This window comes from Lepisma saccharinum, chromosome 28 (assembly GCF_977018435.1).
Source record: "Lepisma saccharinum chromosome 28, izLepSacc3.1, whole genome shotgun sequence".
Taxonomy (NCBI): domain Eukaryota; kingdom Metazoa; phylum Arthropoda; class Insecta; order Zygentoma; family Lepismatidae; genus Lepisma; species Lepisma saccharinum.
The window spans coordinates 26,922,627-26,994,715 of record NC_139256.1 but is presented as its reverse complement, the minus strand read 5'-3'; the positions used below and the strand labels follow the sequence as shown (position 1 = coordinate 26,994,715).

Genomic DNA, 72,089 nt, shown 5'->3' with positions numbered 1-72,089 from the left:
CATCAAGCAAACAAAACGGATTTAACATGTTTAATTTTGCTATTATTACAATATTAAGGAATTGTAATATTCGATGGTCTTTGTCAGTTCTACCCCTTCAATGTATCTCTTTTATGCGACCCCAAGGCTATAGTCTAGGATAGCCTAGTGGCAAATCTACCATTCCCTGAGAAAATGTTAACTGTCATAACACTACAGACGGACTGCGCACACTTTTCCTGTTTTATCAGTGGTATCTGATAAACCGTTGACAAGCTGTCACAATGTACAGGATTGCGCACAAAATAATGAGGCGATGTCGTCAGATGTAAATGTTCTCAAGCCGTTCTCACTTCTGTTGTGTTTTTGTAACCTAACCTAACCTAACCTAACCTAACCTTAAATTTAGGCTTCGACTATTCGATTGCTATGAAGTGATACTCAAGCAGGATATCCTCAATAAACGTTTGTCTGATGTTTTTCAATTCCACTATATGCACACTGACTCCCTGACTAATGTCTTTTCCAGGTCACGTTGAAATCTTGTTGTGCAGTCATTATCACTGATAGCGAGGGCACTGTTATTTTGGAAGAAAGAGGACAGCTTAACCACTCGGGCGACTTTTCAAAGGTGGAAAGGCACGAGCTACGAGAAATGTGCAAGAAAGGAGCAGGGGAATACCCGAATGAAAGGCCAATTAAAATTATTAGAAGTGAGCTCTCTAAGTCAGAAAATGTAGAGGAATTAACACATAAGGATATGAAGAGGTGTTGACAAGCTATGTACTGCATTCGAAGAAAACTCAATAGTGGCTTACTGTATTATGTAAATTGGTATGAAAATTGTATCTTGACTTGGTACATTTACTGGTCAAATTATATTTTTTATTTAATCCTTAAGAGATTTACTATTTTATTTCTAGTTTCTCTCTCTCTTCTTGTCTAAAGAGAAAACAGTTTTGCGCACAGACTTTAAAGCTATCAAAGTGGCAACGTTGGATCAAAATCTGTGCGCAAAACAGGTCAGTGAGATTTGTGCGCAATTCTGGATCTAAGTGTTGAGGCGGTCATAACGTGGTTACACCACAAGCTTTAGAAAAATGTTATTTTGCTCAAGTATAGATGACGCTGGTGGAAATAGATTTCAAATGGCTTGTATATTTAGTACCAGTATCAATAAGAGTAAGAATATTAATTACTTCAGCACAACATCAAAGAAGGAATTTTAAATTCACACGAATGATTCTTTTTGTTATTGCAGTATATTGGAATTTTAAAATGCCTCTATAATCTGGAAGTAGTAATTTGATATTTGATATTTATGTTACTTAAATTATGTTGAACTTTATTGTGTCCCATTTAATTTGATATTTAAAACTCTTGTCTTCTGAGCACTTTATGGGTAATTAGTATTTTCTCGTATGAGGTTGTGACGCAGCTCTTTTCGAGTCTATATACGAGTACATATTCAACAGCAGTTTTTGGTATTTTAATCGGGTCAATCCACGAGTTCCGGGTGTGACAATCGCACGCTTCAAATCTAAATATTTTGTGAACAAAGACATTGAACTCATCCATATCATCATTATAGCATTCAGACATTGTTATTGTCCTGAAGAGTGTGGTCTGTGAACAACGTTGTTTTTGGGCAATTCAAGAAAAACGGGAGTTCCAGGTGTGACTCACACGGCGAAAAAAGCTTCACCTACCACCACAAAACTTGAAAACTCTGTAAATTTTTACAACTTTTTTATCCATCATATTTTGGGGGGGAGTGTAGATTGCAACCTTTCATCTCATGTCTTTTATTCCAGTGAAAACATTTTAATTTTTACTGTTATTAATTTTTAAAAAACATTCCGGATGTGACCACTCAAAGTTCCTGGTGTGATCTATGTGAATACCTCATTAATTAACTCCATTTTATACCATATTACTCTTATTAACTGAACAATATCAAAAGGGAAAAGAACCTCGTCAACTCATAAATTTTAATAATAACTAAATTTATTTGTGAAAATTACAAATTTATTGAGCATTGCTTATACACTCAATTCTTAATGTAAAAGGACAACCTTTATCACATTTTCCAGTTCTCTTTGTTAATATGAATTCTTAAAGCCATTCAAGTTGCATTACATAAAACAACAGAATGTTAGACATTCACTTGACAGACAAAATTGTTAAAAAGTTCAATGTAAATTACGACACTTATGCGTTATAAGTAACGTTATCTTTGTACAGTGGGATTGTACAAGTGTAACAAATCAAATTGTCCATCATCATATTTATTCGCTTTGTATTACCCAAAGAACGTTCAAGAATTGAAACAAAATGCCAAACAAGCTGCTGACAAAAATATGCACCCAACATACATAAAAAATAATTTATCAAAAACATGTAAGATGCAAGAGAAAAATGAATGAAAATAGTCGTGGACAATTTGTCGAGTAATACTTGTGCAATTGTATTTTTTGTACTTTGGTTATTTAATGCGATTTCGTCCGTTTTTCAGTTAACCACAAAGATAGATCCACGAATTGTACATAAGAAATTTAAAAGAGAAAGAACAAATATAAATTTAGTGGCGGCGATTGGGTTCCATAACCGGGGGGCAAGGTGCCAAAACTGGGGGGGGGGGGGCAAATAGAGTATATTTCCCTTTGTAGATAAGATTTAGCATACTGCGGGGGCAAAACTGTTGAAAATTGGGGGGCAACTGCCTCCTCTCCCCCCTAATCGCAGCCACAATTTTGTTCTTAGTCTACTTTATGCTTAGAGTGTACTTCCAGTGTAAAGTGAAACTCGAACAATTGCAATGTGCTTGTCTTGTGATGAAAAGATACAACGTTATCAGGAATGTTCAGACTCAAGTTAGAAAATACTATTTGTGGATATAAATTTGTCGCATTGTAGTTAGTGTCAAGGCTTTTGTGGTTTGGCTTTAAATGAACAGTTATGTTCATTTACAATATTGAATAATGACACATAACTAAACATGGGGAAACGGAAAATCTTTTGATTGTGTTTAAATTTATAATATTTTCAAAGTAAATTTCCAAACTTGGAAAACACTTCGTGTTCAGAATTTCTCGGCTTGTTGCATGTCCTTGTGTCTTGGTAAAATTGTCTGTGGCTCTGAAATTGCTCGTTATCTGAAATTTACGAACCTAACGGTCATTTGGTGGAATGACCTTCCAGCTGAACTGGAGCAGCATCTGATGCAACAGTTTCCAATGTGCCGTCAGTTGTGGCTAGTGAGTGAAAGTATAGAATTGGCCATTCATTGCAAATGATACAGGCTGCTAGATATGCACCTGTGTAAACTAATGCGATACAAATTACGTGTAGGAGTTCATTTTGGGGGGGGGGGCTCAAAAGGGCAGTGCAACAACTAGGCTGAGGCTTGGTGGACTACAGAGAAACCAATAAGTGCGTTTTGGATATTTTCTGCTACATAGGTCAACTGTCTTGTTGTCGAAGGCCCGCATTAGACGAAATCATTTTCCTTAGCATTTTTCTTAACATTTACCCCATTATCAAAATGCTACAGTATAAAGTGAAAAGTCTTATGTCATTTCATATGCCATGGCATATTTCATGGCATTTCTCAAGGATAGCATCGGTCCTAATTCCATGTAAACCAATCAGAAGCGACCTCTAGGTCACGAGTGCACATGTAATGGCGGCCGAGTGAGATGTAAACAATGCATCACTTCACATTTTTAAGAGCCGATAACTATTCAACCGAGAGGAATAACGTTACATATAAAACTGTATTAGGTACAAAACAATGGCGCTGCTTAAATATATACTTGACAACGTTTACTGTACAGTGTCTCTCAAAAGTTTTAGGACAACGACATTTTAAACTAAGCAACCCAATTTACACAAGGCGTTGGTGGGTTGCGTGTAGAGTTAGGCTCAATTTCAGGGTTGCCACATGCACAATAAATATTTATAAAATACGCGAAAGAAATAAAACAAGTATTAGTGTATAAAAAGTATTAAAAATATCAATATTATATCGCAAGTGACAACATTCTTTCTGAAAGAAAAATAATAGGTTTTCTAGCATTTCATCGCTGATGAGTCTACAGAAAGGAGAAGAGGTGAGAGAAAACGAGAGGTAACAAAGGACAGGAGAAAGAGAAAGCGAGAGGAGAAGAGGAAAAGTAGAAAAGTAGAGGAGAGAAGGAAGAGAGGATAGACGAGGAGAGGAGATGTAGCGAGGAGAATGGAAAAAATATTCTAGGAGAGATGAGGAAAATGGAGCAAAGAAGAGAAAAGAGAAGGAAAACGAGATGAGAGAAGAGTGGAGAGTAGAGCAAAGGAGAAGAACGAAAAGAAGAGGAGAAAAGTGCGTGGAGTCTGAAATCTAAGACAGGAAAGGAGATACGAGGAGTGGAGATGAGTGGGATGGAGATAAGATGCGAGAAAAGTAGGGAAGGCGATATGAGATAAAAGCAGAGCAGAAGGAGGGGAGAGAAGAAGGAGAAGGAGAAGGAGAAGAGAAGAACAGAAGGGACTGAAGAGAAGAGGTAGTTGCAGAAAATATCGTCTCAGCGTCAAGAATTGATGCATTGGTCAAATTATCGACATGACACATTCAATAACATTTTGAAATGTATTGGAGAATGTATTAAATCGGTGCGAAATGCCTTTTGGCTTAGTTCAGAGCAAGGTAAAATCTTCCATTTAAGATCTTTGATTTTACCTGCGATTATACCACTAAAAACATGAATGTAATTTTAATATTTATAAGAATTATCCAACTTTTGTCCACTTCTCGGTTCGTTGAAATGGAGATTTTGTAATTTAATATTTCCCGTCACCCCATCGTTAATTCCAAACTGAATCATTCCGTTTCACACGAGGTGAACAATGAACACAATGGGATAGGTCTAAAACTTACGAAAATTTTCTGCAACCGGAAGGGTTTGAACCTACGACCATCAGATTGACAGTCCTGAACGTTAAACACTACACTACAAGCTTTCGCTCCTGAAAGTAAGTAGAAGGAGCTGACCAATGTGAAATGTAGATGCAACTCTCCTCCTACATGTAATGTGGAAACAATACTTGTTTGTAACAAAGAAAACGAAGGTAGTACGACTCGGAGAAAACATTTAATGGAGAATTGCACATGATGAGAACTTTTCATTCGATATTTGCGGAGGTATCCTTGCATTGAACTTGAGTGGGAAAAGGGGTAAAATTAGTATGTCCTGAATTGCCACAAATATAAATAGGTATTTCATTAATATTTGTCAATGTCTTTGAAGCAGTACACAATTATCGTTAAAGTATTATAATTCACGATCTTATACATGAAAATATCCCTTTGAACGTGTGTCAATTCATTTATTTGTTTATTTTTTTTATAAATTCCATTTGCAGAACAATGTAGCTACTATACACTGCTATTACAATTAATGTTACCATGCTCTTGTTTGTAATAAAAGGAGATTTGAAAGAAGAACACCTCCTAAGGAGGATCGAACCTGGGACCACAATCAATGCTTTCAAGAACTCTAACCACTACACCACGCCCTTACTTTCGAGTGAAACAACAATTTTTAAGTATTCTGTCTCTCCAATATTGTAAACGTTATCCTGCAAAAAGAAGTTCAATACTCTGATATAGCTCTGTACTTCTAGAATTACTCTATACACATGCTTTTGAAAATTAACTCTGAATTTATTTCTTCGTTGTTAGTATATCTAAGCTTGTGAATATATTTTATTTGTAATTTTGTAACGGTTACATGAACATCTAGGAAATAGTTCCTTATAATAACCTCAGGTTGACCAAGTTGCCAATACAAACAAATGGAATACACATTGTCTTCGAGCTTACATTGTTAAAAAGGAGCGGGTACGCGTATTACTATCCCAATACTTATTCAATAAGGTTTCTTGGTTGTCAGAAATTATCACTTAAACTATTGCATGTTGAGATAGTGCCCACCTAGCCGCCTCTAATGAAATCTATCATTCTTCAGATTCTCTTTCAAATTCGACTCTGGTCACTTGTAACTTGCTGGGTGCATCGACGGATAATGTTTTGCGATAAGAAGCGGCCTTGAATAGCGTGAGTGAGTCACTTTGAACGCGAGCAAGCTACGCTACCAAGGTTGTCTGCCTTTGAAAACCAAGTCATTTTTTTTTTCACCGTTTCCGAACGCGATTCCTATTGTAGAAGTATATATTCTCACAAAAGAGCAAGAAAGAACATTAGACCAATGTTCTCCCGTCGTTTAAAACCAAATATTATCTATTAAACGAAAAGTTCACGATTGTCAATAAACCTATCTGAGCATAAGGTGGATGTAAGTAATAAATTTAATACAAAGATTCTCCAAAATTTCTCTCCCACTGTCTACGTCACTAACGTCAGGCCAGTATCCAGGGGGGCATGGGGGCCATGCCCCCCTCGAACCCTGAAATATTTAAATGTGAACTTATCAATAACTACGAAAATAACATCGTCGATTTTAGAAATGTGTAAACATTTCAATTTTGTTCTTACATAAATGAATCTGTTTCTTGCGCAAAAGTCTTCAGGCTGCATATTGGATGGTTTTAGTTTTATAATGCAAACTAGCAGACGTCCGATTCACCGATTTCGTCAGGACAGTGCGCTACTTTCAATCCCTGCCCCGACTTTTTCGAACTGCAATTGTGATGCGAGAATGTCTCTTTGTTATTGTTGTTTTCTTAACTCACAATTAGACATGTTCTTTATTGTAATAATAATTCCTAGTACGCAACATTTAATTTATAAATATATTATTTTCTAAACATAGAATTATCATGACTTTTCAATGGCGCTCGCACTATTTGAACTATTTTGTAATATCTGTCTCTCTCTCTCTCTCATACACACACACACACACACACACACACACACACACACACACACACACACACACACACACACACACACAGACACAGAAATCCTGCGTACTGGCCTGGTCTACGTCAATGACAGAAATGCAAGCAATACTTTTATTTATATTTAACCCAATGAAAGGAATGTGGAAGAATTTAAAAGAAATAAGAAAGAGCGGAACTACTGTTGCTCTACTTTAAAAATTGTTGTCCTTCGAGGAAGAAAAATAACAAGGATTTACTCCAGCACCTTATCACAGCGTCCCACGAGTCTCTCTTGACTAATACTGTCAAGTGTAAAGAATAAAATTTTCCGCCTATTTACGTCTAACGTTGCGCAGATTTGGTAGTTCGCAAACGGTGTAATTACCTTACGCAACAGCAAATACATTTCATAAAACTGTTCTGAACACCAGACTTGCGTCAGTAAACAAGCATTTCGTCTGTTACAGTACCACAGGAAAAGAACATCGTCCTGCAATGTTCAAGCCTCTAGATATTTTTCATTAATAATGTCTAATCACAATAATAAGTTAGAAGAAATAACTCGCATTTTCACAACTACCAATATTCTCGTTTTTCTTCATCACTTCGAAAATTATTTCTCGAAGATATCTGCTATACTACAAGAAAGCAATCCACAATTAAAGTAAAATTTCAACCACATGTATACTCAACTTCATTTACAATATTGGAGAGACAGAATACTTAAAAATTGTTGTTTCACTCGAAAGTAAGGGCGTGGTGTAGTGGTTAGAGTTCTTGAAAGCATTGATTGTGGTCCCAGGTTCGATCCTCCTTAGGAGGTGTTCTTCTTTTAATTCTCCTTTTATTACAAACAAGAGCATGGTAACATTAATTGTAATAGCAGTGTATAGTAGCTACATTGTTCTGCAAATGGAATTTATAAAAAAATAAACAAATAAATGAATTGACACACGTTCAAAGGGATATTTTCATGTATAAGATCGTGAATTATAATACTTTAACGATAATTGTGTACTGCTTCAAAGACATTGACAAATATTAATGAAATACCTATTTATATTTGTGGCAATTCAGGACATACTAATTTTACCCCTTTTCCCACTCAAGTTCAATGCAAGGATACCTCCGCAAATATCGAATGAAAAGTTCTCATCATGTGCAATTCTCCATTAAATGTTTTCTCCGAGTCGTACTACCTTCGTTTTCTTTGTTACAAACAAGTATTGTTTCCACATTACATGTAGGAGGAGAGTTGCATCTACATTTCACATTGGTCAGCTCCTTCTACTTACTTTCAGGAGCGAAAGCTTGTAGTGTAGTGTTTAACGTTCAGGACTGTCAATCTGATGGTCGTAGGTTCAAACCCTTCCGGTTGCAGAAAATTTTCGTAAGTTTTAGACCTATCCCATTGTGTTCATTGTTCACCTCGTGTGAAACGGAATGATTCAGTTTGGAATTAACGATGGGGTGACGGGAAATATTAAATTACAAAATCTCCATTTCAACGAACCGAGAAGTGGACAAAAGTTGGATAATTCTTATAAATATTAAAATTACATTCATGTTTTTAGTGGTATAATCGCAGGTAAAATCAAAGATCTTAAATGGAAGATTTTACCTTGCTCTGAACTAAGCCAAAAGGCATTTCGCACCGATTTAATACATTCTCCAATACATTTCAAAATGTTATTGAATGTGTCATGTCGATAATTTGACCAATGCATCAATTCTTGACGCTGAGACGATATTTTCTGCAACTACCTCTTCTCTTCAGTCCCTTCTGTTCTTCTCTTCTCCTTCTCCTTCTCCTTCTTCTCTCCCCTCCTTCTGCTCTGCTTTTATCTCATATCGCCTTCCCTACTTTTCTCGCATCTTATCTCCATCCCACTCATCTCCACTCCTCGTATCTCCTTTCCTGTCTTAGATTTCAGACTCCACGCACTTTTCTCCTCTTCTTTTCGTTCTTCTCCTTTGCTCTACTCTCCACTCTTCTCTCATCTCGTTTTCCTTCTCTTTTCTCTTCTTTGCTCCATTTTCCTCATCTCTCCTAGAATATTTTTTCCATTCTCCTCGCTACATCTCCTCTCCTCGTCTATCCTCTCTTCCTTCTCTCCTCTACTTTTCTACTTTTCCTCTTCTCCTCTCGCTTTCTCTTTCTCCTGTCCTTTGTTACCTCTCGTTTTCTCTCACCTCTTCTCCTTTCTGTAGACTCATCAGCGATGAAATGCTAGAAAACCTATTATTTTTCTTTCAGAAAGAATGTTGTCACTTGCGATATAATATTGATATTTTTAATACTTTTTATACACTAATACTTGTTTTATTTCTTTCGCGTATTTTATAAATATTTATTGTGCATGTGGCAACCCTGAAATTGAGCCTAACTCTACACGCAACCCACCAACGCCTTGTGTAAATTGGGTTGCCTAGTTTAAAATGTCGTTGTCCTAAAACTTTTGAGAGACACTGTACACGAATGGAAGAATATTTTAGTTGTTTAAATCGTAAACACCGTGCACTCAGCAACGATGGTGTAACTCGACGTGCCTTTCGTGCTGTATATGGTATACATTGTAATCGCAAAAGCTAACCAAAAAGTTACATGAAATGCTTTCGTGTAAAGTACTCTCTGCTATGAGATTTTTGGGAACATTTACATAGCATTTATGCTAGCAAAAATGTCAAAGAAATTGCTTCCGTCTAAAGACGACTTAAGGCGTCAGTATTTGGGTGGCCAACCAATCATACCAGAGACACGTCTTGTTTGAATATTGATTGATTGATTTGGTTTATTTTACATCCCTTTTCTGCCACTTTTGGCTAATCGCTAAGATCAGGATAGGTGATGACATGATGAAATTGATTAAAGGACACTCACAAAGAACACCCATGCTCGGTCAGAGATTCGAACCCAGAACCCTCAGCGTAATGGCGTGATGTGATAACCACTCCACCTCGGAGGTCGGTTGCACATTGTAGCAGTATCAACGCAGGATACTAGAGTATATATAGATAGGATAAGCAATCAATCACTTTGTTTTCTCTGAAGCAATATATCATGTGTAATATTCGCAAGTGGGAACGAAGCAAAAACACATCGTGTCTATAATGCATTTACAATATTTTCTTATACTTAAGAACCTAAAAATGAATTGAATACTTCTACATTTATGGGCTTGTCGTCGCCATATTAACAATTCAAAACAAATTAAGCATACAGTAAATATATACAGTAAAATGATTTAACAAATGAACAGGTATCAAATATTATTCCCGAAATAAAGTGCTTTATACTTGTAATTACGATTTTTCTTCACTTCTACAACACCATCTGAACTGAAGATTGATGCAGTAAAATATCAGATGAACCAATGTTTAATATTAAGTATTACTAATGCAAAATGCTGCTGAGGTGTGAAACGATGATTTGATCTGCTGTTAATATTTCCAAAGTGATTAGAAGAACTTAAATGGAATTTTCTGAAAAACGATGCGATTGATTGATTAATTTGGTGTTTTAAGTTCACTTTATGCACAGTAAGGCTAATCGGGACTGGACCTACAGTTTAAGGTGGGATCCGAACCACTATGTGCCTCCACCGGGTATCGACCCCGGGACCCCTTGATTACAAGGCGATGACGCTACCACTGCGCCATTGGAGAGGCCCAGAAAAAGAAACTAAGTGAATAAATTAATCATATATGTCCATAGGAATTAGAAATTCTGTTGATTAGACAACTAGTTCCATAAAATAAAATGCGGTGGATTGATATCATGCATGTAGGTTCGGAGGATTTTTTCCCTGGAAGGCGGGGCTTGGGGGGGGGGGGCAAACTAGGTATATTTCCCCTTCATAACAGTGGTGCACCCCAAAAAAACAGTCCATTTTGAAGTTGTAATGTTTCTGCAAAGCCCTTGTAATAATTTACTGTGACGGAAATAGAATTACTTGTGTGTAATGTATACCTTTAAGTGGTAGATATTCATTTTCCAGGGGGGGGACCTACTTTGCACCCTACCGAACGTCCATGAAATCAGGTGAACCTATTGCCAACGAAATTGAACCCATTGTATCGGATGGAACGATGTAGAAACGTGTTGTTGAGGAACTCAAGAACATTTCCAATGCAACAAAGCTCGGCAAAAAACAACCTAAACCATTCCCTAATTTTTTTCCCCCATGAGACGGATCTTCCCAACACAATGCATGCTCCTGGAATTCCTATGCACCAAAATATCCTTCCACAATGCATATTAATATACGCCTTCATGGCGTGGTGCTAAGCACAGGGGAGAACTTTACATTTTCTTTTTTTACAATGCATATTAATTGTGGGTTCGTTATTTTCTTTGTCGTCCATTTCCAATTGAAACGAATAACAAAGTTCGTATATTCATCACATGGCAACTGAAATTGAGTGTTTCTCTTCTAGTGTGAATTACGATGAACCGATTCATTCAGTTTGATTGAAAGGATCACTGGGTATGTATATGTTTAAAGTAATAGACTTATCCAACAACCTGGGCCTCCCTGCTGGCGCAGTGGTAGCGTCGTCGCCTTGTAATCAAGGGGTCCCGGGTTCGATACCCGGTGGAGGCACAGTGGTTCGGATCCCACTATAAACCGTAGGTCCAGTCCCGATTAGCCTTACTGCGCATAAAGTGGACTTATAAAACCCCCAACTTACCCAACAAGCTACCATACGACCCCATTTCCTATTTAAAATTTTCAGGACTTCACTAACGTCCTAAAGAGGCACCAGGAATTTCTAAATACAATGTAAAATTCTGTGGAATCATCCTATAAGATTTCATTCAATGACGTAACGGGGTTGTCAGACTAACGCCTTTAGTAACCAGAGTTCCAAGGTTCGAACCTTGGCCATGCATGTTTGGGTTTGTCCTTTCATCAGTATTCCTGCAGAATCTGTTTGAAATTCTAAGGCGCATGAAGTGCACCTTTTACTATTGACAATTTTCGAGGGCACCCATCGGGTACGTCCCCTGTGGTGCACCGTATACATTAAAAATCTATACATTCGAAATGCACGGCCTCGCAATGGCATAGTAGTAGTGTCGTCGCCTGGTAATCAAGGGGTCCTGCGTTCCCAATGCTGATACCGGGTAGAGGTTCAATCCCGATTAGCTTATCTGTGCACGAAATGAATTCAAAACGAAGTTCAAAATTGCACATTTCTTGATAAGTGATGTTAATAATTTGTGAAATTTATTATCCGTTTCAAAATTATTAGCTACTTAAGAGGTTCCTGCTTTTCAATATAGAGGTTTTCGTCAATATTTTATCTAATACGTTTAAGCAGATACATTTATTGACATAAGACTTGTGGCAATGATATCAAATGCTTAGAGTATTCAAAATTTTACCAAGCTATAATTTGAAATTAACTAACGTTATTAAGATCAACTGGCAAATACAGTGTGTCCGGCTTAAAAGTTCAATAAAAGAAAAATTTATAAGTTTTAAGTTTATTAAGATATTTCCGTACAGTTTTTTTCTACCTATAGAGTAACTCATAAAGTTTTTTTTTCCATACCTAGTACACCTCAATATGACCACAATTAGTTGCTCTACAGATGTCCAACCTGTATTCAAGCTCCGCCCATGTGTTGCTCAACATTACTAGAGTCACATTTCGGATTGCAGCACAAATGCAAAGTCGTAGCTCAGGAAGGTCACGAACTCGTGTCTGGTACACTTGTGAATTTACAAAACCCCAAAGAAAAACAATAAAAGGAGTAATGTCCGGGACGTCCACATGGCTACTGACGCTACGGCTGATGATATGGCTATGGAATACTCACAAAGAATACCCATGCACAGTCTGGGATTCGAACCCGAGACCTCTCCCGATGATGCAGTGGTAGCTTCGTCGCCTTGTAATTAAGGGGTCCCGGGTTCGATACCCGGTGGAGGCACATAGTGGTTCGGATCCCACTTTAAACTGTAGGTTCAGTCCCAATTAGCTTTTCTGTGCATAAAGCGGACTTAAAACACCAACTCAATCAATCAATGAAACAAGAGACCCCTGGCGTCGAAGCACGATGCGCTACCCACTCCGCCACGGAGATGTGTGTAAAGAAAACTATTAATTTGTAACAGTGTGATAGTCACAGAATCCTATGATCCTTTGTAGGGAATGAAACATGCATTGGTCATTTTCAGGAATTTTTAATTTAAACACTTTATTAGCACGTTCATGGAATGCACGCTTAAAATTAAAACATTTGTGTTAAAAGAAAGTTGTTCTGTCATAATTATATCCTATCGTGTTAAAAGAAGTATCATCATTAACGAGTATCATCATTAACGATCATTTAACTAGAGAACGAACTTTGTTAGCCCTACATTGTGCAAGTAGAATTAGTAAAAAACAAATAGTTTCTATTTGTACATGTTTTCCTCCTGTTTTGTCAATCATGCAGTTCTTTGTGTGATAGTTATTTGACCTTCAAATTGTCTCAAGCGAACTGACCTTCAAAGATTGTTGTATCGGCCCTCGGCTAATGACTGCAAAATCTGATAACAGGAAGGATTGAGGCGTGGTTGGAAAAAGTTACATTTCCACATTCGATTTATCTTCCTTCCGGATGATGAAACATAGTAGGATCACCGATCATCCATAACACTTGTCTGCATATTAACAATGACTTCAAATTGTTTTGGGCTTGATGTACTAATTTAGTCATGATGCTTGTCGAAGTAATAAAAGTTGAAGGGGGGACAAGGGGGCCACGCCTTTCCCCCTGGAAAATGAAAGCCGACCAAAAATTTACACATTTCACACATAATTCCGTTCAGTACAGTAATATATGTTGATTATTGCAAGGGCGTTGCAGGAACATGATAACTTCAAACTGAAGAAAGTTTTTTTTTGATGGGACATTACTATTATGGCAGAAAATGTGCCCCCACCCCCGTGCTTGTCCCTCCAGGAAAAATCCTGCGGACGTCCATGGACACGCGTGTTCTATTTAATCTTTGTTATTACGCTTTCCTCTTCTGCCACTGAATGATGAGTGATTAGATGTTGAAAATGATGAAGGGACATTCACAAATAACACAGACTGGGATTCGAAACGTTGGTAATTCGCTCTACTGTCTACAGCGCCTTGAATAACGTAGTGTGGAAAACGACCCAAGAAACTGGTTCCCCAGACGGATGAGAAACATAGATGGCAGTGCTATCAATCTCGGTGCTAATTTTCTTATGAAAGTAATGCGGCTTTGTTAGTTTTTGGAATATATTATGTAGATTTGTTTGTCTTGAAAGGCGGTACGTGAATTGATGGAAACAGTTATATTTGTGGAGTGATTTGCAGTCACGAAATGACATTAATTTGGAAAGAAAAATAAAATAAAATTAATAAATAAATAGAATGCGTAACACAAGAAGAAACATCGCAAAGTGATTCCGGACGTCAGGTGTTGGATTGTGTACTAGAGTTTTATTTTTCTATGTTATTAGAATATAAATAGTATCCTGAGAGATATTTCATACCGAGGCGACAAACTACAAGTGTCGCTTGGAAGCGAGCAGTCCGTAATCAATGCAGCCTTTCGAACCGTAGGGACACAAGCTCTGAATGCACCGTTTCCTCAAGAAGATTTTACACCAAAGCGACACGCGACAAACGATACGAGGATTTCACACCAAAGCGACAAGGGTCCTTCGGTCCAAGGCAACTTTCACACCGAAGCGACATATGTTGCTTGGAAACGAGCCAATCAAGAGCAACATTTCGCATGACGGGAAGCACAGACCAGCGTTCGGTTGGTGAAATCCTCAAGCGATAAGTGTCGCGTGCCCCTTGTTGCTTTGTTGCGCAATCTCCCTAAAGCAAGACACTCATTGCATCGCGCATGCACGAACAATAAACCACGGCAACATGTTGCAAGCTATTGAGGAAATGGCCCAGTTTGAGCGACGCACAAGCGACAAAGCGACACGTGTGACTTATCGTGTCGCCTAGATCTGTTGTTGTAATGTGCGTTTTTTCGTGTCGCCTATCTGTTGTTCGCACAATTAGCAGCGAACGCTTGCCAATAGACTGAAGCCACCATGTCGCTTGTCACTTAGTTGGGAACTCCGCCTATTGCGCGTCTGAGCACCCTTCCTTTAAGGAGCTTTCCGACCGAAGTAACAAGTAGCACGCGAATACGCCATATGAACGTGTCGTTTGCTGTTTGTACCCTCATGTGCAATGAATGCTATTTTACAGTCTGGAAGTGTGTGTCACTAGTGTGACAGAGTGAACATCCCGTGTCGCTTGTCCCATTGGTTTGAAAGTTTCCTTACACTCATGTCGATGGCACTAAGAAAGTTCTGTGGGGTTCCCCTTGTCGTTTCATGGAATCATCATTATCATCATCGCCGCGATTAGTTTAAAGCGGATGAAAAGATACAGTAAATATCCAAATTACAAATGCTTCAGTGTGTATATCTTTCAAATAAATGATGATGATGATAATAATAATGAACCTAATTCATACACAAAAATTTAGTTGCCAAGAGCATTCAACGCGTATTTTTTCTCCCCTATTATTAACGAAAGTATGACAATAACAGGACGTGGTCGACTGTCTAGAAGGTTCGTTAATATCTTCGCGACCACTGTACCAAATATCATAGCAATTATCACATTCATAGAAATGCTTCATGTAAAAGAATCAGACGTTGCAGCGAAAACTCCATTTACTTCCATTATAAGCAGTCGAACACCAAGCACCGGGGTCAACACCAGCGCCTCTAGCGGATCATTTTCGAGTGGAACCAGCCAGAGAGCGCAGAACCATGCCGTTTTCCACACTACGTTATTTTAGGCGCTGTACTACTGTCTAAGGCACTGTAACTGTTAACTGCTGCACAAACTTGGGATCTCAGTAAGTTCAAAAAGTTGTCGATAGGTGCCACCACGAGAGTTATTGTCAGGTTTAGCGCCTCTAGTGTAAAATACTGGAACTAACAACAACTTGGTTCTTTTTCACTTGTAGTGAAACCAAGAGAAAGGTGGGATTCAGGGGTACCCGTAAACTTCATTCATTCATTCATTGTTTTCTGCCTAATTGGCAGGTTTTTCACTGCGATCTCCAGCTTTCCCTATTCTCTGCCTTACGCTTCGTAATAGCATACGACCCAGTTAATTTAATATCATCCATAAGCTGATATCTCTTTCTTCCACGGACTTCTCCTCCTTCAACCATTCCCTCCAAGGCATCCCTTATTAGGCAGTTATTTCTTAGACAGTGTCCTAACCAGTTTATTTTCCTCTTCTTGATGGTCTCCAGTGTAGATTTTTTTCACCAACTCTTTTCAGTACGGCTTCGTTTCTTACCTTGTCCGTCCATTTTACACGCTCCATTTTTCGCCATGTCCACATTTGAAAAGCTTCAAGTCGTTTCTCTTCATTTCTTTTCAACGTCCAGGTTTCTGCACCATATAGTGCTACACTCCACACAAAGCATTTCACTAATCTCTTCCTTAGACCTATGTCCATGGGTCCACAAAAAACATTTTTTCTTCTATTGAAAGCTTCTTTTGCTATTGCGATTCTCATTTTCACTTCTTGTTTGCAGCTCATGTCACTGCTTATAGTACATCCGAGGTACTTGAAGCTAACCACTTGCTGGATTCATTCACTGTTTGCTCTCACATTAATATTCCTTGGTTTCCGTCCTATAACCATTGCCTTTGTCTTCTTTGCATTTATCTTCATCCCATACTGCTCACAGCTGCTGTTTAACTCTTCTAACATACTATTTATGGTTATTTCATCCTCAGCGAATAATGCCATGTCATCAGCAAATCTTATGCAGTTTATTCTTCTTCCTCCCAATTTCACACCTCCTGTGCCCTGGAAACAATTTTTCACTATATCTTCTAAATAGATATTAAACAATGTAGGCGATAGGCAGCATCCTTGTCGTACTCCTCTTCCAATTTCACAGCCATCTGTCATTTAGTCTCCTGTTCTCACTTTAACTCGTTGATTCATGTATAAGTTGCTTAGAAGTCTTCTCTCTTTCCAATCTACACCAATTTTCTTCAGAATTTCTGAAAGTTTAACCCAATTCACTCTATCAAAGGCTTTCTCCAGGTCTACAAATACTACAAACACCTCCTTTCCTTTCTCTAAATATCTATCCCCAATGGTCCTCAGTAAACCAATTGCATCCCTTGTACCTCTTCCTTTCCTGAAACCAAACTGTTCTTCCTCTAACTCGCCACTGACCTTTGAGTATAGGCGTCTGTTCAGAATTCTTAGAATAATTTTTGCCGAGTGAGATATCAAGCTGATTGTCCTGTACTCAGAACATTTTCTGGCATTGCTTTTCTTCTGCAGAGGTACCAAAACAGTCTCCGTGAAATCTTGTGGCCAATCCCCTTTCACATAGATTTCATTGCACAAGTGCAGTATTTATCTTTTTCCATCTCCCAGGCATTTGATAAGTTCAACAGGAATTTCATCAGTGCCCGTTGCTTTCAAATTCCTCATTTCTTTGAGTGCTTGCTCAAATTCTTCATTCAGGATATAGTATCCTTTCTCATCATCAGGCACGTCGTCTTCATTTTCTACATTCAGACTGTCTGGGCGATTCTCTTTCTGGTAGAGCTCTTCAACGTACTTTACCCACACATTCGATATTCCTTTTTGTCTGTGATTTCACATTCATCCTCATCTTCTATCATCCACATTGTTTTCCATTTCTTCTTTTGGAAGCCCAAGCAGTTTACTTCACGATACATCAAGTCATACCTTCCTCTTTTTTCCAGTTCTTCAATTTCTTCACATTTTTGTTTCATCTATTGTTAGTAGTGTAAAAGTATATAGGATAAACCCGATAAATGAAGAGGTGTTTTGACTGAATAGAAATGCTTAAAACTAAGGCAAAATATCTATAAAATTTCATTGTTACTGTGTAAAACCTACGATTTTTGTAAAAAAAAGCTTCCGAGAAAAGAAGACCCCCACCAAATTGATGTGACAAAACCTAAATTTGCTAAAATTGCTGCTTATAAATTCGTTAAAAATATGGCTTTTCTCGATATTGTTTTAACTACACTAAAAACTAATCCAAGATGCTCTTAAGAGCTACACCTACTTACACACACCCACACACACCTACACTTATACTCACCTACACACACCCACCCACACCCACCCACATATACTTACCCAGACATATTTACTTCCGGTCCACTTCCGATCCACTTCCGGTCTACTTTTGGTCCACTTCCGGTCCACTTCCGGTCCACTTCCGGTTTAAGTTCAGAGAATTAATATGTTGACTTCTAACATTCTAAATATTTTAATTTAAGACCAGGTACAACTTGTTTATCTAATACTAAGACAATGTAATATGCAAAACTCTTCTAGAATTGCTCTGTGACTCTCTCATTTCTTACATCATAAACATATGATTTTTCACCTATAAGAATAACACTACATATGGTGTCATCAGGGAGTGTATCGTGGAATTCACAAATAATTTTAATGTTTGTCCTGTCATTAACCACAACCTGTTTCCTTTTTGAGGTGTTGATGACAAACATGGGTCTCTGTGTTTTGAATTCATCTGGTGAGTAATACATGTCAGTATTCCCAATTGTAACCCTTTTGAATGCTGTAAATGCCTCATATAACTTAAGAAAATCATCCTTGGACATGTTTAAATTATAACGTTCTCTAGGGAACACCTCATTTCTGCCATTTTTAAGATATATGTTCTTGATGTTGCAATTATCAAATTTACTTGAATTTTTTTCTTGGTTATTGTGTCTTCCGGTCTGAAACAGTACCACCACAAAATCTGGCATGTCATATTGTATACTGGAGAATGAGTTTGTAGCATCAAATTCATAATAGCTACCAGTGGCAGGCTTCCGCACACATTGATATGTATAAAATTGTAAAGGTACCTGTGGATTTTTTAGGATACCTGCTTTGTATTTAAGAGCATAACTAGCTTCGTATTCAACAACTGGAATTCTTAGCTCCATAGTCTGAATAAGGCATTTGCCTTCATCAGGTAGGGTATTAGGCAGAGCTACCCCAGTAGAGTTTAATGTACTGTACCTCATCAAAGCATTATTATCATTGGCAGCTCTTCTAAATGTAATTCTTAAACCACCCTTCCACATAATTTCTTTGTAATCTGAGAAGAAACCTGGCAACAGGCGCATTGGGAACAGCACTGTGTGGTTCTTAGATATTATCTTATCACCAGCCTCAAATCCACCTATTTTGTAGTATGAGGCCTCGGTTTTGGATAATTTTAGTGTGGCCAAAGCTGTAGAGGTAATACCAGGGTAATCTACTCTGTTTATAACAACACCATGTTTTCTAATCTCAATTTCAGAGAACAGATGTGGCACAAAATTGTCTACCAGTCTTATATTTGAGTTGCCGGATAATCTGTACCATCGAGTTTTACAACATCAAATTTGATATATAGGTCTGCTCTGTGAGGGTGTATAAAGCCATCCCCTACATCAAGGTCAATCTCAATCTCTGTGTTGGCTTGATTTAAATTTGCAAAAGTCCTCCGGTTTGGGGGGAATGGTTGTAGCTCATAACTCTCAATATTTTCCATTTTATTTATTTATTTATTTTTTGTATGTATTTTTATTTAAATATTAATCTCTATGATAGCAGTTGTTGTAGCTCCAGCAAAATCAACTAATTCTTCTTTTTCATTAGTGACCATCAACTCAATGTAGTCGATTCTATTATGGCACACAGGAAAATATAATGTTGGCGATGGAGTATAGATGATCGGTTTCATGAATTCAGAGTTAGGTTTGAATGTTGCGATGATGCCAGTTTGTTTGTGAGTGCCTATGCCTTTTGATTTGGTGATCATACCCTCGGCCACATTACAGTGAATATTTAGAGTTTCTATGGCTAAGAATTTAGGTATATTAATAGCAGTGTGTTTGATGGCTGGTTCAAGTTTTGTGTTGTTTTCAAATCGTAATAGCTCTCCTATAGTACCCAGATCTACTGTTTCTGTAGCAGACACAATTTCTACTCTGTGAGTAACAGAATTTTGAGTTAACAATATACCTCTAGGTAACTGAGCATTTAAAGTAGACAAATTATACTGCCCTGGAATAATGACAATTTTTTGGTAACCAACTGCAATTGTGTTGTTGTGGTGTGTAATATTAGGGATCAAATACATGCCATAGAATGCTCTGAGAGCTATTGTTTTGGGATATACTATATCATCATGTAGTCTGAGCTTCAATACTGAATTTTGGCTGGTGAGATGGAATACTCCCATGATGTTTTAGATACCACAAGGCTTTTTGAAAATTTTCAATTGATGGTTTATTTATTTGAGATAGATATCTAAGAACAGATAAACATAGATGTCCACAATTAATATCTTTGAAATTTTGAACACGGGTATTATTATAATAAAGATTAGTTGATTTTAGATATTTTACTAAATTCTCAGGTGGAACACCCCCAAATGAATCAAATACAAATGCCTCATTGTTTAAATATTTAAGATAACAGATCCAGTGAGTGCCCTGATTTTTGTACTTATCCAAATTAACTATGCAACACTCTTTTTTGAGTGGTTGTTCTGGTAAAGAATCGGACATGTATACTCCTCTAAAATGTTTGATGCCCAGTGGTTTGATTAAAGCTTCAATATCTTGGTTGGTAAGCGGCTCTTGTTTTTTTAAACTTATTCATAACTTTCTTAACACCTTTGCCTTGTTTTTCTATGGCCAAATTATGTCGCTTTTGTTCATCTAATTCTGTCTTATTCTTCTTGGCATCTATTACTGTTTTTGCTATGGCAGCTGATCCCCCAGCCAAGCTCCCCACGGCCCCCAATGCTGCTAAAATAGCTGGGATACTAAATATGAATCCACCTATATGTGATTTTTTTCTAGATTGCTCTAATTTTTTTAATTGGAGGGTACTAAGTAATAATTTCATACCATGGCCCTTAGCAAGACAAGAACTTTTTTTCTTGCGCTGTTTTTTGGTTAGAAGACTATCAATAGTTTTAAGAGATTTAAGACCTGCATAAGGTATTTGATACATAACACCTTTGGCTTTCATTGTTGGTTTATTATATACATATTCTGGGTTTACATAGCTTAATTAAGTGGCTTAAATTTATTTAATTTATCACAACCCCCACCCCAATTTTTGTTTGGTGTTCATAGCTATGGTGGTCCCCAATGCTGCTATTCTCTCACTTAAAGAAGCATCTTTGCTTACAAATCTACCAAATGCAGCTTCTTCTAATTTTTTGTCTGCCACATGTCGCTTGTCAAGGTCGGTATGTGTGTTGTATGCTATGTCATGGTCTCTGCAAGCAGCATCTAGAGGATTAACACCAGGGTCACCTCTGTTTAATCTATGGTCTAGTTTGGTACCGGGACCACAATACTGATAGCCTGGTATATGTAGCTCAAATGGCAACTTGTTTATGATGTCATTAACTAGCCCCCGACCCTCGGAGATATTCCAAAATTTAGGTGGTAGAGTATTAATAATTTTTATAAGATATCCAATGCCCTTAGTGTCATTCACTATAAAATTAGACAATTTAGTGCTTATCATGTCCATAATTCCAACCTTTTCATTGTAAAAATTGTGGTTGCCGGCATTTTCTTCCCCAGCTATCACGAGCAATCTATCTACAAGTTTCCTGACATCGTCAACCCAGACAAATTATTTAGGCAGAGTGTTGTACTGTTTGATCCCATATTGGCTTGATTAAGTTGTTGTATTTTGCTCCACTGCTAGACTTGACTCTTTTTTGTGTGGGATCATTGTTCTGGTATAGAGCATCTGATTTTATTAATATTTCTTTGTAATGCTCATAGTCTTGATCTGTATAGCTACCAGGTCTCTTACGTACCATCAGTTCCCTCAATCCAGGTGTGCCAGGATACTTAACAAAACCACCTCTTTCTCCAAGATGAGATTCTGAATATACTATCAAATCATCTCCCATAAATGTTACTCTAAAATTGCCAATTCTATGTATGATGCTACCATCAAGTTCTGTGTCGGCATATAAACCAAAAACCTCATCTTTGTTGTCTTTAGGTGTGCTTAAATATTTCTGAGCAAGATGAACCAATTCAATAGGATCCTGAGTAGCTTCAATTCTTCGAGGAGCAACAGGACTAGGTGTATGAATACTAGAAAGTGGGGTGATTGGATAATCTAATATGTTCCTAGCAGCTACAGGTACAAGCTCTGTGATCAAATTTTGATTTTGCTCTGTAACAGTTTTGATATTTTTACCTAGTTCACTAATAGCATCAATAATCGGCTGTTCTGTGCGCTTGTGTTGTTCATAGATACCTCGGTTCTCTACTTTCCATCCCTTAAATCTTTTTACAAGATAGTCTCTTAATTTAAGATCATCAATAATTGGTATTTTCATGTTTATTTTTATATATTTCAATATCTAGAAAATTGTTAATTTTATTTCTATATTTACCATTATTAGGTTTTCTTGTCATATCAATTGTAACAAACCCATAACTATCCTGGTTCCAGCACCTACTGCAAAACTTAGAAAAATTATTGTAGCTCAAGTCACCACCTACATATTCATCATGTATGTGTTTGAGGTTGGTATGGTCTCGGTGAAACACACATATAAAATTGCTGTTGTCTCTTATCAATTGTTTTGGTATTTTAGAAAAAGTCTGCGCCAAGTAGAAGCAATCCATATTTTTGTGTCGGCCCTGTGTAAAGAAATTTCTAACCTTGTTTTGGTTTTCTAATATAATATCATCAAATGCAACAACAGAGTTATCGAGACATTCATGAAGTGGTTTAACATCTGATTCAAAAGTGGCTATATCCAGTCCATCATATAGATTCATCAACTGCTGATATTTTAATTGTTCTAAACTCTTAGAGAAGACATACAAATGCCTATTTTTCCAATCTAGCCAATTGTGTGCCAATAAAAAATTATCAATCATTAGTGTAGTTTTACCACAGGCCGATGGCCCAACAATAAGACATCTAATATTATCAGGCAGCAGTTTGCCATTTCTCTTAATCTGCTGTTCAGGATCTGGTAGTCTCTTTATAACATCCCAGGTGTTCATAGTATCACTTTGTCTGCCTCGATCCAGCTGTGTTCTGGGAGTCCTAGCCATTTGACCAGTATTTTGTTGCCTTTTTTGCGAATAACTTTTTCTATAAGATATGTGTCTCTCTGCTTAGTTTTGTTAAGTTCTTCTTCATAAAACCTGCCTTTGAGAATTTCACCTCGGTGATCTTTTATTATATATGTATTACGAGCCCCAGGTTTAACTTGAACCACTGTAAATAATTCAGTACTCCAGTTTCTTGTAAAACCGCTTTTGAATAAGTGCTTATATTTGCTAATTCTTACTTGATCACCAACTTTGTATTTAGCTTTTTTTGTTGTTGGTTGGTATTTAGGATAGTAAACAGTGCTAATTAATTTTTGCTCATCAGATGAAGTTACCTCAGAGGGTTTCATGTTAATTGTGGTGTGAACTGAATTATTATATCTATCTAAAAGTTCTGGTAGGATAGTAAGCCATTTATAATTACCTTGAAGGGTAAATTGTTTATACATATGATTTTTTAGAGTTCTGTTGAATCTTTCTACAATAGAGGCCTTGAGATCACTGTAACTCGAGTAATGTTTTATTGAATGGTTTTTAATAAATTGTTGGAACACCAAATTATAGAATTATTTGCCATTATCTGTTTGTAGATAGCGTGGTGATCTTCCACTCTGATTAATAATTGTCCTAAAAGCTTCTGTAACACATTTTCCAGTCTTAGATTTGAGCGGCAATGCCCAGGCAAATTTTGAAAATGTATCTATGACAGTAAGTATATACTTGTATCCTTTGTTGACCTTGTGTAAGTTTTTCAACTGTCCCGCCTTTAGGCGAGGGGCCATTTCCACCAAGTCAGATTGCCATAAATCATCTATGCCTTTTGTGACTACTGGAAGTCGCTTATAGTTATGTCTGGCTGGTTTGTGTAATTCATCAACAATAATTTGTCTAGACATAGTATATAAACAAGAATATTGCAACTATAGGGTGTTCAGCAGCCGATACTACAGGATTTTCTAAATATAATTTGTCTCCTATTTGTATTTTAAATTCCAGAGATCCATCATCTTCAGCATAAGATGTTTCTAATGTATTGGGATCTGTAAAATCTTCTAACTCTATATTGGTGACTTTTGGTTTGTTGTCAGCATTTGTTATTGATAAGGTAGGGTAGTGGTGTGCTTGTGGTTGTAGCCAATATTTAATCTTGATTGGTCTAAGTGTACCTCCAACAAAAAACTGGTAATAAAATTGTGCAGGGGACTGCTTATACAGTTTCCCACCTGGTGTAAATGGTGAATTATATTCATTGTTAGGGATACTGTTTAATCCAAGAATTACTGTATGCTTAGGATTCTCGATTAGGCCAGTTATTTCTTTCTCTGCTGTAAGCAATCTATTTATTACAGATTCAAGATGCTCGTTGATAGTCCTAACAATCTCATCGTGACCTGGTTTTATTCTTATTTCCACAGTAAGTTTTTTGTATTGTTGGACAATCTCTTGAAGCTGGGTGGCAAAAACAGACAGAGCATTTGCTTGGTTGGATTCCATGGTCCCTAGTTGTTGCTTGATGTTGGCTACAATTTGCTGTAAATTTTCAACAACTGCCAATTTAGAATTTTTGGGCAGTAAGATCATGGACTTGTCTTCTGATATCCTCAAATAAAGCATGCAGTTCATTAAAATGTTGATTGGTTAGTAGAGTGGCCACTGTCTGAGTAAGCTGTTTGATCTCTGTCTGGATATTCTTAATATCTTCTGATTTCAATATGCGATTCACTGCTCTTTTAATATTTTAAGTTCCTGTGATGTAGGCAGATTTGCTACAGTATTCTGCAAAGATTCAAGTGCTAATTTTACACTATTTAATTCACTAGCGTCAGCCACACTACGCATAGCATCTTGAAGCAGGGTTATGTCTGCCTGAGTAGGTGTCGATTGTTGTAAAATTTCAAGTTTTGTTTGGATATCATCGATCAAGTGATGAAAATGAGATAGCTCAGATTCGGTGTTGAGGTTTTCAAGTTTTGTGATTTGTTGCTGAACACTGACAAGGGTGTCTACAATACCAGGCAAGCTAGATTCTAGAGTTTCTTGTACATTTGTCAGATCACTTTGTACTGCTGCTATGGTACCCTCAAGGTGGGTTATGGTACTCTGAATTTTTCCAAAATCTTCATATGTTTCAAGTTGCAGTTTGATGTTAGCTACACTGCGAGTTATAGCACTCAAAGCATTAGAAGATGGTAGGTTGTTCATAAAATTTTCATGTGTCTCAATTTTTTCTTTAACCTCGGCTATGGCATTGTTTAAGGGGTCCAGATTAGGTATCTGTGGTGATTGAATTTGTTCTTTTAGAGTGGAAATTACGAGATCAAAATCTTCTTGTGATTTTATGCTTTTGACAATTGTTTGGAGCTGTGCCTGGACACTACTAATCTGCTCTTCTAGTTGCTGTTGTAATTGTTCAGAGTTAGTATTCTGGGTTTTTAATTTGGCTTGAAGAGTTGCTACAGCTTCCTCTAAATTTTGAAAATTATCCAATGTTGCCAATCAGTATATTTTTGAAGCAATAATTTAAGTTCTGAATCAATTTTAAGAAGAGGGTCCATGCATTGTGATTGTAAATTTGTAATTTCTAGTTGAAGACTGGCATTGAGTGTGCTTTGTAAAACTTGTAAATCACTTCTTAATTTTTTCACTCTGACATCAAGCATCAGAATCTCATCACTGTGATCTTCATGTCTTGTATGGCCAAATATATCATTAGGCATTTTTATTTTTATTTTGTTTTAGGGGTTATTTATTATTGAATATCTAATTCTTAATTCTATAAAAAAGGTATAAGTTTGTCATAATATCCCGGGACCTCAATATATAAACAATCACCGGCAGAGACGGTATATACAGTACCAGAAATCATGTTTGAGTGCTTAATTCTATAAATATTTCTCCCTACTGAAATTTTGACATCACCCTCGGGAGTTGTAATAAATTGTAATTGACCACCTATATGTAATTGGTAGTGGTTTAAATTATTGTTAAATATGTATAATGTTTTACCTGTTTTATCATCAACATCTGTAAGTATGCTATTGAGATGAATAATTAGCAAACCAGTTAGTTTAGATATTATATCAGGAGAGGGTGCTGGTGTCGGCAGGTCTATAATAGCTTTTTTTTAAATCCAAATAAATTCATTGGCATGTTTTATTTATTTCAAATCATGCTCTGTAATTGGGCATTGATTGCCACTTATCAAGTTATAATGACCCCACGGTAGAGTATGTACACCACATGATAAAATACATCTCTTATCGTCATGTGGGTCTAGAGCTACTTTTCTTACAATAATACTAGTTAACAAGTGATCCACACTCTGAATTCTATTTTCTGATGTTTTGATTAACCTCTGTGACATGAGACAATTTTTATAATCTTCAAATTCAAGCTCTTTATCTACAGTATCTGTACTAATACCCTTAGCTTTTTTGGCAACAGCACCACTACATGTTTTAAAACTATACATTTTAGCTCTTAACCCAGCAAATCCTACAATAACATTGCCAAGTGTCTCATCTTTTAACTTGCCAGGCACTTTTTTGTTGTGAGGTTGAATATTCAGATGGCCTTGCAATTCACTGGTATCAAAATATTTAAATAATTCAGGATGTGATATATCTTTATAAACATCTTCTGTTTGAATATCAAAAATAAAACTATCTGTGTCCATGTACATTAATTTTATACTATTACCATAAAAAGGTTTCAACACATCATAATATAGTTTTAACATATGTAATTTCGCCAATTCTAATATCACCGCCCCTACATAAATAGGTTTATCAAACTTAATTTTTGTTTTTTTCATATTAAAAAGCGCCATATTCTCATCATAAATTCTTCTATAATTAAAATTCGGCTTTGCCACTAATTTTTTGCTCCGGCTGGGGTCGGTAACTAATTTAACATCACTATGCTTTCTAACATTTTCTATAGTTTTGCCATATACTGAATTAACCATTAATTTAAACAATGATTTATCAAATTGGCTTACTGCAGCTGTTCGAAGCTCGGTATTGGTATCAATATATGATTTCAACCATCTTGAGTGCCTGAATCTCAAAACTTTGCCAACCTTAGTTACTTTAACACCGTGACGCATCAAAAACTGAAGGTTTTTGTAATATATTACATAATCCTGTTTTGATTCCAAAGTCATCATTAGCTTTTTTTGTTTAGAATTAGGTGAACACTTAAATTCAGAAATTGGGGGCAGATCAGAAAACTTATTGTGTAAATCTTCAGGAATTATCAGATCAACCTCTAAGAATAGACCATAGTGACTGTCATCAAAATCCTGAAGATCTTCAATATTGAAATTTTCAACCCACTCAAGTCCTGCATATGGCAATTTACCCATCATAGCGTGACCATACAAATTATTGGCATCCACATAAAATATATAATTTGATGGCAATTCTGGATCATAATTAGAAATATATTTGTTATTAGCTCTGGCATATCTCTGAGAACATTGCACCATCCCTCCTCTTATACACTGTTCCATAAATAGATACATATCTTGATCTTGAATTAAATTTAATTCCATTTTAGTATTCAAAAACATTGCAGACCATGCTAGGCCTGGGGCACTATAAAAATAAATTGGATCTAGCTTATAATTTTCTATTGAAGATTTTCTAAATGCCTGAATATATCGGCTAAAAGAGTTGAGTTACATCAAGTTTTAAATATGCCTTATGATAATCACCAAATGTCTGGCATTTTAAATTAGTCCACATCAACTGGGCATGGTGATAATCTTCATCAGTGATTTCGGATGCCCTGAGTTTACTGTAGAATGCTTTTTGTGGTGGCAGAGAACACTCATCAAATTTAGAAAAATTAGTAACATAGTCATATGGGTATACACCTTTTCGCCTAATTAATTTCAAGTCCTGATTTGGAAACATGGCACAAGTAATTTTAAATTGATCATCAGATAATTGACTGGCCAGAGTAGCCAAGCTAGCCGACAAAATTCTGTATGAATCAAGAAATCTTAAGTGAATAGGAACACCATTAACTTTAATTATCTTGCTAATAGCTATATATTTCTCATCATTTTCTGCTAAAATATTTAAATTCTGCTTGTCAAACCCCTCGTACCTGATCAGATGATGAAAATCATAATTAGATGCACCATGGCAAAATATCGGGACAAATTTTGGTCTCTGGATCTTAATATTACAGTTATTACACAGAGCCATTAAGAATTTACCATTTGTATGGGAATGGTGTTTCACCTTGATATTTGTATCTGAAAATTCACAATCACATACCAGACATTTTTCTGTATTTTTGAAATCTTCAATCTGATCCTCTGTTAAAGGCAACATAGGTTTTGATTTTAATAAGATATTAGATGCTATGTCATGGCACTCATTTTCAATTCTACGTGCAAATTCTTTAATAGCATTTGGTCCCATGTATAAGTGTGGTTCACTAGCTACACCATCCCGTATAATTATATAACAAAAACTAGAAGGTTAATGTAGCTGGTATGATGTACTTGAAGATTCCTCAGGATCTGGGCTACAGAATGCAAGAGGTTTCAGGTTTGACTCAAAATCACAAACTATATATGCTGGGTGTTCCAACAAAGCTTCAATTTTTTTGAATTTGGCATTTTCACTTGGCATAGGCATAATCATATGAACAGGTTTATGATTCCCACAATATTTTAAATGTTCAATTAATTTGTTTTTAGCAATTTCTGCATTCACTTCACTAATCCCATTTACTATTTTTTTTTACCATCAAATACAGTTAAACATCTTCGGCACAACTTGAATATTGTATTAGATTTATTTATTTGTTTTCTTACTAAAGCTTCAAGATTGTGTATCAAAGTGTAATGGTATGTGCCATCCCCCTCAATTAAAAGCAAATCAATCGGAACAGCAAAATCGTAATCAAGTGCACTAATTCTCAGAGGTTCTATCAAGCAATTCCCAGCACCAGTAGAACAAATAAATGCATTAATAGATAATGGTTTACCATTAATATCTCTGGCCTTTTTTTCAAATTTATCAATATTCTGAACATACATTGGATATTCTAAGCCCTCCATTGCATCATCAAAATCGTGTTCATATTTTTTATAATATATTATTCTTTCTGGATGATTTAAAACTGGATACAAAGCAGCTAAAATACACCACAGAAAACATTTGTCATCATTATTTTCTAGGTTAATCACGGCTCTTTTGTTTTTAATATTAGCAGGTAATGGCACATATGTCGAACCTTGTAGTGGGTTAAATTTAGAAATATTAATATATAACTTGTGTGGAAATCCACATAAACTCCATCCGGATTCTTTTGCGGCAAATTCAGAGTGTTTAATAATTAATTGATCTATCAAACTACTTATTATTTCGTCTAAATTTGTATTTGAATATATAACTAGTTTCTGTTATGTGGGGGTGTGTAAATTTCGTTCCATTTGGCTTCCTATATTGTACAAATAATTTGAAAGACAGTTTATAAGAGCCATTTTGTACATTTAGAATAGCTTGCATATCAGGATTTATATTGTTTAAAAAATTCTCAATATCACATTTTGGAGCTGATATAAAACAGTAATCACTTAGTTGGCTATTAAAACTACTATGAATAGGTGTATAGCAAAGCTGCTTTGGTGGTTTATAATTAATAGGGGTCTCAAGTTTTCTTTTTAGACCAGATGAAGATGTAGATGGCTGTGATAAAGTAGAAAACTGTGCAGAACAATTATTTTTATGTTTATATAAGAAATATTCCAGACTATATTTTTTATGACATTTAGGGCAAATTTTTGTGGGAGTTCTGCATTTGTCGGGATTACAATATTTTTGGTGCCTAGCCCAATTAGAGCTAAATATATTCGTATTGCATTGATCACAATATTTTTGATTTGGCATTTTTGTTATTAGTTATAAAATTTCTTGGGCTTCAAATTAAATCTCTATATTTAATATAAAATATGAATTGGGTTCAGCAGTGTACTTTATATAATTATTGTATATATTTAATATGTTAATATTATTAATTTTTATCCTAGGTTTATTAGATCAGATTTCTCGGGATTGAAATCAAAATTTTATACTTAATAAAACTATCGCAAATTATAATGCCAATGGCTTACGTGCACGAAGGTGGAATAAGTATTGATCCACAGGAAAACAGCGACCTACCTCAATTGCGTGTTAGTACAGGCACGTCGGTGGCAGTGACCCAATAGCGTGTGCTATGTATTGATCTTGTAAAACACACAGAAACAGATTCCAACAGCTGCAGGCCAAAACTCTAAATATAAACTAATTACAACTAGATGTAACAAATATCAGACTTTTTTATACTAAATATAAGATTCTTGTTCAATATACTAGAAATATGTTTCATATATATAATAAGAAATTCAGTATATCAAACCAAACAGCTAAAATATGAAGAGCACTGGAACAACACCTCTATACACTTCAACAATTCTCACAATATTAACTGATATGTAGTGCAAGAACTCTTTAAATAGCATAAGCGCGGACCGCATCTGAAACAGTGAACCACCCATGATGTCATAACCAACCAATCAGAAAACAACACACGTCTAATAATTTGTTGCATAATATTGAATAATAATTTGTTGCACTACATGATGCAATAGAAGTAACCAGAAGTAGACGTGTGTGTGTATGTGTGGGTGGGTGTGTGTAGGTGAGTATAAGTGTAGGTGTGTGTGGGTGTGTGTAAGTAGGTGTAGCTCTCAAGAGCATCTTGGATTAGTTTTTAGTGTAGTTAAAACAATATCGAGAAAAGCCATATTTTTAACAAATTTAGAAACAGCAATTTTGCAAATTTAGGTTTTGTCACATCAATTTGGGGGGGGTCTTCTTTTCTCGGAAGCTTTTTTTACAAAAATCGTAGGTTTTACACAGTAACAATGAAATTTTATAGATATTTTGCTTTAGTTTTAAGTATTTCTATTCAGTCAAAACACCTCTTCATTTATCGGGTTTATCCTATATTCTTTTACACTACTATTGTTCTTTTGCCCTGCCAGTTTCTCTTCTTAGCTGGCTATTCAGTATCCTGTAATTATGTCTTCCCTCTTCTGTATTTACATTCTTCCATTTTCTCCGTTCCTCCATTTTTTCCAGCATACTTTCAGTAATCCATGGTTTCTTTGCACTTTTCCTTTCCCTGTAGCCTATTGTTTCATCCCCTGCCTTCTGTAAGCAGCTTTTTATTCCATCCCACATCTCATCCTTATTGTTACAACTAGCTTTAAACTTAGTATAATTTCCTTGGAAATGTTCTGCAAATTTTTGTCTTTCTTCTTCTTCCCTTAGCTTCTCTAAGTGGGGGGTTTCTTGCTCACCTGGTTTTGTGTTATCTTCTTCAATGTAAGATTGATTTCTCCTATTAGCAAGATATGGTCTGAATTAATGTCAGCTCCTGGCAATGTCTTCGCATTTTTCAAACAATTTCGAAATCTTTCCTGTACCAGTTTGTAATCTATCTGGTATCTTTTGCAATCTCTTGGACATATCCAGGTGTATCTCTTTCTCTTATGTTGCTGGAACAGTGTGTTTCCAACAATTAGGGAGTTTCTTTTACAGAAATTTACCAGGATTTCCCCTCTCTCATTTCTCTCACCTAATCCATATCTTCCTACTGTACATCCATCCTGCCTTTCTCCTACTACAGCATTCCAATCACCCATTACGATAATGCACGATTCCTTTTTCTCTTTTTCCATGAAATCTTCTATCTTCTCATAGTTTTCCTCCACTTCTTCTTCTGACAACCCACTATGTGGCATATACACTTGAATTAACACTACGTCTTTCTTCTTTCTTTGAAGTTTTACCATTATAATCCTGTCATCCACATAAAGCACTGCTTTAACTTTATTTCTCACACGTGGTCCTAGCACTATTCCCACACCACGGTTTCCTTGTTGATCACCTCCAGAATGAAACATCTTGAACTCATCACTCACTATTTCACCATTTTGTTCCCACCTCACTTCTGATATTCCCATAACATCTATTTTGTTTCTTCTCATTTCTGCTTTTAAGTTTTCTAGCTTTCTCGACTGTAACAGGGTTCTGACATTCCACGTTCCAATCCTTAATCTTACCTTTTGTTTGCTTCTCTTAACTCTCTCTAATTTTTGAATGGGATACAGATACAGTACCCTCCAAAATCCATGACTCCATACGCTTAATAAATTTGTCTTCTCATTGTAAAACGTTACATTGGATAAACTTTAGTAGTGAGCTACAGTACTAAGGCCATTTTACTCCAAAGCAAAACACAATAGCCCCCATTCCAGCGATTTTTAAATTACATTTGCAGAAATTTATGCTCATTCACTTTCAAATTCCATGGCACATATATAAAATAGTAGCTAGTAGGTTTGAATGTTATAAAACTTGGAGAGCCAAGAGTTAGTTTCTGAGCTTACGGGAAAGTATAGAAATTTCAAATCATTTTCAAAAGGATATTTTAAAAGTGTTAATGTTTTACGGAGTCAGAGGTTCATTTCATCAAATAATGTTTCATCCTCATTGTCGTGATTAAAGATCACATAAAGAACGACAGACATATTACGGTGCAGCGATAATAAAATAATTTAGATTGCATTTCAATGCACATTATTAAAGTACACAATTTTTATTTCTAATAAATTGTTTGTGTTATTCACGAAGCATGAGCAAGGTTTAGCAGTTCCTTTTATGGAATAAAATTAATGTTATTAGCAGACCAGCTTTAATGGATAAGACATTATTATCTTCACTTATTCAATACTTGAGACTATAACAAATAGCATAAGTTATTAATAGCTGATTTATAGTACATACAACATAATGAATGCACATGTAATTTCGAGCAATAAAATTTTTCTTTGGGACGTTTTCTCGTAAACAATTTCACAAACTTATTACCTAACCTAATAATGTGAAGCCGAAAAATGCAATCAAATCTTGATGTTTCTTGGAACTTTAATCATTACCGCATCACTAAAAAAATGCGAATTGAATGAAGACAATATTTCGATAATGTCAAGAGCATGTGGTTAGATATATTGAAAATTACAGTCAAGATACAAATTTTAATATTCAGTGTACAAAAAGGAAATGTACACAACGTATATAAGTTGTTTGTATGATTACGAACATTGGTATGTGGTACCTGAGTTAAACATTATTTTCCTTTATAGAATTTATCAGATCATCAGTCATTAGAACGAACATTTATATAAACTGCACGATAATATTCCCGAACGTTTTTGAAATAACAATGAAAGTTGTAATTCCACTGTACATTTTGTTGCAATAAAGTATCGTCGTATAATTAATATCTTATCCAAAGACTGAAGTATAAATTTTAGCTTCAGATTTAATGCATGTACAAAATATTCCTTGTACGTAAACGAGATATTACGATACATCAAGTTTCGACAAAATGTACAAATAATTTTGGCTATATATTAGCTAATTATTTTACTTCGTTATTTTACAAACACAAGTTCATTCCGAAAAAGCACGTTGGAATACTTATCATATAATTCATTATTTACCTAGTTGAGGAATTCGGTATTCATTCTATATGACTAATAAAACTTCTCTTTCGATTCAATTAGAACATTATTTGTGTTTGTGGCATTCGTTAATGTGCAAAGATTTCATAACTGAATGAACTTTAGCACAATTAAAATCACGTGCGTGTTTGGTCGGTAAAAAGGAGTGAAATATGCTCGTTACTGTCTTCATTTATTATGAATAAATTATTTGTACTCGCTTATGGGGAAATGACTCAATTTTCAAAATAGCTGTTACAAACCGCCACATTAGTATCACCCGGCTTGGAAGTTTTTGGCTTCAAGTTGACCCATGTTAAAAGGGTCACATTTCCGGTCTAGTAACTGGATCTCTGTTGCTCGAACCAGGATAGCCATCAGAAAGAAAGCAAAGACACGCTATGTATCCTTCCGCTACAAATTTTCTCTTAATTGTCACTATAGTATGTTATCAATGGAAACATTATAACACTAGATTTTACTTTTATGTACACAAGTTATTGTAATTTATTCATGACTAGTCTTGGAACAGTCTTACAATCAGGATATTTGCGGATTATATTCTTAGGCGCTTACATTATAGTTTAATGCCACTAAGTTACGACCACAGATCCAAGGTTATTAGAAGTATAGGTTGGGCCAATCCGTTGTTTACTCGTGATGACGAAACGACGGTAAGAGGTGAATTTATCCATGAAATGAATTCCAAATTTATGCGCTAGTGTTGCACTGTGCAGATAGGAAACCATGCCAGAAACTGATCACACTAAATCGAGTACACAAATGAGCATTTCCAGCCATTTACATTTTGAGGCTTCAGACAAATTGAAAATAAATATAGATAGGTACTTATTGTTATGCGGGACAGAATATTTTTGATCGGAACGGGAATTTTTTTTTAAATCCTGACATTCGGGACGGGAAATATTCGCAATTTCTCGACTAGTCGGGAAATCTCAAATTCTCATTTTCACCTTAAGTGATTTTCTTTGCATTTCTGGAATGAAAACTAACAATTTCCGATAAGTTCCAGACACTTGCAATGTAGAAAACGTCAAGAATTAATACCGTTTTAAAATGACCATTCGGTATTTCCCGACTGCTCGGGATCCAGAAATTTAGGTAAGTCATTTGCTGAAGTCGTGATAGGGACGGAATTTTTCTTTCCTATGCCGGTCCCGACTTTCCGAGATACCGCACACCACTTGTTATTATTATTTATTTTAGTTCAGCACAAGATACATCTTCCAAGTACGTTGAACATAAAATATACGTTATATACGTTTTTCAAAAGGATTCTTCGGTCACCGAGCTTTGGATTCGTGTGGGAACGCTAACGTGAATCATGCTAATGCTAGAATCTGCAGTGCGCATTTCTGCCCAGAAGAATATGTACGTAATCTAAAAAGTCAACTTTTAAGTTTACATCGAAGAAAGATCCTTAAGCAAGATACCTTCGACTCCTTATTATGAGCAGGAATGTAGGGAGTATAATCCTGGTAAATACTTCGCCTACCATTTCTTTGCCATTGGTGTACAATTCACTCTCGCTTTTTCCCTACATATTCACATAAAGCAATAAAAATACAAACTGCTAACTTTTCATTCCATTTTGGTTATTTATTAAACGGTACGTGTTTGTATTTATATTTGATAAATTTACTTTGCTCTTCCGGCCATTTAAGTCAATTGAGATTATGAAGAAGTGATAAAATAGATAAATGGCCAATCACAGTTCCCCTTACTTACAAGAGCGACCACAAGAAAAAGAACCTTCCTCCTCTTCCGTTCAACTTGGACTATAAGAGAGCATGCTCCACTCTCCCCCTCCCCTCCACACTGGAGTACGGTGCACAGGAGTCGCGAGTCTGCGCAGGTTTCTTTGCTTGTGGTTCCACTATAATAGTAATATAAAATTGTACACTCACCTCACTTAGTTCTCCGGCAGTTTGTTTCTTTATACATCATATTTGGAGAAGATACAATTCAATTTATAGGTGTACACTGTATATAACACACCTTATTACTGACTTCCTTGACCCTGGATGTACAGGGCAAGGAAAACAAAGAAATGAGCATAATTTTCTCTTCGGTGAAGATGTTGTACCTAAATAAAAGAAAAACAACTCAAATAATGAATTCGACAATGTAAATTGATGACATTTAGTAAATCATTTGATGAAGTGAACTAATTCTGAGTGGACTAATCGCAAAGGACATAATCAGCTTAGATCATATTACTTCTTCATGGTATGTGACGTAAAGTTCCCGCCCAACCGTTTGACGGCGTTAGTGGTTATCGCATCTCCTTTTCCATAGCCTGTAGTACACATCCTCATCTAGACATTGTTCTTGTTCTGGTGTTTAATATCTGTATCTGCATACTGCAACACTGTCGTTTTGTCATTTCACGTGACTTCACATTGAAGTGATGCATTCAATTGGCCGGTAACACGTCATCTAACGCAAAAACTTCAACCGTTACCATGGTTTTGGGCCAGGGCTGCACAGATCTGTGGTATTAATTTTGTCTGTGTTACGACCTCCAGTTCAAATAATTTCTCTGCAGAATGTTGAAGCCGAAACATAACCTATAATTTATATTTGTAAAGTGTTTTGGGATATGAAAGTTTACACTGAACGTTAAATTCCAGTTTCTGTCTACGTGAGAAGCGTAAGTAAAGAAATACTTCTTGTGTCTGTAAGTTCATACTCCAAACAAACCAGATTTATGATATTAAGAAAATAACATTCGTCTACCAATTAATTGTGCCGGAATATAATAAATGACTATAAAACACCTGAAACTTGTGCTTGGACTTAGACCTGTGAAGAAACATTTATTGTAGCATTTCCAACGAACAATTTAATTCAGATAAGCATATTTGTGAAACCTAGTCCGAGAACTATTTTCCACCGATGTTTGTTCGTGTCATATTTCTCCATAGTACATTATTTATTAGTTACTGTGATTAATGTAAAAATATGTGTACGTTATTTGTACACAGTTGTGAAAGGAAAGCTACTGAGTCATTCCATATGAAATCAACACAGCCGACAACCTGACCAACCCCGATTTTCATGAAATTTGGGGAATTGAAACTATGTATGGAACTTAGTACTATGAAAATTTTGAGTCTCATACGTCTAGCCTGATTTCATATATCACATCACCCCCTTTCCTTTGAAATGTTTGCGTTGAATTCAATATGGCGGTCAACAATAGGCCGGACCTGCGCTTGATACACACAGCTAGGGATCTCCCTGTGCCTAACCTATTTCTTTCATGACCAGGATAACTCCTTTACATTTTGTAGGGTGTGTTAAGGGACTTTTGACTCGTCATAGTTCATGTAATGAGGCTTTTATCAGTCACATAGTTACACATATTATTTTGTACCTTCTGATCCCATTGCAGTCCCAGAATAATTTTTTGATATGTTTTAGAGTATGGCATGAGGGACCAAATATATTCTTTTCACGATTTTTGGTGATGACATGTTTTGAGATATTCAAGGTCAAAGGTTAAGGTCACGTGACAAAATTATATTTTTATCCAAAGGTGGGCTTGTTATATATCACTGTAAAGATTGATCAATTCCCTGTACAATAAGCTTTATATGAGCTTCCTAGACAAAATAGGGGCGGAGTTACAGAACATTTAGTACAGCTAAGCGGGCTCAAAAAGGGCAATTTATGCGAACTTTGACCTTGAATAACTCACAATTACAAGACGCACGAGACTCAAAATTATCAGAGTTACTAAGTTCCAATCATAGTTCAACTCCACAAATGTCATGAAAATCGGAGATGGTCAGGTTGGATATTGCACATATCTGTGTTGATTTGCCATGGAATGACTCTACTGTAGTAATACAGAAAAGTGTGTAACATGATAATGACTATAAGTCTCCGAACAGTTTTTACTAGTTGAAAGACAAAAGTGACAAAGACTGCAATGCTATCGACATATACTGCTCCCACATAACGCAACGTTAATAATCTCAAGGTAGTCACTCCAAAAACATCATCATCATATCTCATTTCAAGATAACTGCTTCAGTAAAGAGCTCAGTGTTCTTGATGTAATCATATAGGTTCATTGTTGTGAATTTATACACTACCTCCTTCATGAGCATAATAATTAGGCAAAAAATATTGGCAGGAGAAAGTAATTAAGTAATAACCATAACATGGATTCTCTTAGTTGTTCTTGTTACTGTTATTTTGAAAGACCCTTCCACAACATATTAGGAAGAACAAGAGTTAAGAGTTACTTTTTCTTTCAGTTAATCAAATTTCAAGCGATACACACCGTACACCATATTATTTACCTTTTGACTACATGTTTAATCTGCATCTATCGAACAAAAATATTTCATTTACAAAGCCAATTATGTTGGGAATTAGGATATTTCTTCTAAATTTTCCTGTAAATTGAATACTCGATGTGAAAATTGTTAGGTATGGGACCATTCCTTGAATCTTCTGACCAGCGGTATTGGGAGGGGGGGGGGGATGCGTGCTACTATGTTTTAACATTGAGCTGCAGGAATGCGTTAAGTACATGGGATACCATCCTCCCCAACTGCGTTCTCCTCGGCTTCCATGAAACTGCTATTTCTTTGTCGCCATAAATAATAACCTTTGTTCTGTTTTATAAATAAAAGGCACAATATCAAATTTCACTGGGGGGCGGTTAATTGACTCCTTCGATCTCACTTCGCTAAGCCCTAAATCAACACTGTTACTAGGCCCCACCCTTCAAATTTCAATGTTCCAATTTTCCCGACATTGTGAAATCTCAATTTCTACAGATTATTTCCCCCTCAGGTGATTGTTCTGGAATAAAAACTACCAATTTCCAGAAATTTCAATTACTTGTAGTGAAGACAACGTGAAGAATTTGCCATTTAAATAAACGATTGGAATTTACCGAATATTCGAGATCCCAAAAAATCGACTTTTCGAGATTCCGCACACCTATATACTCTTAGCTTCTGAGATAGAAGCGTATTTAAGTGATGATCAAAATAAAGAAGCTTAGGCACTAAAGGAGCAAAACATATTCTATGACCCCCTTAGCACATCTCAGCGTTAGCTTTATATTATTTTATGTTCAATTTTATTGTTCTAGACGAGAAATAGTACGAAGATGAATGGTGACAACTGTGAAAACATGGAACTAGCAGACGTTGCGGGCACTTTTCGGCAAGCACATCCTTCAATTCTGGAGGCGAGACCAATGAGGGTTGCAAAGAGACGGATTATTGATCAAGAAAACACTGTAAGTTCCTCATACTTCAACAGGTGGTATTGCTATTTTTTGTATTTCTTACCTATAGCATTACACAAAATAGCAGAAGTGCATCGCTGCCGTCTATGGAAAAGGCAAAGGAAGACAAGGCCAAGAATCAGTGTTGTTAAAGGTCAATAAACCCATTAATTCTAATGGGTTCTAGAACAGGACCGGAAACTTTTTTCTCGCACAATTTAAAATCGGTTCAAGTAGCGTTTGTTTAATTTCAATACGGAACTTGGACCACATTAAAAATGATCCGAAAAGAAAGGTTCTTGGACCGTATTTAAATTCTTTAAACATAAAAAGGTTCTTTACTGTCTAGGTCCCATTTACACTTGCTGATTTTCTCTCCTGGACCGGAATTGAATTTATTTAAAATTCCTGGACCTCTAACAACCCTGACGAGAATCGCTGGTTCACGATGTGGCAAAGTTCTCAGTGCAGCGTTGTCTAGTGCAAGCGTCAAAGCTTCCTCAAATAGGAGAATAAACAGTGCGTTTACTAAGCTTTAGGAGTGGCTTTATAGAAAGCATTTATTTGCGTGAGCGAAATGGCACTTCTGTTGTACCTTCGACATAAATCCAGTTTAACCACACTGATTCCACAACTTCTGTATGCCTCTGTAGAAGCAGCTCTTTGAAATTTAGTGTTTAATGCACTCGCCATGGCTTTTTGGATGTCCGAAATGGAGAGAAAGAGACGTACCTACAAAGCCTGGGTATAATATCGGCTTTGGATTGATTTGGTTTATTTTACTTCGCTTTTCTGCTACTTTTGACTAATCGCAGAGATGGGGATGAGTGATGATATGATGAAATTGATGGAGGAACACTCACAAATAACACCCATGCCCAGGGCGGGATTCGAACCCGGAACCCTTAGCGCCGTAGTGCGGTGTGCTAACCACTTCGCCACGGGGGCCAGCTATAGGCTTTGGGGTTCTCCTAGCCTATAATAAATGGGTGTCTGGGGACAACGCTGTTGGGGAAAGGTAATAGGAGCGTGATGTTCATCACATCACTCATACTGAGGTTGTGAATGCCCCTCTATATGTCTTCCATGTTTTTTTTTTCAATTTGCATGGGGTAGCTAATACAAACAGTTGATAGGAAAAGTTCGAATATAAAATTTAGGATAATCACAGTAATTCAACATTGTAATATAAAACATTGAATGGTATATACATACACTCCATTAATCGTTGTATGTAACCACTTTTGTATTGGATTCTGTGCCAGAAAAAATATGCATTAAAAATATAAATAAAGAACGGAAAACAAAAAAAATATTTTATATTAATAGCAACATATGTAAAAATGGCTGACGTATAAATTAATTTTCAGGAAAATGGTATAAACATTCGATCAGTAAATTTATCGAAAGTTTTGTCGATCATCTTGTACGATAAAAATCTATCAACGCCTACCAGATCCAAGATATAGCTAATCACTTCCATATTGGACCAAGGGTGGTACTTTGTGCTCATGTATTTCCCACTTAGTTATTTATTTTGGACTAGCAGGAGTTAATAGTTTATTGAAATTTATTGAAAGACAATTAACGTATGTTTTGCAGGTATATAATCACAATGTTATTACAACAAGAAATAGTTTTATCACATTGGATCAAGAGTGGCACTTTGAGCCAACCAAAAATATATGATCTCAAATAATTAAGTAAAAGTGATTATTTGAGTGATCCATAGATTATGCGTTGTACATATATGAAATAACAATGACTATTGTTTGCATTTTCCTTACTCAAGGGATTCTCGAGTACCAGGAAAATAACTTCACATGTGGCAATTTATGCTACTCCTGGTCCAGCTATGGTTAATATGCGTAACTAGACTTACTTTCATTGTTACTTTCCTACAGGTGACAAGCCAGACGTCTTTCAGTGTCATGCTGGGAAACAGCCAAGCAACCACTCACGGCCCTTTCAACAGCGTAAACCAGAACAACGCCGGAAATATTGTAGTAAAAACGGGGAGCTCAAATCAGAATTTTAGTTTGACAAGCAACAGAGTAAAGTCAGAAGTAAGATCTGTCAGGTTTACCGCTAGCCTCACAATACGAGCACAAACCACTGGAAACAGCAGTCCCATATCATATTCGAATTCGACAGTCAAGCAAAAATATTTTGGTCTTAATTACAAAAGCACACTTACAAAGCCCGCAGTAACACCAGCAAAGACCTACGTTAATCCATTTCAATCGGCCTTAAAGCCAACTAACGCAAGTCCTTTTGCACCTGCAGCAATCTTCAATCCCTTTAACCAGAACAACGATGATGCGATGGACGTCGATGCGGGCACAAGTGAATGTAGTTACACAAGCAGTACTGCGAAGTCCACAACACTATCTTTGAGTTCTACGAATAATGCAATGTTTTCATCTAGGAGAACTAGCAGTGAGAGTCGCTTTGAGTCCAAGACTTCGACAGGTTTCGGTTTTCAGAGTAAATCAATTTCAAGCTTGAAAAAAAGCGTAGAGAATTTCACAAGTAGTTCTCTGAGGTCCGGGGTATCATCTATCGGTTTTGGAAGTAGTGCAGAGTCAACAGCGAACAAATTTAGCACTGGGAGCTTCAACTTCTTAAATCATAACGAAGCGATGGATATTGACGCTGGGACCAATGATTTTAATTCAAATTTCACAAACAGTGCTACAACTCTACCAGTAACACCCTTCGGGTCAACGAATACTCCCATGCTACCAGCAAACACAGCAAGTACTCCGAGTGCCTTTCCAGTAACACCCTTTGGGTCAACGAATGCTCTCATGCCACCAGCAAACACAGCAAGTACTCCGACTGCCTTTCCAGTAACACCCTTTGGGTCAACGAATGCTCTCATGCCACCAGCAAACACAGCAAGTACTCCGACTGCCTTTCCAGTAACACCCTTTGGGTCAACGAATACTCTCATGCTACCAGCAAACAGAGCAAGTACACCGAGTGCTATTCCAGTAACACCCTTCGGGTCAGCGAATACTCTCATGCTACCAGCAAATACAGCAAGTACTCCGAGTGCCATTCCAGTAACACCCTTCGGATCAACGAGTACTGCTATGCTATCAACTAACATAGCTGGAACAACAGGGGCTCCAAGCTTATTTTTTCCAAAAGAGAAGAGCGGCGAAGAGAAGGAAATGGCTGGTAGTTCAAAAGGGCCGAATTTGATTTCCACAACCAATGGTATAAATTCAACACTAGTACCTTTAGGTTCTACTGTCAGTAATGAAAGCGAAGCTAACAAGAACAACCTAATTCAATCCTCGAGTATGAAAGGCTTTAGTCTTCCAAATAATATGAATTCAACTAATGCAGCACAAACTATGGGCACACAAAGCTTCAGCGTAACAAATCAGAACCAGAAGGAAATGGCTGGGAAATCAATTGATCCAATTTCAACTTTTCCAAACAATGCTTTAAACGCCACTCAAGTACCTTTCAGTTCTAATAAGAGTGCCACGAATTCAACTAGCAGTGTGGGTCCAATTCAGTCTTCAACAATCTTTTCGAATAACTTGATATCAGCTAACGCAGGTCAAACCACAGGCACACAAAGCTTCAGTCATCCAAATCAGAACAAAGGCGAAGAAAAGGAAATAGCTGGGAAATCAATTGCTTGGACTTTTAATTCTCCGAGCAGTGCTTTAAAGCCCCCACAAGTAACTTTCAGTTCTAATAGCAGTGCCACAAATTCTACTAGTAGTGTGAATCGAATTCAGTCTTCAACAATCTTTCCTTATAGCATGATGTCATCTAACGCAGGTCAAAATAAAGGCACACAAAGCTTCAGTCTTCCAAATCAGAACAAAGGCAAAGAAAAGGAAATAGCTGGGGAATCAATTGCTTGGACTTATAATTCTCCGAGCAGTGCTTTAAAGCCCACTCAAGTACCATTCGCTTCTAATAAAAGTGCCACAAATCCAACTAGCAGTGTGGTTCTAATTCCGTCCTCAACAAAGAATGTTTTAGGATTTCCGATTAACACGATGCCAGAAAATGAAGGTGAAACTACCGACACACAAAGTTTCAAATTCATGAGTTGGAACTTCGGCGATAACGAGAAGAAAGCTGGGAGTTCAAAAGATACATGCAACACTGCCAAGCCTACAGTATTGCGTTTTGGTTCGATTGGATATGCAATAATACCAGCAAGCGGCAACGATTCTATTGATTACACGTCGTCGATAGGTTTCGGTTTGGCGAATAATGAGAAACCAAGGAGCGATGTTGAATCTTTGGACACGCACTCTTATACCGCTGATCCCAAGCCGACTGCAGCCACAGGTGACGGAACAAATGCTGACACCAATGACGAAGACGCAGAATATCTCGCCAACATTAAGAAATTGAACGAAAGCGTCTCGTCCTGGATTAAGAAACATGTGGACAGTGACCCTTACTGCTTACTCACTTGTGTTTTTAAAGACTATGAAAATCACTTAACCGGGATTCAATCCAAGAAGAGGAGTCCCATATAATGTAGCAGTGACGTCACTGATGGAACTGCTCATAAAATGCCATAAATTATTTCCAGTTCAATTTTCAATGTTATGGAAGAAGAATTCAAAAATTCTGTAAATTGAAACAATTACTCATGAGAATCCATACACAATTTTCGATTCAATAATTTGGATGGACTGTAAGCATTTCTTCAAACAACAGTAAGCTCGGAACTCAAAATAGTATTCACAGTGTTACAAACAAGTAAAGAAATGTTTTCCATGTTACTTTTAAGATCAAAACGTGATAATTTAATTTGGAAGAAATATTTACAAGATTAAAAAAATGTTTATGCTTTTAACAGGAATTTTCTAATTAATTTATTGTTAGCCATGCAAAAGGGCTTTTTTACATATTAAACCATGTCATTTTTACTTTACTCTTTTGATATGCTATTGTTATTGAAAATAACATGTGTCGATATATTGTCATAATAAACTTATGATAACCAAAAACACAGGAATTGTAATATTATTCTTACTTACACCAATTACAAGCATTAAGCTACTTATATGATTGGATCCAGGCATATAAATATTTGTTGCAAGTCTGTTTTATGCACGGATAGGCTAATCGGGATTGGGTCTACAGTTTAGAGTGGGATTCGGACTCCTGTATAACGAGTTGATGACGTTGTCACTTCCCCATCGGAAAGACACTGACTGCATTTAGGTGCTGTTTCTCTTTAGGTTCTTTTAACGTAACAGCTGATTAGTAAAACTACAATCTGTGTAGTATGAATATTTTAGTACGTATATATTTGAAAGGAAAAGAAATTGCTGCACTCATTGATGAATGTAAGAGTTAAAAATAAATTCCATTTGCATACGAAAAATTGCATAATTGAAAGATTATAGTGCAACTGTTCAGTAACTGAAAGTCAGTGAAAATTATGTGTCAGCCCGAGGCTCAACCTTACACGCCAGAAGTCTATTGGTGGTCACTGTCCACCATATTAGGTTACATGACCATCTTCGTCTGTCACAGTTTCATGATGCTTCATATCTCATCAAGGAAACCTGTGTGCAAATTGTGCAAAGAGTCGTATGACAGGCGTATTGGAGTTTCTTTTTTATTCATTCCGCTTATTCTACTTCGTATTTCTTCCACTTTTGGCTAATCGTGAAGATGAGGATGTGTGATGAAATGATGGAATTGATGAAGGACGCCGGGATCCCTGGCGTCGTAGCGCACTGTGCTAATCATTCAGCCACGAAGTCGATGCTGGAGTTTCGTTTTCAGATATGCCAGTAGGCTAACAAGGTTCCCATAGTCCAAATTTCATTCCCAATGATGGCACAGCAGACAGATTTTGATTTCACTTTAATCTGTAGGTCCATTTTCAATTATCTTATGTGGAAATTTGGTTTTCACCACTGTTTACAACAATTAGTTGTAATCTCGTGTTTATTTGTTTATGTGTGTGTATTTGAGTTTTGAGCGTTTCCTTCAAGTCCACGTTATGCACAGACAGGCTAATCGGGATTGGACCTACAGTTTAAACCACTATGTGCCTCCACCGGGTCTCGAAGCCGGAACCCCTTTATTACAAGGCGTATTCGTTACGACTACGCCATCGGGGAGGATATTGTTTACGTGTGGATGTAATGTATAAACTATAATGAAGATCAAAGGATGAAAGGGATAGTCGCATTTGAAATTATACTGGACAGTGGAGTGCCCAGGAATATCGCAAGGGGATATGACCACAGGACATAAGAGGGCATGTCATTATATATTATTTCAATCTTTTGTTTTACTTGAAAACGTTGAGCCAATATCGGACACAGCGTTTGACACATAAGATATGATTTTTCCCAAACGTTGAATCGACATTTTAAATATAAATATGGATAGATAGATAGATAGACACTGAGAATATACTTCTACACTTTATAGCCTTTGAAGCACTACATGAAGAAAAAATGGAATTGTTTATGACTGGTTGCTCTTTTCTATCTTTGAAGAAATGTTGATTAGGAGTTGTCAATGTACAGTATTTTAAACTGTTCTTGCGATAAAACTACTGTAAGCTAATTGTTTCCCATGTTTGGAAATATATTAGAGTGGTCTGTCTTCATAGATGAGTTGTTTTTATCAAATGTGTATGAAGTCCTTATCACTCAATGCCTGGTTTTAACAAATTCTCACCGCGAAGATAGTCTCGGAGTGATAAAATGGATCACTGGTGTACCCTGCAAAACTATCTCAAAATACAGAGAAAATTGAAATATTACTAATTTTCCAGTATCAATTTAAGTCAGCGAGTGATAATTATAGCAGCGAGTGCTGAAATAATGCTATGTGTTGCTTTAGTGAAAATGCGTCACATTTCATTATCTCAAGAAACAGTGTTGAATCTTCTCTGCACATACTCATCAATAGTATTAATGAAATGTTAAGTGTCCTAAAAGTGGATTGTGGCTTATTTTTTATGTTTAGGTCGATGTGGTGTTAGTACGCCATAATGGTCCTTTGGCACTACGTGGTTACTATTAGTATAATATTATTCTTTAGAAATTATTGGTTTTATGCGATTGTGTTCTCTTAAAATTAAGTAACTAGGAGGGCTTAATATTTTTCTCACAGAAAGGACTAAATATCTTGGTGACATGGTATACTTTATTTGCAAACAACACAGAAATTTGGTGCTGTTCATTCCTGTGAACCCATCCTCTAAGAAGAACTCTATTAATGTGTTAACCGATTAGAACAGCTCCACCCAAAGGTGAACCCAGAAGGTAAGTACCAGCATGTTTCGCACCAATCACTGGAGAACCAGTCAGAGTGCTTCCATACACAGTTCCAATGGTAGTAGCAACTGGCGGAGTGACTGCAATTGGAGTAGACAGAACAGTGGCTGGGTTGGAACTAAGAATTCGTTTCACAATGGATGTCGCCACTGCATTGCCTCCTGGGAAAGGCCCAGACGCCAGAAACCTTGTAATCGACCGTCCAAGAGGAGCCAAAGCATCTGTGGCGCCCTGTGTAGTTCTGGTAAGAGATACTCCACCTGATGGATGAATCTCATATGTGCCTGTGGAGACCGGAACTGTCGGAATACCTCGCTTGTCCCTTTTGTCTGAAGCCACGGAGACAACCAGAATCATCAGAACTAAGTAAACCTGAAAATCCAGAATAACAATTAATTATGTGTACATATATATACATATATTTACTATGGATCCACCGGCGCTGTATTATAGACCATATACCTAATAGAGCTATCACATTATGTCTGCAGTCCCATGCGCAGCAGTGTCCGATGAATCGTGTGCTGTGAAAGATTGTCCTGGTCACTACTGTTGTACCTGTGGTCGATTTCTTGCACTGTGGCCCTGCGGTCGCTCCAAACAATGCGTGACAGCCTCCGCTGGCCTCTGGTATCCATGAGCCGCTGTCGACACACGGCTGGACGACGTGTCGTGGTTTGCCCATCGTTGCACCACTTTCCAAACGTGCTCACAACAGCGGCACGAGAGAAGCCAACAAGCCTCGCCGTTTCAGAGATGCTGGTACCAAGGGGCCGTGCGGTTTCAGAGATGCTGGTACCAAGGTGCCGTGCCATCACAATTTGACCTCTATCAAACCGGGAGATATCGGCCGCTTTTCCCATTCTGCTCCGGAGACACTACTAACAGCGAACCTGTAGATCTGCCCAATATATACCATGCTGTCACGTGTTACTCTCCGCGCTCCACGCGCGCTAAATGTTCCCGGGTCAGGGTGATCATAATGTAATGGCTCATCGGTGTATATGTTTGTACACCAGACGATTGAAAGCGTCGAAATCATTAATTATAAACTAAATCTTCAAGCCGTCTTGCCAAGATAGAATGAATGTGTAGCACATAATTATGAAGCGTTAGTTTAGTACAATATGAGTTCGTGTCAGAAATTAGCGTTCACAATAATAATAAGCGTGTTCGTTCATATAGGTACTCGCAAAACGCAACCGTATTGAGATATGTAATACACACATATGAGATTATGCAATTATTGCTTGAAAAGTAACGAGAAATGTTGGAAGTGAGGATGAGGCGTCTGAAACCCATTGCATAAATGCTATTGTTGTATGAATCGATATTTGGGCAAGCGTGTAGGGAACATTAACATATTGAAAGTGTTTGGTGAAAAATAGAAAAAGTTAAATGATCGTTAGGGTGTGAAATCAACAATTAGTTGAAACCATTACAGAGATATATTAGAATTCATAGCTTGAATGTCAGTATAGAAGGAATAGATTCATAGTTTTGGATGATTTAATGGATAGAAAGAGATACGGAATCACAGGCGTATACCGCGAGGCGCAACTGGAGCACTTGTCCCCTTTAAAAACGAGTAGTCAAAATTTTCATTCCATTCACTGTACTATTTTTTAACAAGTAAAATAAATGTTATTCCCTTTTCAATGCTACGCATTATTACTATTAATATTGTCTTTTGTATTTGTAGTTACACAATTGTGTATTCATTTAATATTGCTGTGTATTTTTATAAGTGTATAAGTATATATTATTTTACATGTAGCTTACTGTGCCTCCCCGATAGCGCAGTGGTAACGTTGTTGCCTTGTAATCAAGGGGTCTCAGGTTCGATAACCATGGAGGCACATAGTGGTTCGGATCCCACTTTAAACTGTAGGTCCAGTCCCGATTAGCCTTTCAGTGCAAAAAGTGGACTTAAAACAATAACTCAATAACAATAACATGTAGCTTACTGATTCATACGTAGTTTATCACATGTGTAACATTATATTCAAAAGGGTTGAGTTGCAAAGCAGCCCTAAATTGAACTTCATCAATTTAATAAAGACAATTTATTATTGTTGTTAAAATAAAGTATTATCATCCCTTCGAAAGTGTTTTCTATCTCCCAACCCACTGGAAAATGTGTTGCTTATCCCTCAGGTTTGTTTACCCCCTCAAAGAAGAACATCTGGGTTCATCCATGTACGAAATGCTGAAGGAGGAAGCTATGAATAGAAATGGCTGGAGACTAGAGGAATATGCTAATGAGCAGAATAGTAGATGATGATAAATGAACATTTATACATTCAGAGATGTAGTACTACATTATACAAGAGAATGATTTTAAAATATGGTAAGAGAAAGATAGTTTGGCAAATTTTGTTTAAGTCTGTGTTATATTCAGATAGGAGTTTGAAACCTCTATTATACTGCATACTTACGGATTTCATGGCGACTATCTTACTTCTAGTCTTTAGTTAAAATGGAGCTCTGGAAGTGGAATGAGAAGTATGACCGTACTCTTCTCTTTTATACTTGTAAGTTCAATAAAGTTTTATGGGGTCTTTACACTCTCCGGAATATTTATCACAGGAAACTGATCACTCGTTAAAATCACTGCTCAATTGCCCTATATATTCCTATGAATATTTCTTTTGAATTATTAATTGAGTTTGATTGAGTATAATTCTTACACTTACATTATTTCCGGAACATCTCTGGTTGACTGCGGAAATCCAGCTAGTGAGCCTACCGACAGTGTACAACGTGAGCGGGAGAGTTAGCAATAGGTGATGGATTGAGAAGACGTCAGAGGCTTGCTTGTTGATTTGAGGATTCGGTAGGTATAACTCGTTCCCAAGTTGCAAATGTGTAACAACCAGAAATATTATGAAAATAATTTCTCTCTTCCTTAGATGATGTGTAAAGATCAAATACTATCTTGCAAATCACTTTCTCTCGCAGAAAATTAATTAAAGCAGACATTAAATCAAATCTTTACTTTTGAGGGGTCATGTTTGTACACAGGCTCATAAAAACAGAACTGTCAACTATTTCTCCAAAGGCACAGACCAGGAATTCATTGCAGGTAAATGATACATCTCAAAACAGGGCTGCACATTTCGTACACGTGTAGCGCTCTTTCAGCTTCTTTTGCTCAAGTGCAGTCTTCGAGCACACGTGGAAATCCTTGCCGCCTTTTTCTTCTCAGTTGGAGGGACAAGTGGAGGAAAATACCCTCTAGGAGACCCAGAGTTTGGTCTCACGATGATGAACATCCAATCGTTCTTCCTATTGTATCACTACCACTCGCAATGGAACATCAGCATAATTCATCAATATCACCACCCCATTCATTTGTACTTAACAATTCTTTTATTTCTGCTTCCTTAAGATAGCATGGATAACAACACTTGGACGACCAGTTTGATGTCCATTGGATTCATATAGACACGTGGTTAGTGTGGTGCAATAGCAATAATAACGCGCACCACTTCAGATTTTTCTCTTGGCGTCATTCAAGGCTCGGATCCAGTCTAAAATTAATTATATTCGTTTCCTAAGAGATGCCTCTTCATGTCCCCAAAGATTGAATGTTCTCACAATAGTTTCAATCAGAAAAATAGTGATTATACGCTATGAAATCCGTAAATCTACGAGTTTGGCATGGGCAAGCATTTCACATTACGTATTCGTATGGTTTCAGGAATGAAGGGGTTACACAAGCTACTAAAAGCTCTCCTTGATCTTTTGTACAGGTTCACTGCGATCCAAAACCAACAATCCATTAGGAAATTTTTCATTTTTTTTTTGTCTCCCCTATTCTTGAATACTGCTCTTCTATTTGGACCATGGTTTTCCAAGAATCATTATTCTGAACTTTTTCTCAACATATCGAATACATTTTACGAGATACCTCATTAAAACAGAATTATGTCTGTTTTGAATATCCAGCCACTGCACCTCGTCTCGAACTAGCAGACATGATATTTTTGCATAAAATCTTCAATGGTAAAATTAAAACCAATTTTCTAATCAAGCAATGCACGGACACCAATACAACCAAACAGCAACATAAATCTCATTCCTATTTCCACTAGAAAGCTCCCCCTTCTATAACGGTCTCCTTTCTAAAGGGTGGCTCAATAAGTCACTTAACACCCCCAGTACAAGGCCACTGCAGCACGCAACATGGAAATGGTGATGACCAATCGTTATCAGGCCAAGGGGGAACCACATTGACGCCACCCACACGGTCGGCGGCCATCTTGATGTCCGCCATCTTGAATTCAACTTCAGAATTTTAAATGGGAAGGGGGTCGTGTGACATATCAAAATGGGCTAGAATTTCACGAGAAATGCAATGGTGAAGGTTTTTTCGACGTATCTTTCACCAGTAAAAAGTTATGACTGAATTCTTGTACCAATTAGCTCCTTTTCGAGGTGTTAGAAAAATGCCTTAAAATTTGTTTAGCGCATCGGTAATGCATCGAGATCAAAGGGACGTCTAGGGAGAGAAGTTCGCATGCCATTGCACACGATTTTAATCGGATACATCCAAGAAGAGCTGCGCATTATGAATGGTTGTCGCGAACAATTTACAGTGTGACGCTTCCATTGAATTAAAAGTCCTTGACAGTGACAAGGCTAATGTTTATGTTCAGAAGGAAGTTTATAAACAGAATATTTGATGTTTTTTATCTGATAACCCATTTTCGACAGATCAAAGCTGAATGGTTAGTGTTGGTAAGTTAATGGTGTGGCGTGCTGTGTGGAACACGATTGGTTAGTCAATTTTCCATCAACGGAACCTTAAATGCTTAGGGCTAATTGGATTTGTTAAATAAACAGTTTTTTTCATCCTTGCTTATGGAAGAAGGTACTTTTTACAGAGTTTTTTTCAATAGGGAAGAACACCAGAACACTTATGGGAACGTTATGAACCAGTTTTTGTCCAAAGTTAGTTATCAGATGACAAGGGTCACATATTCTGTTTATGAACTTCCTTCTGAACATAAACATTAGCCTTGTCACTGTGAAGGATTTTTAATTCAATGGATGTCACACTGTAAATTGTTCGCGACAACCATTCATAATGAGCAGCTCTTCATGGATGTATCCGATTAAAATCGTGTGCAATGGCATACGAACTTCTCTCCCTAGACGTCCCTTTGATCTCGATGCATTACCGATGCGCTAAACAAATTTTAAGGCATTTTTCTAACACCTCGAAAAGGAGCTAATTGGTACAAGAATTCAGTCATAACTTTTTACTGGTGAAAGATACGTCGAAAAAACCTTCACCATTGCATTTCTCGTGAAATTCTAGCCCATTTTGATATGTCACACGACCCCCTTCCCATTTAAAATTCTGAAGTTGAATTCAAGATGGCGGACATCAAGATGGCCGCCGACCGTGTGGGTGGCGTCAATGTGGTTCCCCCTTGGCCAGGCAATGATTGGTCATCGCCATTTTCACATTCCATGCTGCAGTGGCCTTGTACTGAGGGTGTTAAGTGACTTATTGAGCCACCCTGTATAGGCTTCCCCGCTTATATACATAGCAGAGTCAAAAAGTAACATTAATATTTTTTTTAAAAAATTAACAAAGTATGTATAATAGGATTGAAAACACTTCATCACTTTTCAATATAGTCTCCACCACGTACAGCGGGTGTGCAGTAGAAAGAATAAAAGTTGTAGTACAATAACTTAAGATTGAAATAATCTCTTAAATAATATCCTACTTAATTTCCTGAATGTTTTTGAAAAATTGCGTTGTCTGCTGAAAAAAAAAACTTGAGGCAAATTTTCGATAAAAAAAAGTCTAGCAATTTTTCTGCTGTGAAGTGGATTTCTAATCCTAAGTCATTCTCCTATCAGAATCGACATCAGTTGTAGAATAACCTTGAAACATTTTGATACTTCTGCTCAGTGGTAGCGAAAAGGGGTCTATAGACGTTGAGGTACGGGTGGAGATGTAAATGTCTTCCATCCGAGGCGCCAATTTAAGATATTTTTTTTTTGGGGGGGTGCAAGGTTGGCATAAACAATATTTTATATGTATGAATATGCATAAAATAGATCTCTCTACGTGAATTTGTTGGGGGGGGCAGAAAGTGCCTTGCCCCCCCCCCAAAGCCGGCGCCTAAGCCCCGCATTATATGTTTTGGTATCTTACTGCAGTCATTAAGAAATGTTTAAGGGGTAAACGGAAATATATATTTATAAAAATCAATGTCCAACATTATTGACACTAATCAAAGAAACCCTTCATAGTCAAGAGGTTCCTATTTGTTTGTCTAGAATCCTAAAAAATTCCAAACAATTTTAACAATGTACACAATTGTTTACAGAATGTCTATTGATGCAAGAGTCTCTCCTTATAGCAAGTAATGTCCGAGGTAGACCCACGTTTAGGAAAGAAATGAAAAAAAAAATAATAATATCTGCATTCAAATTTCATTCCACTCTATTAGTACTTCACAATTTTTTTCGAAACTTTTTTTGCGAAGAGAAAATTTCTTGGAGCAGAACATGTTTCCTTCTTTTGTAAAGTTGAAGGAAAACTGGAAGGAATGGTGCAAAGGTGAATTTGATAAATGCAGGCAGCTTTTATCAAAGAATAGCTAATTTCAATAGAATCAGTTCAATGTACAAGGGATGTTATAGTATTACTAAATCGTATTAGGTCAGGACATACAACTACTAAAAGTCATTTACAAAAGATCCGGATTGTACAAAACCCAAACTGTACATGTGGCAACAAGGAAGATATACACCATATCATATTTCAGTGTAATAGATACACACAAGAAACAGAGACATTCTATAACACTCTTATAAACTGTGAAATTCCTTTTCCTCAGTGTCTGGAATCTTTGATTTGTGAACCTAACCCTACAGTTGGATATAAATTGTTATCTTTTTTTTGAAAATGTGACTTAACTAGTAGAAAAAAATCTCTTGATAGTGTCTTTTAATAATAATGTACTAAAAAATGTAAGTTTGTGTACAGTACATATATACGTAGATATGAGAAAAACTGCTTAGCTGTAATCCCAAGTAAAATGTAAATAAATAAATTCCTTGTTTCGTAGATTGTTTAACAAGAAAGACTGTTGTAGTTTCACAAATACATTTCTTCGCATCAAAGTTTTCATGAAAAGTTTTACGAAGTACTACGTTACATTTATCACCATCATCATTATTATATTTGATTTTTCTATTTTCTGGTGCTGGAACACTTCATTTGTTCGTTTTCATAATGCCAAGTTATCGCTTTAGGCAGGGCACCTGTCCCCCAGCTAAATCCGCCATTGCTAAATTCTATGCTTCCACGTGTCTAACAAGAAAGAAAATGAATTCAGTTACTTTAAAGTTCAATATCTTTTCCTCAATTTGATACGACCTTGAGCTAATTAGCTATGTCAATTTATATTCATAAAGGGAGTATGTTGCAGAATAATTACAAAATAACAGTCACTTAATTCAAGCGATGACCTTCAGTTAGTGACAATTAAAATGGAGAATGCACTTTACACATTGCATGTATTTCCTGCCATGTGGTAAAAGGGAAGGGAATAATATAAAATGCGGATTCTGCAAATAAACATATTCATAATACGAAAAGAAAGTATTTAAAACATGTGGATTTACATATAATTTATTTTTACTGAAGAAGTCCCATGGCAGCTGATTTTGTCTCGTCAATTTTTACTGCCTTGGTATTCAAGTGAAATACGGTATCGTCTCTTCTCCCAAGTCCTACTGTTACAGACAAATGTTTTACTGACTTGGTATTCAAGTGAAATACGGTTTCGTCTCTTCTCCCAAGTCCTACTTTTACAGACAAATGTTTTACTGCCTTGGTATTCAAGTGAAATACGGTTTCGTCTCTTCTCCCAAGTCCTACTGTTAGACAAACGTTTTTACTGACTTGGTATTCAAGTGGAATATGGTTTCGTCTGTTCTCCCAAGTACTACTGTTACAGACAAACGTTTTTACTGACTTGGTATTGAAGTGGAATATGGTTTCGTCTGTTCTCCAAGTACTACTGTTACAGACAAACGTTTTTACTGACTTGGTATTCAAGTGGAATATGGTTTCGTCTCTTCTCCCAAGTCCTACTGTTAGACACACGTTTTTACTGACTTGGTATTCGAGTGAAATATGGTTTCGTCTGTTCTCCAAGTACTACTGTTACAGACAAACGTTTTTACTGACTTGGTATTCAAGTGGAATATGGTTTCGTCTGTTCTCCCAAGTACTACTGTTACAGACACACGGTTTTACTGACTTGGTATTCAAGTGGAATATGGTTTCGTCTGTTCTCCAAGTACTACTGTTACAGACAAACGTTTTTACTGACTTGCTATTCAAGTGGAATATGGTTTCGTCTCTTCTCCCAAGTCCTACTGTTAGACACACGTTTTTACTGACTTGGTATTCGAGTGAAATATGGTTTCGTCTGTTCTCCAAGTACTACTGTTACAGACAAACGTTTTTACTGACTTGGTATTCAAGTGGAATATGGTTTCGTCTGTTCTCCCAAGTACTACTGTTGCAGACACACGGTTTTACTGACTTGGTATTCAAGTGGAATATGGTTTCGTCTGTTCTCCAAGTACTACTGTTACAGACAAACGTTTTTACTGACTTGGTATTCAAGTGGAATATTGTTTCGTCTGTTCTCCCAAGTACTACTGTTACAGACACACGCTTTTACTGACTTGGTATTCAAGTGGAATATGGTTTCGTCTGTTCTCCCAAGTACTTCTGTTACAGACAAACGTTTTTACTGCCTTGGTATTCAAGTGAAATATGGTTTCGTCTCTTCTCCCAAGTATTACTGTTACAGACAAATGTTTTACTGACTTGGTATTCAAACGAAATACGGTTTCGTCTCTTCTCCCAAGTCCTACTGTTAGACAAACGTTTTTACTGACTTGGTATTCAAGTGGAATATGGTTTCGTCTGTTCTCCCAAGTACTACTGTTACAGACACACGTTTTTACTGACTTGGTATTCAAGTGAAATATGGTTTCGTCTGTTCTGCCAAGTACTACTGTTACAGAGAAAGGTTGAAGGTTATGTCCAATTAATTGTGATTACTTTGTACAGATTCTATAAAACCAGTGGGAAACACTGTGTCTCACAGAGGGGTAGCTTAAACTAAATTGTACCTACACACCCCTAAAATTTCTATATACAGGGTGGACCATTTTAAGTTGATAACTCCAAATATCTTTACAAACGAATAGCTTTCGAGAAAAATGTTTGAAATGAAAGTTCATTTTATGCATAATGAGCATAAGGATTTTGTAAATATCAGAATCACTATTCATCTCGTAATCATTTAATGGTGTTTATTGGGCTCTAAGAAAAGTAAAGAAGGAAATACATGTACTGATGGGGTGAAGCTCATACAAAAGTAAATATAATATGTTTACTTAAAGCACACTTAAATTTCTCTTAATTTAAAATTCAATAATTTTTATAGGAAAAAGTAACAAATATTTGGTGTAGAATAATAAACAAAATATTAATCATGTTAAATCGTAAATAGTGTCATTATCATTAAACTATAAATAAACATGGCAGCTGATATTTTGCAAACTATCATTAAAACAATGATCAAAATTCAGCTACAAAAATGTAAGAAATATTTTAATTATATAGTAAATCCAGAATGTTTTATTTTTAGTGGAAGAAAAGTTACTGAAAATATTATGGTTTCATTAATACACCCAACAATCATTTCCATAGTACGTTCACTTTATATATACAGTATCAGAAATAGAAAAATATATATATTTACATATCATTTTTAATTTACTTTAATCAAACTATTCAAATATTTTGAAGGACCGTTTACCAGAAAAAAACTTTCTATAATAAACATGTATCTATATATATGGGGCCAAAATCAATACAAGTAATTTTAAGCATGTCTTTTAAAAAATTAATAAAATATTTTTTATCCACCCTAATGATGATTAAAGATAAATTTCGTGGATATCAAGTTCCTTGGCCTCTTTTAACGGAAAATATATTAAAAATCAGTAACAGACCAGGATAACAATTTAATTACGTGTAAACAATGTCACAGAAACACAACCTTTCATATATTTATTGGGCTAAACAACAATACACGTAGACCTATATTTCATTCTTGATTATAACCAAATTATAACTACACTAACTGTACAGTGGGATCCATGAGTATTACCATGCAAATTGTCCATCACCATGTTCGTGCACTTTATTTGACCCAATAAGAGCTTCAAGAATGAAAAGAAAACTCAAAACAAGATGTTGACAACTTCTGCACCAGCATACATAAAAATCCATCCCCTCAAAACACATAGGATGTAAGAGAAACATTAATGAAAATAAGCATGGATAATTTGCATGGTAATACTCATGGATCCCACTGTACAAAATATAAGAGAAAATAATGGACAACAATAGTGTTAGATATACACTGATATGGTGGTTGAGGAGCAAAGTTTCTCCATTTATGTAATAACAATAAATTTGGATTGAAATTGATCTATTTTTAATAACTTATAATAGTTATTTTATAAAATAACATCATTATTTGCAATAATCAAGTTTTATCTATGCCCTGACCCCTCTACAAATATTCCTTGCGACGTCCGTGCTGATAACGGATGAGCCCCCCCAGAAATAAAATTATTTCTATGGGCCTGGTCAAAACATAATCTTCAATAGAGTTTATTGTCTTTTAGCAAATTACTAGAAAATGCAATACATATCTAGTGGATGAAATTACAGTTGCCTTCGGATTTTAAGGCCAGCCGAACACCGGATCCGAATCGACAAGTCACAAAACCACACGACAAATAATTCCCTTTGTTAGATAAAATCTGATAGCAGATTTCGTCCACGTACGTAAAAGGGTCTAGGTATGTACTATAAGTGTAACAGTTTACAGCAGAATCAGTGTATCAATGTATATGTAGAATTAATGCATCACTTTATATGCTGTGAATGTAATATGATTGTAGTAAATAATTAGTTAGAAAATGAATACACAATTATTTACGTAGATGTGAGGAAGCAATCAAGAGAGAAGAACGTATATAAATAAATACTACTTGTAAAATGTTAGTAATTAAAGAAACAAATTTATGCAATGCTATAATTTATTTGGTTTCTGGTTACTCCGAATACAGCTTTTCTTGTATCTACAATATGTACAGTTCATCTTGTAATGTGATCTTGCATACATTATTTACCCTTTGTAAGCAAGTCCACTAAGTGGGGCATATGATCCAGCAAGGATAGCTCCTCCCAAGGTTGATCCGTAGACAGCACCACCCAAATTAGACACAGCCAGGGGAGAACCCAAGATGGCACCAGACGGAGCTACGACTCCAGCACCAAGCAAGGATGATCCCAGAAGGTAACCACCATATCTAGCACCGATCACGGGTGCACCGGAGACGGTGGTTGCGTACGAAGCTCCAACGGCAGGGGAAAGGATTCGAGTGGCACCGGCGATCAGAGGAGCACCAGCGATGGTTCCGTATGGGTAACCAGAGGCGTAACGGATGGCTCCGGCTGAGGATAGAGATACGACCGGAGAGGCGAGTCCTGGGGCTACGACGGTTGCAACTCCTGGAAGGGATGGCCCCAGCACGGTGCTGCTGGAAGAAGCTCCTCCGGATGGATGGGTTTGCACGGTGCTGGAGGATGCTGGAACAGCTAATCCACCGCGCTTGTCCCTCTTTTCGGAAGCTGCTGAAGCCACCAATATCACCAAAACGAAGCAAAGCTGAAAAGATGGTAGAATTCAATATCGAGAGTCTTGAAAAGACAATAGCTTACGTATGGAGTTTTGGTACAGGCAAGGGTATGGCGTGAATTTTAACCACTGTAAGCAATGCCTATAAATAAAAAATAATAATTAATGCTTTCTTTCTGTTTCGTGGTTAATTTCAACACATCATATTCTGTTTGATAAGTATGGTTTCTTAATGTTAAGGGCGTTTCATCATATCCCATATTTTATGGTGTACCATATCGAAAGCCTTTGTCAAGTCATAAAAATATTCCAAGAACTAATTTTTTATCCTTTATATCTTGAAGACCGGAAGTGCATATGTTTTCATTTATTATGTTTTCTGGAATATTTTCGTGTATTGTGCCTACACATAATCCCACAGCGCACGTGACTAGCTCGTTATGGGTGTAGTTTTCAATAACATCAGAGAAGCGTGGTCATAAGACATGTACAGTATGTATGCAACACACTTTACCCTCCACCCCAGGCCAAATACGAAAGGTGGCAATATATTTTGAAATAACTATGTCTACCAATGTTATAGTGTTCCTAAACGAGTTGTTCCATTTATCCTAGCTACTATTTGGAAATTAGAATTACGTATATTTAAATAAGGGAACGTATCTCTAATACAGGAAAATATAGCGGATTATATACTCACAGTCTTCATAGTTTACGTTTCCCTTTTGCTCTTCTCTGAGTGCTGAAGTTGGAATGCTTACTCGATTCCCGCTCGCTCCTTTTATACACAACTCACATCCGGTCCATTGTTCACGATTCCTTTTGTGTAGGTTGAAAATATATTCATGAGCCGATATCACTTACAGAAAGTAATATTCACTTCCGTATTAATTTCCATGACAATAGTTCAATAATTGTTTCGAAACATTCTTTAATCTAAGGTCACATGCACAGTTTTTAATTTTAAACCATCGAAGAAATTATTTTGTTACCTGTGCAGTGCCAGATCTACAATCTGCAAAATCCCGCAGTGATGGGGGGCCTGGAGAAAAGTAAGGCTCTGTGTGTGTGTGTGGGGGGGGGGGGGGATGCTCAGCCATCGTATATGCGTATGTGAAAAATAAACGTACTCACTCAGGGGTTCAGAAACGAATACAATGCATATAAACAGGTAAAGGTTTATGCGAGGACAAAGCCGGAAAAATTCCGACTTTAGATCATCCATCCCGGGTATCACACCTGTCAGTCAGACTAGACTATCAAGCTACTCTACTTTTATAGGGGGTGTTAAGGGACTTTTGAATCACCCTCTATGCCCTTATATGTGACTCTGTCAACATGAGCTGAAGAATTACACACACACAAACCTTATATATGAGTATGTGTACATATATATATATATATGTAGGTAGAGGTTTTTTGGGGAATTTTTTTTACCTTCAAATAATATAAAATTCAATATTTATATATTTTTCTAAAATATATGTATAAAGTTTACACCTTAAATCCACCATATTGAATCCATTAGACGAAGGAAGTATGTATAATGGTAGCGGAGCCCACAGATCTGTTTCTGGACGCTTATTGTGTCCACTCAACTTGGGAGCTTTAAGGGGGTTATTTTAATAATTGAAATTTCAATGGTAATTCAAACTTGTGTCCAATCCTACATTGTTCAAGCCAATTAACCATTGCTGCTATACCTAGGCATAGATATCAATTTGTAGACTTGCAAGGGAATTATAACGGGTAATATGTGTTATTGTTGGGGGGCAATATCCAAATCTTACATATTAGGCCCTAAATTGATACTTGGATTCTGCGGAGTGGATTGAGAATTAAATGTTTGGGGGGGGGGGGCAATACATCCAATTCTTCAATATCAGTGTAATAGGCGACTAAAGACTGCCACTAATGAGGAGACGGCAACGATGGTTCTAGCATTGTTTGTGAAGAGTCCCAAACGCAGTACTCGTCGTCTCTCACTCGAAAGTGGTATCAGCCAGTCCTCCATTGTCCGGGTATTGCATACAATCGCTGGCATCCTTATAAGCTGCACGTGCAACATAGACTAAACGAGGATGACCCAGATCGACGGGTAGAGTTCTGCACGTGGAGTACGAACAAACACGAACAGGATCCCTCGTTTACACGTGGCATACTGTTCCGCGACGAGGCATATTTCTGATTGAATGGGAGGTCAATCGGCATAATTATCGGTACTGGTGTGAAATTAATCCAAATTGGGTGCAACCGGGTAAGGAACATAGTCCTGCAAAGGTGATGGTGTTGTGTGGGGTATGGAACACCCGCATCATTGGTTAATTTTTCATCGACACTAGCTTAACGGCGCAAGAGTACCTGCCGCTCCTTCAGGAACATGTGTCTCCTTCCATTCTGAACCCCGACGGCAACTTTCCCTCCTATTTTCAACTCGATGGGGCCCCTCCCCACTATGGCGATGGTGTGCGTCAATGGCTCGATGCACAATTCCCAGGGAAGTGGATTGGTCGCTGTGATCCCGTGGAATGGAAGCCCAGATCACCGAACGTCACACCCCCTAGATTTCTACCTGTGGTGCCATCTCAAGCAGATTGTGTATGCTGAAAAACCCCTACAGGAACGCATTCAGCACGCGTGTGACCACATTTCACCGGATATTCTCTTGCGTGTGAGGCCGGAATGGATACGGTGTTTACGAACATGTGCTGTAGCGTGCCGTTGGTAGGTGATTTTTAAACTTTTGATTGTTCATAACTTGCAAATGACACAAGATATCAAAGAAACAATTACACTTTTGAATTCGTGAGCTCACGATAGTGTAATTTGATATGCGACATGCCCCCCCTTCCCATTTGAAATTTCGAACCTGCGTTCAAGATGGCGTATTTCAAGATAGCGGCCATGGTCACAATGTACCCTACAAGTTGGCCCCCTAACTATCATATCCCATTACTAGATTTCTCATTTTCCATTCAGGTTTAAAAATAAATGGGTGTCCAAAGACTTTTGACTCTCCCTGCATTGTCATCACTTTTTGTACTAATCAAGTTTTATCTATGGCCTGATGCCCTCTACAAAATATTTCTTGAGACGCCTGTGTTGATGAGCTCACCCCGAAATAAAATTCTGGCTACGGGCCTGGTCAAAACATAATCTTCAAACGGGTATATTGTCTTTTGGGAAATTACTAGAAAATGCAATTCTTATCTAGCGGATGAAATTACAGTTGTCTTTGGATTCTAAGACCAGCCACACACACCGAATCCAAATCGACAAGTCACAAAGCCACACGACAAGTCATTTCTTTGTTAGAAAAATCTGATAGCAGATTTCGTCTACGTACGCAATAGGTGTAGGTCTGAATTTTATAATTTGGATGCACTTTAAGTATAACAGTTTACAGCATAATCAGTGTATCAATGTGTATGTAGAATTGATGTATCAGTTCATATGTTGTGAGTGCAATATATTTCTAGTAAATAATTGGTAACAAAATACGAACACAAAGCAATCAAGAAAGAGGAACGTTTAAATAAAATGTTAATAATTAAAGAAACAAGTGTATGCAATGCTATAATTTATTTGGTTTCTGGTTACTCCGAATAGAGCTTTTCTTGTAGCTACAGTGTGTACAGTTCATCTTGTAATGTGATCTTGCATACATTATTTACCCTTTGTAAGCAAGTCCACTAAGTGGGGCATATGATCCAGCAAGGATAGCTCCTCCCAAGGTTGATCCGTAGACAGCACCACCCAAATTAGACACAGTAAGGGGAGAACCCAAGATGGCACCAGACGGAGCTACGACTCCAGCACCAAGCAAGGATGATCCCAGAAGGTAACCACCATATCTAGCACCGATCACGGGTGCACCGGCGACGGTGGTTGCGTACGAAGCTCCAACGGCAGGGGAAAGGATTCGAGTGGCACCGGCGATCAGAGGAGCACCAGCGATGGTTCCGTATGGGTAACCAGAGGCGTAACGGATGGATCCGGCCGAGGATAGAGAGACGACCGGAGAGGCGAGTGCTGCACCGGCCAGTCCAGGGGCTACGACGGTTGCAACTCCTGGAAGAGATGGCCCCAGCACGGTGCTGCTGGAAGAAGCTCCTCCGGATGGATGGGTCTGCACGGTGCTGGAGGATGCTGGAACAGCTAGTCCACCGCGCTTGTCCCTCTTTTCGGAGGCTGCCGAAGCCACCAATATCACCAAAACGAAGCAAAGCTGAAAAGATGGTAGAATTCAATATCGAGAGTCTTGAAAAGGCAATAGCTTACGTATGAGGAGTTTTGGTACAGCCAGGGTATGGCGTGAATTTAACCACTGTAAGAAAAGCCTAGAAATAATAAAAATAGCTAATACTTTCTTTCTGTTTCGTGGTTAATTTCAACACATTATATTCTGTTTGATAAGTATGGTTTCTTAATGTTAAGGGCGTTTCATCATATCCCATATTTTATGGTGTACGATATCGAAAACCTTTGTCAAGTCATAAAAATATTCCAAGAACTAATTGTTTATCGTTTATATCTTGAAGAATAGCTATGACCGGAAGTGCATATGTTTTCATTTATTATGTTTTCTGGAATATTTTCGTGTATTGTGCCTACACATAATCCAACAGCGCACGTGACTAGCTCGTTGTGGGTCTAGTGTTCAATAACATCAGAGAAGCGTGGTCGTAAGACAAGTACAGTATGTATGCAACACACTTTACCCTCCACCCCAGGCCAAATACGAAAGGTGGCAATATATTTTGAAATGACTATGTCTACCAATGTTGTAATGTTCCTAAACGAGTTGTTTCATTTATCCTAGCTACTATTTAAAAAGTAAAAAAAAAGTAAAGTGCTCCCCTGTGCATAGCACCACGCCATGAAGGCGTATAGGGGGTGTGGGGGTAACGCCCCACACTTTCTTGATCCGGTCGTGAGAGGGGGTGATGTGATCAGCATCACGCCCCTGAAACCTTTACCCCCCAGGGTTTCCCCCAGGTACCCATGTTATTGGACGCTGGGTAGGCGCCGGGGCCGCATACATATATTTAAATAAGGGAACGCATTTCATATACAGGAAAATATAACGGATTATATACTCACAGTCTTCATGGTTTACTTTTCCGTTTTGCTCTTCTCTGAGTGCTGAAGTTGGAATGCTTACTCGATTCCCGCTCGCTGCTTTTATACACAACTCACATCCGGTCCATTGTTCACGATTCCTTTTGTGTAGGTTGAAAATATATTCATGAGCCGATATCACTTACAGAAAGTAATATTCACTTCCGTATTAATTTCCATGACAATAGTTCAATAATTGTTTCGAAACATTCTTTAATCTAAGGTCACATGCACAGTTTTTAATTTTAAACCGTCGAAGAAATTATTTTGTTACCTGTGCAGTGCCAGAGCTACAAGCCGCTAAATCTCGCAGTGATGGGGGCCTGGAGAAAAATAAGGCTCATGGGGACGGGGGGGGGGGGGCCTCAGCCATCGTATATGCGTATGTAAAAACTAAACGTACTCACTCAGGGGTACAGAAACGAATACAATACGTATAAACAGGTAAAGGTTTATGCGAGGACAAAGCCGGAAAAATTCCGACTTTAGATCATGCATACCGGGTATGACACCTGTCAGTCAGACTAGACTATCAAGCTACTCTACTTTTATAGGGGGTGTTAAGGGACTTTTGAATCACCCTCTATGCCTTTATATGTGACTTTGTCAACATGAGCTGAAGAATTACACACACACAAACCTTATATATGAGTATGTGTACATATACTATATGTGTGTGTGTGTGTGTGTGTAAATGTAGGTAGGTAGAAGGAGGGTCTTTTGATAATATTTTGCGTGGGCGGGGGCAAGATTTGTAGATCCTGCACTGTACCTGTTCTATTTTGAGTTCAGAAGTTTGTTAAATCTTGGTGAAATGAAGGTATTTTGTAGTTGCTGCATCAAAACGTAAAAAACAGTCGTTAGTACTGTTGAATACAATGATAGCTATATTTTGAAAAAGTACTACAAGGCTATAGGAAACATTTTGCGTATGTTAGATATGGTCATAAATTTATGTATTCTGTTACTTACTTGATAATGTCCTCCAGGGGTGCCCCGGGGGGGGGGGGGGGGGTTATATGGCGCAGACTGCGTCATCGAGATTTTTTGGGGAATTTGTTTTTACCTTCAAATAATATAAAATTCAATATTTATATATTTTTCTAAAATACAGGGTGTTTCTAAAGGTAGTTTACAACGCTTGGGAGGTGATTCCTCACACGAAAACAAGCAAAAAGTGTGAGTTCCATTTTTACTACTGAGGCTTCGTTTCTTAGATAGGAGCCTCGCAAAAGGTGACAAAGTGAACGTCACACCTAACTGGGACCAATACTATCACAGATAGAGAGGCGGTTCCAAGGGAATCATCAAGGAATCGTATGTGCTCAGTCCGGAAGTCACCATGAAAAGTTCACTGCACGCATGCGCAATGGAGTTCTCAAAGGAATTGGGGATTTCCAGCAAGAACAATGCATGGAAAGGGTATGTAACGCAGCAAGAAGGACCGTGACAATGAGAAATGCGTTAAAGACAACACATCCCGACGTCAAACATCAAAACATGAGCCCGGAACACAAAATCCGAAAAGTTGAGCAAGGTTGCATACCTCATTTACACGCGAGGAATGAGCGAATCACGTGTCATGTGGCATACGAGAGACACATTACTCCACCAGGAGGAGGGAAAGAAAAACACAATATCAGATGATTGCGACAACGTGTATTTTTACACGCGACAACTACGTAATATCCCCCCCCCACACACACACACAAAACAAACAACAAATGCTACAATGTCTTAAGCACAGACAGTGCGTGTTACTGTACACCGACTGAAGATGTCACTATCACCACACAAAGGGGGTGGGGAGCAATACCAAGAGTGTTCGCACGCGATCACTGTGACGTAAAAGAGACAAGTTTTGGAAGCGCTGCGCAGGCAAGTCTGGTTCTCGTAGTCTACATTTGACCTTCATGACTGCTGTAACCGCGAGAGGAGCTCGAAGGGTTGGTTCTCTCCGGCAGTCGTCCCAGTCGTGTTCCAGGTGCTGCGATATGATCAGCAGTTCGCTCTAGGTTGTCATACGCATTGAAGAGTACTATAGCTCTTTTCAGTTCTTACGGCGGCCGGTCCAAGTTCTGCCAAGGGAAGTGGGGAGCGGGGATTACGCAACAGACCAACCAGACAACAGCAGTGGCGCCGAGAGACACGACGCGGCCGGTAAAAGTACTACGTGAAACTCGTTCTACTGGCCGCTACGTTTCTTATCGCTCTGGATTGGTCGCTTCCCGCTCCCCACTTCCCCTGGCAGCTTCTAGAGCGGCCGCCGTAAGAACTGAAAAGAGCTATCGTATGTTGTATTGAAAGAAGTTGACGTGGTGGAGTAGGCAAGTCAAGTATCGCAACAATTGGTCTGTGGTGTTCGTACGGTGATACGGCCAATTTGTGCAGTGTGCCAGTGTTAAACAAAAACGATACTTTTCAGTTCCAGCTCCCTATTACACAGATGGCTGCGTATACGACCCAGCAGCTAGCAAACATGCAACTCATGTATGGGGAGGCACGTGCTAATAGCCGTGAGGCAAGGCGTATTTATGGAGAACACTTTCCACATACACGTTTACCGTCTCACGCCTTCTTTCAGGTAGTGGACAGTCGACTGCGTGAAACAGGCTCAGTGTTACCACCGCGGCAAGAAGTTGGAAGACCCTGAAGTGTACGCACACATCAGTTTGCAGAAGATGTGTTAACAGCGGTCGCAGAACATCCTGGCACCAGTACGCGAGTGCTCGCTCGGGCACGAAACACGTCTCATGTGAATGTTTGGAGAGTGTTGCCAGAGGAAGGAATGCACCCTTTTAAACTGCAGAAAGTACAAGAACTGTTACCTCGTGACTTTCGTTCTCGTATGGAGTTTTGCCAATGGTTGTTGCATCAGCGGGACACAAACCCTCACTTCGGGGCAAAGGTATTGTGGACAGATGGATGTCTTCAATAGTAGAAACAGTCATGTCTGGGACTTTGACAACCCACATGCACTTCTTGTGGCCCATTACCAGCACATGTTTTCAGTGAATGTGTGGTGCGAGATAGTACATGATCATTCAATTGGACCATACATTCTCCCTGTTCGCCTGAATGGTCGCACGTATCATGCATTTCTTAGTGAGATTCTGCCTGAACTGTTACAGACCGTACCTTTGGCACTGCGGCAAGAAATGTGGTACCAACACGATGGGGCACCAGCTCCTTTTGATTGTAATGTACGACATTTCCAGCATGACGTGTTTCGCAATAGGTTCATTCGTAGGGATGAGCCTGTGCCTTGGCCACCGAGGTCGCCAGATCTCAACCCTCTCAATTGTTTCTTCTGGGGAGAAATGAAAACCCTCGTATACGACACACCTGTCACATCAGCTGAGGACCTCGTTACTCGCATCATCGTCGCCGCCGCGACGGTAGCAGATACACCTGGCTTGTTTGCTCGTACTAGACAATCCTTGATTCGCCGCTGTCATCTCTGCGTAGAAGTGAACGGCAGACATTTTGAAAATCGTCTGTGATTATCGCCCTCGGCAAATCTCAGTGAGAACACTCTTGGTATTGCTCCCCACCCCCTTTGTGTGGTGAAAGTGACATCTTCGGTTGGTGTACAGTGACACGGACTGTCTGTGCGTAAGATATTGTAGCATTTGTTGTTTGTTGTGTGTGTGTGGGGGGGGGGGATATTACGTAGTTGTCGCGTGTAAAAACACACGTTGTCGCAATCATCTGATATTGTGTTTTTCTTTCCCTCCTCCTGGTGGAGTAATGTGTCTCTCGAATGCCACATGACATGTGATTCGATCATTCCTCGCGTGTAAATGGGGTATGCAACCTTGCTCAACTTTTCGGATTTTGTGTTTCGGGCTCAGGTTTTGATGTTTGACGTCGGGATGTGTTGTCTTTAACGCATTTCTCATTGTCACGGTCCTTCTTGCTGCGTTACATACCTTTCCATGCATTGTTCTTGCTGGAAATCCCCAATTCCTTTGAGAACTCCATTGCGCATGCGTGCAGTGAACTTTTCATGGTGACTTCCGGACTGAGCACATACGATTCCTTGATGATTCCCTTGGAACCGCCTCTCTATCTGTGATAGTATTGGTCCCAGTTAGGTGTGACGTTCACTTTGTCACCTTTTGCGAGGCTCCTATCTAAGAAACGAAGGCTTAGTCGTAAAAATGGAACTCACACTTTTTGCTTGTTTTCGTGTGAGGAATCACCTCCCAAGCGTTGTAAACTACCTTTAGAAACACCCTGTATATGTAAAAAGTTTACATCTTAAATCCACCATATTGAATCCACTAAATGAAGGAAGTATGTATAATGGTAGCGGAGCCCACAGATCTGTTTCTGGACGCTTATTGTGTCCACTCAACTTGGGAGCTTTAAGGGGGTTATTTTAATAATTGAAATTTCAATGGTAATTCAAACTTGTGTCCAATCCTACATTGTTCAAGCCAATTAACCATTGCTGCTATACCTAGGCATAGATATCAATTTGTAGACTTGCAAGGGAATTATAACGGGTAATATGTGTTATTGTTGGGGGGCAATATCCAAATCTTACATATTAGGCCCTAAATTGATACTTGGATTCTGCGGAGTGGATTGAGAATTAAATGTTTGGGGGGGGGGGGGCAATACATCCAATTCTTCAATATCAGTGTAATAGGCGACTAAAGACTGCCACTAATGAGGAGACGGCAACGATGGTTCTAGCATTGTTTGTGAAGAGTCCCAAACGCAGTACTCGTCGTCTCTCACTCGAAAGTGGTATCAGCCAGTCCTCCATTGTCCGGGTATTGCATACAATCGCTGGCATCCTTATAAGCTGCACGTGCAACATAGACTAAACGAGGATGACCCAGATCGAAGGGTAGAGTTCTGCACGTGGAGTACGAACAAACACGAACAGAATCCCTCGTTTACAAGTGGCATACTGTTCCGCGACGAGGCTTATTTCTGATTGAATGGGAGGTCAATCGGCATAATTATCGGTACTGGTGTGAAATTAATCCAAATTGGGTGCAACCGGGTAAGGAACATAGTCCTGCAAAGGTGATGGTGTTGTGTGGGGTATGGGACACCCGCATCATTGGTTAATTTTTCATCGACACTACCTTAACGGCGCAAGAGTACCTGACGCTCCATCAGGAACATGTGTCTCCTTCCATTCTGAACCCCGACGGCAACTTTCCCTCCTATTTTCAACTCGATGGGGCTCCTCCCCACTATGGCGATGGTGTGCGTCAATGGCTCGATGAACAATTCCCATGGAAGTGGATTGGTGGCTGTTATACCATGGAATGGCCGCCCAGATCACCTGACCTCACACCCCTCGATTTCTATCTGTGGGACCATCTCAAGCAGATTGTGTATGCTGAGAAACCCCACGATATAAGGCACCTACAGGAACGCATTCAGCACGCGTGTGACCACATTTCACCCGACATTCTCCTGCGTGTGAGGCCGAAGTGGATACGACGTTTACGAACATGTGTTCTAGCGTGCCGTTCGTAAGTGATCTTTAAACTTTTGATTGTTCATAACTTGAAAACGACACAAGACATCAAAGAAACAATTACACTTTTGAATTTGAAATTTCGAATCTTCGTTCAATATGGCGGATTTCAAGATGGCGACCATGTTCACTTTACAAGTTGCCCCTTCCCCTCTAACTACCATATCACATTACTAGATTTCACATTTTCGATTCAGGTTTCAAAATAAACGGGTGTCCACAAACTTTTGACTCTCCCTGCATTGTCATCATTTTTTGTACTAATCAAGTTTTATATATGGCCTGATACCCACAAAAAAATATATCTTGCGACCCCTGTGCTGATAAGGGATGAGCCACCCCAGAATTAAATTCTGGCTACGGACCTGGTCAAAACATAATCTTCAATCGGTTTATTGGCTTTTAGCAAATTACTAGAAATGCAATACATATATAGCGGATGAAATTACAGTTGTCTTTGGATTCTAAGGCCAGATACACACACCGGATCCAATCGACAAGTCACAAAGCCACAAGACAAGTAATTTCTTTGTTAGAAAAATCTTATAGCAGATTTCGTCCACGTACACAATAGGTGTAGGTCTGTAGTTTATATTTTGGATGCACTATAAGTATAACAGTTTACAGCATAATCAGTGTATCAATGTGTATGTAGAATTGATGTATCAGTTCATATGTTGTGAGTGCAATATATTTCTAGTAAATAATTGGTAACAAAATACGAACACAAAGCAACCAAGAAAGAGGAACGTTTAAATAAAATGTTAATAATTAAAGAAACAAGTGTATGCAATGCTATAATTTATTTGGTTTCTGGTTACTCCGAATAGAGCTTTTCTTGTAGCTACAGTGTGTACAGTTCATCTTGTAATGTGATCTTGCATACATTATTTACCCTTTGTAAGCAAGTCCACTAAGTGGGGCATATGATCCAGCAAGGATAGCTCCTCCCAAGGTTGATCCGTAGACAGCACCACCCAAATTAGACACAGTAAGGGGAGAACCCAAGATGGCACCAGACGGAGCTACGACTCCAGCACCAAGCAAGGATGATCCCAGAAGGTAACCACCATATCTAGCACCGATCACGGGTGCACCGGCGACGGTGGTTGCGTACGAAGCTCCAACGGCAGGGGAAAGGATTCGAGTGGCACCGGCGATCAGAGGAGCACCAGCGATGGTTCCGTATGGGTAACCAGAGGCGTAACGGATGGATCCGGCTGAGGATAGAGATACGACCGGAGAGGCGAGTCCTGGGGCTACGACGGTTGCAACTCCTGGAAGGGATGGCCCCAGCACGGTGCTGCTGGAAGAAGCTCCTCCGGATGGATGGGTTTGCACTGTGCTGGAGGATGCTGGAACAGCTAATCCACCGCGCTTGTCCCTCTTTTCGGAAGCTGCTGAGGCCACCAAGATCACCAAAACGAAGCAAAGCTGAAAAGATGGTAGAATTCAATATCGAGAGTCTTGAAAAGACAATAGCTTACGTATGAGGAGTTTTGGTACAGGCAAGGGTATGCCGTGAATTTAACCACTGTAAGCAATGCCTACAAATAAAAAAAATAATTAATGCTTTGTTTTTGATTCGTAGCTAATTTCAACACATTATATTCTCTTTGATAAGTATGGTTTCTTAATGTTAAACGCGTTTCATCTTATCCCATATTTTATGGTGTACCATATCGAAAGACTTTGTCAAGCTTTAAAAATGTTCCAAGAACTAATTTTGTATCGTTTATACCTGGAGAAATAGCCAACCTATATGTTGGACCGGAAGTGCATATGTTTTCGTTTATTATGTTTTCTGGAATATGTTCGTGTATTGTGCCTACACATAATCCAACAGCGCACGTGACTAGCTCGTTGTGGGTGTAGTGTTCAATAACATCAGAGAAGCGTGGTCGTAAGACATGTACAGTATGTATGCAACACTCTTTGCCCTCCACCCAAGGCCAAATACGAAAGGTGGCAATATATTTTGAAATAACTATGTCTACCAATGTTGTAATGTTCGTAAACGAGTTGTTCCATTTATCCTAGCTACTATTCGGAAATTGGAAATACATATATTTAAATAAGGGAACGTATCTCTAATACAGGAAAATATAACGGATTATATACTCACAGTCTTCATGGTTTACTTTTCCGTTTTGCTCTTCTCTGAGTGCTGAAGTTGGAATGCTTACTCGATTCCCGCTCGCTCCTTTTATACACAACTCACATCCGGTCCTTTGTTCACGATTCCTTTTGTGTAGGTTGAAAATATATTCATGAGCCGATATCACTTACAGAAAGTATATTCACTTCCGTATTAATTTCCATGACAATAGTTCAATAATTGTTTCGAAACATTCTTTAATCTAAGGTCACATGTACCGTTTTTAATTTTGAACCATCGTACTATTTATTTTGTTACCTGTTCTATTTTGAGTTCAGAAATTCCTGAAATCTTGGTGGAATTAAGGTATTTAGTTGTATCGTTAGTACTGTTGAATACAATTACATGCTTTAAAGAAGTACTACAAGGCTATAAGAAACATTATGCGTATATTAATTATGAGTGATAAATTTATGTATTCTGTTAACTACTTGATAATATCCCCTAACCACAGATGTTCATTCAAGTGTTTCATTGTCTTATCTTGGATTGTATGATGGTGATGAAGTTAGTAGTTCTGAACAGAAATACGTATTAAGAAGTTTTGCATTCTTAGTCCCAGATCCAGTTTATATCTATATAGAAAACTGTAGGTCCAGAGAGTTTCATTGCGTATTCTTGCTTCAGACCTGTAGAAGAGAAGTAAGAGAATGTCTTGGGTAGACATTGATTTTGTTGCGACATGATTCTAAAGCATTAGAAAGGCCTAAATTATCGATTCTAGAGTCAAATATATATTTTTGGGAGGTTGAGAATTATTAAATATAATCCAAGGTATTACTTTACTATACCGGAGACACCTATCAATGATTTATTTCGCAATTTTTTACATTGATAACGTACTATTCTGCGTTGCAGAACATTTCTTTAGGTGAAATAATGGATTTCTAACGAAAATAATGTCTATTTCTTACATACGATAGCCCCACGAACCATCACGGGGACGAGGTATGCCTACTAGGTTAGGTTAGGCCTGTTAGGTTAGGTTCCATTAGCACTCCTTTCGTTCAATTTAGCATATACGGACAATACGAGAGCGTGTTGTGCTCTCTTGCAGAAAGCAAATGGCGGCAGCAGCAATAGCGCGTCGGAAATAGATTTTCGTAGAAAACCACATGCATTCGCATTAAAATGGATCAAAACTACATTCCCGAACATCAACAACGCTACAGAAAATGATTTGCGTAAGTACTTTCTCCTGTAAATTTGAAGAAATCCGTCTCCGGTATAGTAAAGTGTTACCTAATCCAATTTTCAATCGAACTACTGGATATACCAATTTGTAAAATGGTCGCTGGATAGAATAATTATAATCCTTAATTAAACAGGCGACGTTCATCATTTTAACTT

The 72,089-nt window shown here is 37.7% G+C and overlaps 5 protein-coding genes across 5 annotated transcripts; 1 reads left to right on the top strand and 4 right to left on the bottom strand.

Annotated features, from left to right (window-relative positions):
• Positions 1 to 36,117: 36,117 nt before the first annotated feature.
• On the top strand, positions 36,118 to 43,874 carry LOC145981084 (uncharacterized). The gene is made up of 3 exons (XM_083114219.1): positions 36,118 to 36,287; positions 38,751 to 38,900; positions 40,793 to 43,874. The coding sequence occupies exons 2-3, from the start codon at positions 38,769 to 38,771 to the stop codon at positions 43,406 to 43,408; spliced, it is 2,748 nt and encodes a 915-aa protein (XP_082970345.1). The 5' UTR covers positions 36,118 to 36,287; positions 38,751 to 38,768; the 3' UTR covers positions 43,409 to 43,874.
• Positions 43,875 to 46,662: 2,788 nt separating this feature from the next.
• On the bottom strand, positions 46,663 to 47,046 carry LOC145980870 (uncharacterized). Its single transcript, XM_083113953.1, has one exon. The coding sequence runs from the start codon at positions 47,044 to 47,046 to the stop codon at positions 46,663 to 46,665; it is 384 nt and encodes a 127-aa protein (XP_082970079.1).
• A 10,395-nt stretch (positions 47,047 to 57,441) lies between these two features.
• LOC145980869 (uncharacterized) lies at positions 57,442 to 58,843 on the bottom strand. The gene is made up of 2 exons (XM_083113951.1): positions 58,655 to 58,843; positions 57,442 to 57,984 (listed from the first exon to the last, which is right to left on the bottom strand). The coding sequence occupies exons 1-2, from the start codon at positions 58,661 to 58,663 to the stop codon at positions 57,442 to 57,444; spliced, it is 552 nt and encodes a 183-aa protein (XP_082970077.1). The 5' UTR covers positions 58,664 to 58,843.
• Positions 58,844 to 61,618: 2,775 nt separating this feature from the next.
• LOC145981028 (uncharacterized) lies at positions 61,619 to 63,194 on the bottom strand. The gene is made up of 2 exons (XM_083114125.1): positions 63,058 to 63,194; positions 61,619 to 62,182 (listed from the first exon to the last, which is right to left on the bottom strand). The coding sequence occupies exons 1-2, from the start codon at positions 63,064 to 63,066 to the stop codon at positions 61,625 to 61,627; spliced, it is 567 nt and encodes a 188-aa protein (XP_082970251.1). The 5' UTR covers positions 63,067 to 63,194; the 3' UTR covers positions 61,619 to 61,624.
• A 6,246-nt stretch (positions 63,195 to 69,440) lies between these two features.
• On the bottom strand, positions 69,441 to 70,837 carry LOC145981014 (uncharacterized). The gene is made up of 2 exons (XM_083114111.1): positions 70,707 to 70,837; positions 69,441 to 70,015 (listed from the first exon to the last, which is right to left on the bottom strand). The coding sequence occupies exons 1-2, from the start codon at positions 70,713 to 70,715 to the stop codon at positions 69,473 to 69,475; spliced, it is 552 nt and encodes a 183-aa protein (XP_082970237.1). The 5' UTR covers positions 70,716 to 70,837; the 3' UTR covers positions 69,441 to 69,472.
• Between the last annotated feature and the right edge of the window lie 1,252 nt (positions 70,838 to 72,089).

Coding starts and splice junctions, on each gene's coding strand:
- LOC145981084 (XM_083114219.1), top strand. CDS start 38,769: ATGAATGGTGACAACTGTGAAAACATGGAACTAGCAGACGTTGCGGGC. Junction 38,901..40,792: donor TTATTGATCAAGAAAACACT/GTAAGTTCCTCA, acceptor ACTTTCCTACAG/GTGACAAGCCAGACGTCTTT.
- LOC145980870 (XM_083113953.1), bottom strand. CDS start 47,046: ATGGGAAAAGCGGCCGATATCTCCCGGTTTGATAGAGGTCAAATTGTG.